Source organism: Pelophylax lessonae (assembly GCF_965119305.1).
Source record: "Pelophylax lessonae genome assembly, chromosome: 7".
Lineage (NCBI taxonomy): Eukaryota > Metazoa > Chordata > Amphibia > Anura > Ranidae > Pelophylax > Pelophylax lessonae.
The window spans coordinates 277,755,976-277,827,904 of NC_138774.1; the positions used below are offsets into that span (position 1 = coordinate 277,755,976).

At 46.1% G+C, this 71,929-nt stretch overlaps 2 protein-coding genes across 2 annotated transcripts in view; both read left to right on the forward strand.

Annotated features, from left to right (window-relative positions):
• LOC309560960 (splicing factor C9orf78) overlaps nt 1-8,356 on the forward strand; it is a 24,818-nt gene extending 16,462 nt beyond the window's left edge. The window contains exons 6-9 of the mRNA XM_082264658.1: nt 2,563-2,760; nt 4,855-4,991; nt 6,189-6,287; nt 8,163-8,356. Coding sequence (XP_082120784.1) covers nt 2,563-2,760; nt 4,855-4,991; nt 6,189-6,287; nt 8,163-8,254 — 526 coding nt within the window. The 3' untranslated portion in view covers nt 8,255-8,356. The remainder of the gene's footprint in view (nt 1-2,562; nt 2,761-4,854; nt 4,992-6,188; nt 6,288-8,162) is intronic.
• Nucleotides 8,357-19,500: 11,144 nt separating this feature from the next.
• On the forward strand, nt 19,501-48,889 carry LOC309559691 (torsin-1A-like). Its single transcript, XM_082263097.1, has 5 exons — nt 19,501-19,710; nt 26,655-26,920; nt 41,036-41,211; nt 45,094-45,221; nt 48,350-48,889. The coding sequence occupies exons 1-5, from the start codon at nt 19,539-19,541 to the stop codon at nt 48,592-48,594; spliced, it is 987 nt and encodes a 328-aa protein (XP_082119223.1). The 5' UTR covers nt 19,501-19,538; the 3' UTR covers nt 48,595-48,889.
• Nucleotides 48,890-71,929: the final 23,040 nt, after the last annotated feature.

Genomic DNA, 71,929 nt, shown 5'->3' on the forward strand with positions numbered 1-71,929 from the left:
TTCACTTGGGGACTAAAAACATAAAAGCACAATACACGTTAGGAGGGGAACCCTTGGGGGAATCAAAAATGGAGAAAGATCTGGGAGTCGTGGTAGAAGATAGACTAAGCCAGGGATTCCTAAACTACGGTCCTGCAGTTGTTCAGGAACTACATTTCCAATCATGCCTAGTCATGTCTGTGAATGTCTGAGTTTTACCATGCCTCATGGGATGTGTAGTTCTGCAACAGCTGCAGGGCCGTAGTTTGGGAATCCCTGGACTAAGCAATAGCATGCAATGTCAAGCGGCAGCTGGCAAAGCCGGCAGAATATTAGCATGCATAAAGAAAGGGATGTATTCCAGAGATAAGTCTATAATCCTTCCACTTTATAAAACTCTGGTCCGACCGCATCTGGAGTATTCTGTCCAGTTCTGGTCGCCGGTCCTCAGGAGGGATGCGTTGGAGCTGGAGAGAGTCCAGAGAAGGGCAACTAAACTAATTAGGGGATTGGAGGACCTTAATTATGAAGAGCGTCTGCAATCGCTTGATTAATTCTCCCTGGAGAAGAGACACCTGAGAGGGGACATGATAGCAATTTATAAATATCTCAATGGTGATCTCAGCATAGAAAAAAAGCTATTGAGTCGAAAGGATTGCATGAGGACTCGAGGACATACAATGCGATTAGAGGAGAAGCGTTTTAACCTCAGGCAACATGGAGGGTTCTTTACTGTTAGGGCTACAAGATTGTGGAATTCTCTACCACAAGAGGTGGTTTCTGTGGGAAGTATGGTGGCTTTCAAAAGACTCTTAGACGTACATCTCAAGGATCAGAACATTCAGGGGGGTATGAGAGATGATTACGGCCACACACACCTACACAGGTTGAACTGGATGGACTATTCTCTTTATTCAATCTCACCTACTATGTAACTATGTAACCACCAAAAGAAAGCTCTATTTGTGAGAAAAAAAGGACATCAATTGTATTTGGGTACAGCGTCGCACGACTGCTCAATTTTCCGTTAAAGTAACGCAGTGCCGAATCGCAAAAAATGGCCTGGTCATTAAGGGGGTAAAACCTTCCAGGGCTGAAGTGGTTAAAGAGAGCGTGGGCATTCGGGACTCCACCCATGCGGCTGCATCATTAGTTCACAGAGCCTTGTGAATCGGTAAACTACAAGTACTGACAGCCTTTGCGGCTGTCGGCTTGTAGTTCTCAATGAATTAACTATCATGGTGCTGTTGAGCAGTGTGGTAGTTCCATGATTCTTCCTGTGCTGCCTTTTCTGACCTGTAATACTGCCTGGCTGTATGATGTGTGGGCAAACCGCTTACACTGACAGTGTGCAGGAGACCCGCATGGCGTCAGCTATGCCATGATCTCTGGTGCATTGCTTTCTAGGACCCTACAACCAAAATATGTATTTCTCTTGCGTCCTCCGACAGTCGCCGCCCATTCACACCGTCTTCACTAATGGGGTATTGCTTCCTCTCCGCAGGAGTTTCTAGGCATAAGACTTGTAAAAGAACAATTAATCTACATAGTCACACCCATGGGGGCTGTCCTTCTAGTCCAATACCCCCCTGCAATAGCCATCCCAACTCAGTTGGGGTTGTTTTCCCCTTGGTTATTTGTTTTCCTGGGTTGTTGCTCCTGTTGAGCCCTTTTTTGTTGCCCAGAAGGTTACCTTTCTGCTTATGTAAGGTTCCTTTCGCTGATGTGGGTACTGCGTTGCCTTTCTGAAGGGGGTAAAACCTTCCGGGGCTGAAGTGGTTAAAGAGAGCGTGGGCATGCGGGACTCCACCCATGCGGCTGCATCATTGGTTCATAGAACCTTGCTTTCCAGGACCCTACAACCAAAATATGTATTTCTCTTACGTCCTCCGACAGTCGCCGCCCATTCACACAGTCTTCACTAATGGGGTATTGCTTCCTCTCCGCAGGAGTTTCTAGGCATAAGACTTGTAAAAAAACAATTCATCTACAAAGTCACACCCATGGGGGCTGTCCTTCTAATCCAATACCCCACCCCTCATGTCTACACTGCTTTGGGACATCCCCATTAGTGAAGAGTGGGCGGCGACTGTCGGAGGACGTAAGAGAAAACTGAATTTTTTAAAATCTTACCGTAAAATTCCTTTCTCCGAGTCCTCCGACAGTCGCCGCCCCCGCCCCTCTTTTGGGTTTTTTTTCTACACTATTACTGCTTGTGACCAAACTGATTTGGGATGGCTATTGCAGGGGGGTATTGGACTAGAAGGACAGCCCCCATGGGTGTGACTATGTAGATGAATTGTTCTTTGACAAGTCTTCTGCCTAGAAACTCCTGCGGAGAGGAAGCAATACCCCATTAGTGAAGACTGTGTGAATGGGCGGCGACTGTCGGAGGACTCAGAGAAAGGAATTTTACGGTAAGATTTTACAAATTTTTTTAAAATCTTCTCTTCATTGGTATACAGTTACCGTATTTGCATGCTCATTGATTGATTGATAACTACAATTCTCTTTATGCTGAGTTTCTGCTCTGTGTCTTAACTTTACCGACTACTAATGCTACTATTGTTGATGTGATTTTAGGATGAAGTACATTGAGACTGAGCTAAAAAAGAGAAAGGGAATCATTGAGAATGAGGAGAAGAAGGTAAAGCCTAAGAGTGCAGAAGATTGTTTGTATGAGCTCCCGGATAGCATTAACGTCTCTTCTGCCAAGAAGACGGAGGAGATGTTATCCAACCAAATGCTGAGCGGAATCCCAGAGGTTGACTTGGGTATAGAGTAAGTATCATGGTCGCTTTGTAGTCCTTTTCAAATTGTTCAAAAGATAAGTCCTCTTGCAAAACACCTTAGCCCCTTTATTGTATCCAGGCCAATAAGGCAAGTTTGCACATACACACTTGATTTGTCTTCATTTCTTTTGCCGTCTCCTGTGATCTGTACTCATACCTCTCATCTAGTATAATTTTCTTGTTATAGTCGTGCGCAGACCGAGGTCTGTTTGCTTAGAGCACATATGTCAAAACACAAGGCCCGCAGGACGAATGGGGCCCTCCATGCCTTGTCATGTGACTCTCTCCCAGATTTGCAGCCAGGACATGGGAGGAACTTCATTCCACCACCTCCGGCTCTTGCCCTCTGCTCCTACTTCTAGCTGTCATTTGTAAATACAGAAGCCTGTATACAGCGTAGACCTCAGATCTAACAGATTGCTGCATGCACTTACAGTAGGGCACAGCGGGGACAGATCTCCAGAATCTAAGAGAAAGAATGATCTCCCCGCAAATACACAGGTAGTAGAGCCCATACACAGAGAGGTACTAGAGCCAGGCCAGGTAAGTGAAAGAGATGCAAGGAAGCTGCATGGGGGGGGTTGGGGTTACAAACTCAGTGCATCCCTAAACCCTGCACTGCGTAGACACCCCTGACCACTGCACTCTGTAAGTAACTCCCTCCTGAACGCTACTCTCTGTACGTAGCGCACTCCTGAACCTTGTACTCTACATAACATAGTCCTGAGCTCCTGCACATAATACATTCCTGAACTCTGCACTCTGCACTCTGTAAGTAACGCCCTCCTGAACCCTGCACTCTGTACATAGTGCACTCCTGAACCCTGCACTCTATACGTAGTGCACTCCTGAACCCTGCACTCTGTACATAGTGCACTCCTGAACCCTGCACTCTGTACATAGTGCACTCCTGAACCCTGCACTCTATACGTAGTGCACTCCTGAACCCTGCACTCTGTACGTAGTGCACTCCTGAACCCTGCACTCTGTACATAGTGCACTCCTGAACCCTGCACTCTGTACATAGTGCACTCCTGAACCCTGCACTCTGTACATAGTGCACTCCTGAACCCTGCACTCTGTACATAGTGCACTCCTGAACCCTGTACTCTACATAGCATAGTCCTGAACTCCTGCACATAATGCACTCCTGAACTCTACACTCTGTACGTAGCGCACTCCTGAACCTTTTACTCTGTACATAGCATAGTCCTGAACTCTGCACATAACTGCATTCCTGAACTGTGCACTCTGTATGTAACGCCCTCCTCAACCCTGCACTCTGTACGTAGTACACTCCTGAACCTTGTACTCTACATAGCATAGTCCTGAACTCTGCACTCTGTATGTAACGCCCTCCTCAACCCTACACTCTGTACATAGTGCACTCCTGAACCCTTCACTCTGTACGTAGTGCACTCCTGAACCCTTCACTCTGTACGTAGTGCACTCCTGAACCTTGTACTCTACATAGCATAGTCCTGAAGTCTGCACTCTGTATGTAACGCCCTCCTCAACCCTGCAATCTGTACGTAGTGCACTCCTGAATCTTGTACTCTACATAGCATAGTCCTGAACTCCTGCACATAATGCACTCCTGAACTCTACACTCTGTACGTAGCGCACTCCTGAACCTTTTACTCTGTACATAGCATAGTTCTGAACTCTGCACATAACTGCTCTGTACGTAGCGCACTCCAGATACAAACGGCCTTTTGAGGGTAACCATACTGCTCATGCGGCCCGCTATGAAATTGGGTTTGACACGCCTGGTTTAGAGAGTATATCAAAGGACATTGCCTTGCCATCATTCTCCTCCTCCAGCCCATCCCCTTTTAAGAAGCCTTTAAAGGCATGTGCTGTACAAAAAGGATGATTACAGGAAATGACGTTGAATCAACCAAATATGAGAAGCATAGTAACAATTATTCATAGAAATTCCATTATCCCTTTACTATGGGCTTATATTTATCTTCAAAGTACCTTCGACCATTTCATCTATGATGGTTTTCATTTCTGATTACTGTGCTTTTCTGGATGTTTTTTTAAATTCAGCTTTATGTTCTTTTTATTCTTTTTTTAGTGCAAAAATAAAGAATATCATCTTCACAGAGGAGGCTAAAGCCCGTTTATTGGCTGAGCAACAGAATAAAAAGAAGGACAAACAGACTTCCTTTGTACCTACCAACATGGCAGTCAACTATGTTCAGCACAATCGATGTAAGAGCAATAGCTGAAAACAGGGTGTTCAACGTACTTGGAGACAATCTCTGCTCTCATTTCTAAGCCCCCTGCCAGAACACACCAGTGAGCGCTCGCAGCCATTGGCTGTGAGCGGTGATCGGCTGCAGATTTTCCATCATGCTCGTTTGACAGAAGCCGGTCATGAGATCGGCTTCTGTCAAACAAGTAGTACACACGGGTCGAATGTCAGCCAGTGTCTACTGTACCAGCTGATTTAAGCTGATATTCAGCCGGTGTGTACGGGGCTTTAGTTGTGGTGGGTGCATTTGTTTTTATTTTAGACACGTACAGAAATGCAGTGTGAATGTTACTTCCTGTGTGCTGAAAAGAAAGCATAAACCTCTTGGGTAAGCTACTAGTCCCACCAGGTTTAAAGGGTAACTCCAGTTTCGTGGGGAAAAAAAAAATAAAGAAAAAACAATATAGCGTATACAATTGCGACACAAATCATATTGTAATTGAATGTTATTAAAAATGACCTTTCCTTTTCAATCTGCAGCCGCTGTCATTTTCTGAAAATGCAATGCAATATGGCCGCCTGGAGGTGTTCTGTACACAGAATGTATACTGACCACACCCCCAGAAACATTTCCTGCTTGTGTGATTGGCTCACCAATTTTCCCAGAAGTCTGCCTAAGATACCAATCAGATTTCTGGCATCCCCTGCAATAAAAATGTCATTTTTGGTGAGATCCTCCCAATAGGAACACGTCTAAAGGGATGCAGGCCCAGCAGATTTCCTCATTAGAGCCCTGCAGCTGCCACAGCTGATAGATAATTATGAAACCACTCCCATTAGACCCACTCAGCACAGAGGAACAAACAATGATTTCTTCAGAATAACAAAAGTTGGGAATCTGCAACAAAGTTTGTTAAAATCCCTGCAATGTACAGAGATCACCCAGAGGGGAATGTTTTTTTTTTTTTTTTTTTTTTTCTCAACAAAAATTGAGTTACGCTTTAAATTCCAGCCTGTGTGCTAACCATGGTTCGCTCCATAAATACAATGAATAAATGAGTGTAGACATGAAGGGACTGATAAGCTGCAATACATTACTTTTTTTGGGGGGTTTATATATGTTTTAAGTTGGTTGCTTCTATACATATATCCAATCTTTTGCACTTTGTAGATTTTTTTTTTAATCCATATACTTTTTTTCTTTTTCTATCCAGTTTACCAGGAGGACCTGAATACTCCCATAAGACGCCACAAAGAGGAACCCAAAGCCCGACCTCTCCGTGTAGGAGACACAGAGAAGCCAGAACCAGAGAGTAAGTACAACCTATGGGTAACACATGTAAAATCGCTATTTCCCTTTGTAAATGCGTTTTATTTAATCCAAGGCCTGCTCATAAATGAAGCGAGAAACATTTGTGGTGTTTGGTATACAGGAAGAAAAGACAAGCGCCACTCTAAGTGCAGTATGACTCTGTGTTTATTGGAAAAATCACCATACTGGGTACTCACATTTGCATGAACTAAAAACAGCAATGAATAAGCTCTCAAGGGCTCGGTATGTCCGAAAATCTAAGCGGAAAGGCACTGGTGTTCGCCGGAGATCCGTGTCTGATCGTGAGATCGGCGATATCCGGACCCTAGGGGACACTGCAGCGCCTCCGGCGGCGGACTTCCGGGTAGAGCGTGGACGTGATGACGTAGGCGACGCGTTGTCGGAGCTACGCTCCTTCCTCAGGCCTCTGAAACCGCCATCTTGGAGAAGGGCATTTTATAGGGAACAACCACTCAGCTCAGTGGTTGTTCCCTATAAAATGCCCTTCTCCAAGATGGCGGTTTCAGAGGCCTGAGGAAGGAGCGTAGCTCCGACAACGCGTCGCCTACGTCATCACGTCCACGCTCCACGCTCTACCCGGAAGTCCGCCGCCGGAGGCGCTGCAGTGTCCCCTAGGGTCCGGATATCGCCGATCTCACGATCAGACACGGATCTCCGGCGAACACCAGTGCCTTTCCGCTTAGATTTTCGGACATACCGAGCCCTTGAGAGCTTATTCATTGCTGTTTTTAGTTCATGCAAATGTGAGTACCCAGTATGGTGATTTTTCCAATAAACACAGAGTCATACTGCACTTAGAGTGGCGCTTGTCTTTTCTTCCAGTACCTGCAAGTTTATCTTCTTTCCTTGTGATCAAGCTGCCTTCAAGTTGCACAGACCAGTTGTTTTATGGACTTATGGACTTTTTTAGTAACCTCTTATGTTTGGTTCTGCCCTTCATGTTTCTATAGCATGTTTATTGAGGTTTGCCTCTAAATTCCTGTTGCGCCAGTACATCCCTGTTTCTCGTGTTTGGTATACAGTAGTTGTATAAGTCTCCATTCACACTAGTAGGATTTGTCAGGCGACTTGGTCAGCCTGACAAGTCACGCATCGTCGCGTCCCATAGTGTAGTACAGGGCCGGTTCTAATAGAAGCGACACAAGTCGCTCTGACTTAGAAAAAGGGTCCTGTACTACTTCAGGGCGACTTGCATAGACATTCATTTTATGAAGTCCGTGCAAGTCGCGCCGAAGTCGCGCTGCACGCGACTTCACAGTACCCCGAAGTATTTTTTCACATTTTAAAATGGAGCTAAATTTACCTTTCCTTCAAAGGTCCCTGTTTCTCACCATCATCTTCTCCTGGGTACCAGTATTTGGTCTTCTTCATTGGTCAGCGTGGGGTGCCGTTACTCCTGTGCATGCGCTGGAGTAAAGCTGGATTCACAGGATACAACTTTTGTTGTTAGATTTCCTTTAGATTTACCTTTTCTATGTAGTGCAAGGGCCTGCCTGACTGCATACAAATTGAAAGTGTTTAGATTTGTCCTCATATTATATGGTTTTGGTAAATCTAAACAAAAAAAATCTAAAGACAATTGTATAGTGTGTATGGCCCATTAGTCATCCTGGGCACACAGGGAACAGGCCAGCAATCTAAGCTGACCTGCACATGCACAGCTCAGTTTCTATGCCGGAGAGGGCAGCGAGCAGACATGTTTTCTTTTTTATTGGTGGTTTTTAATTGCAGAAGAAACCTTTCCTGCCTGCTATTTGTGACAGCGGAATTTTAGTTCAGCTTTGAGTTCTAACTTGTATATAAAGAGTACATCAAAAATGAATCTTTTATTTATCTTCCTATTATTTATCCTTAGAGTCTCCACCCAACCGCAAGCGTCCATCAAACGAAAAGGCCACGGATGATTATCATTATGAGAAGTTCAAGAAAATGAATAGGCGTTACTGAAATCTGCAGCAAGGATTATAGACTGTAAAACTTCCATACGTTGAGCAAAATTTGTTCTGTTTGTATTGGCCTTCTGGGGCCTATTTATAAAAGGGCAAATTTAGTATATGATGACGACAACGACAACCTAATTATTTTTTCAGAAAAATTACGTCACTCGTAACTCTCATTATTATTTTTTTTTTTGTGTGTTCTTCCCCTTTATGCACATTGCAGATTGCAACTTCCTATGTTGGCCCTTTCAACACAGGGAAACCCTTGGCAAAATGAGAACAGTTATTTGGCAACTGTCATAAATATAAAAGTGACTCAAAATGAATGAAATAAGCTAGAGCCATCTTTATTTTATTCTTCTTTAAATCACCATCATGTGTATTTGCTTGCACATTTCAAGCTACGCAAGCCTTTTTAGAAATCTATGGTTATACAATCCCTTACTTATGGTAGCATATGCCGTTAAGGCTATGAAAGACTTTTAACCCAAAATGCAAATGTTCTGCGACCTTGAGGCTGCTGTGAGTGAACAAGCGCTTTCTTTAATGGCAGCCTCATGTTGTCTGCTTTTGCATTTCGGGCTTATACATTCTCTTACTCATTGTAGCTTCAGGTTGTTCATTCTTACACATTACACAAGCTCTTAATCATAGTAGTCTCTGGCTTTTATGTGTTTCAGGCTATGCAAGCATTTACGAATAGCAGCCCAAGGTTTTCCATGCATTTGCATTTTGGGTTTATAAAATCCCTAATGCCTGGAAGCTTCACGTTGTCTGTGCTTTTGCATTTCAAAATACACTATATTGTCAAAAGTATTGGGACGCCTGCCTTTACATGCACATAACCTTTAATGGCATCCCAGTCTTAGTCCGTAGGGTTCAATATTGAGTTGGCCCACCCTTTGCAGCTATAGCAGCTTCAACTCTTCTGGGAAGGCCGTCCACAAGGTTTAGGAGTGTGTCTATGGGAATGTTTGACCGTTCTTCCAGAAGCGCATTTGTGAGGTCAGGCACTGTTGTTTGACAAGAAGACCTGACTCGCAGTCTCCACTCTAATTGATCCCAAAGGTCTTCTGTGGGGTTGAGGTCAAGCTCATCCATGTCTTTATGGACCTTGCTTTGTACACTGTTGCACAGTCATGTTGGAACAGGAAGGGACCATCCCCAAACTGTTCCCACAATGTTGGGAGCATTATATATTCCAAAAACTTTAATGGCATCCCAGTCTTAGTCCGTAGGGTTTTATATTGAGTTGGCCCACCCTTTGCAGCTATAACAGCTTCAACTCTTCTGGGAAGGCTGTCCACAAGGTTTAGAAGTGTGTCAATGGGAATGTTTGACCATTCTTCCAGAAGCGCATTTGTGAGGTGAGGCACTAATGTGGACGAGAAGGACTGGCTCGCAGTCTCTGCACTAATTAATCCCAAAGGTGTTCTATCGGGTTGAGGTCAGGATTCTGTGCAGGCCAGTCAAGTTCCTCCACCCGAACTCGCTCATCCATGTCTTTATGGATCTTGCTATGTGCACTGGTGTGCAGTCATGTTGGAACAGGAAGGGGCCATCCCCAAACTGTTCCCACAAAGTTTGGCGCATGATATTGTCCAAAATGTCTTGGTATGCTGATGCCTTAGGGAGTTCCCTCCACTGGAACTAAGGGGCCAAGTCCAACCATTGAAAAAGAACCCCACACCATAACCCCCCCCCCCCCCAAATGATTTGGATCAGTGCACAAAGCAAGACATGGATGAGCGAGTTTGGGGTGGAGGAAATTGATTGGCCTGCACAAAGTTCTGACCTCAACCCGATAGAACACCTTTGGGATGAATTAGTACGGAGACTGCGAGCCAGACCTTCTAGTCAACATCAGTGCCTGACCTCACAAATACGCTCCTGGAAGAATGGTGAAACATTCCCATAGACACACTCCTAAACCTTGTGGACGGCCTTCCCAGAAGAGTTGAAGCTGTTAAAGCTGCAAAGGGTGGGCCAACTCAATATTAAACCATACAGACTAAGACTGTGATGCCATTAAAGTTCATGTGCGTGTAAAGGCAGGCGTCCCAATACTTTTGATAATATAGTGTATGTAAGCCTTTGCTAATTGCAACCTCAGGTTGTCCATCTTTTGTGTTTAGGCTGTTCAAGCCTTTACTCATAGCAACCTCAGGTTGTTTGTGCTAATGTTTTTTGGGCTTATAGAACAAGCCCTTACTCATAACAGAAACTGTGTTGCCAGTTTTAACCGGGGATAATATAGAGATAAAGATGGATCCCTTAAAGTCGCACCTCAATGCAGACCCACTGGTCTTCCGCCAGGCCACACCCCCCATTTCCATGTGTGCCGCTCAGGCTATAGGGTAAAGCGATCCTATGTCCACCACTGTAAGTGCAGGCCAGGGAAGGAGCTTGTCTCGTCTCCAAACAACTGAGCAAAGGATGGATCCAATGAAGCCGCACATCAATGCAGACCCAATTGGAATGAATGGCCTGTCTCAGCCTGGGCTCCCGCCAGTCCACACCCCCAACCCATTCACTCCCCCTGCCATTCACTCCAATACCAATGGGTCTGCATTGATGTGTGGCTTCATGGGATCCATTCTTTGGTCCGCAGTTGTTTGGAGCCAAGACGAGCTTCTTCCCTGGCCGGCCCTCACAGTGGTGGACACAGGATTGCTTTCCCTTCTAGCCTGAGTGTCACACATTTTGCATTACCGGTTCACATAAAAATCGAGAGAGCTTTTTTATTCAAGCGGGAATATTGGTGTCTTTTGTTACACTCTATAAGGAATCTGCAGCTATGGTTTCTTCTTTGTCTCTGGCTTACGATGTGACCCATTCATAAAAGTTTCCTGGTGGGTTTTTATTTTTATTCTTTAGTCCAGAGTTATTTGTCACCCGTATAACCAAGCCCATCAAAGTATTGCTGTTTAAAAAGAATTATGCATCTATGTGACCTGTTTTCGTGGTCTACTGCATCTTTATGTAAGCTGTACATTTGTTCTATTTTAAATGTGATGCCACTAAAATAAATTATGGCTGGCAATGTTTTATCACAATTGATTTGTATAATCATTCATTTACTCAAATAGAACTAGTTAATATGGATATTGTGTACCTGCTTCTGTCCTCTACTGTTGTAGTGATTCCCTAGCTGTTTTTACTCCAAAAATTACTACTGTCTGCTGGGGTCCTCACACAACAAGTACCAAGGGCTGCAAATTGGGCACCAACGATTTTTTGTTTTCCAAACCTGTAAGTTTCTCAAAAGTTATGCTCATACTTTTGAAGTAAGCCTAGCACAAACTTGATCATTTTAAAATTGAGCATATGAGGAAAAGATACATGAGCAGAGGTTACTTGTCAGTGAAACCCTTGTTGTTGGATCAAGAGATGTAGGCATCTTCAAAACTTGAATGTTCACGAGGGTCTTCCAGTCCACCTCCTGGGCCTCTTTATCTCTGTAGGTACTTTAATATGATTGATGGTCTAATTGACCAGCGGGAAGGGTCAGCAGAAGGGCAGAAGGAGTCTTGGGGCCCTTTCACACGGGCTGTCCGATCAGGTCTGCCTGTCAGTTTTTTAAAGCGGACCTGATCGGACCCTCCAGTCTCCTCTGTGGAGCGACGAATGTCAGCGGACACCCACCGCCATCCTATCCAATCCTGTCCACCAAAAACAGACAGATGGTGGTCCTATTTTCTATCTATCTGGTGGATCAGATCAGATGGAAACGGACTGGGGGTCGGTTTCCATCCAATTTCCCCATAGAGGAGATGAAGCTGGACCGCAGCGTGTGCAGATATTGTCACCAGAGGGAGGGGAGGTCGTGACACGTTTCTGAGTCTGCACGATGCCGGTCCTGGGCATGCGCACTTCTTCGTGCTGACGGTCCACACCATGGTCCAGCTTCATACCCTTTGCTTGGCTTTCCACCTTAAGACTTCTGCCTGGCCTCCTAAATGCAACAGTGGACCTTGACTCTTTTCTGATGAGCTTGATTTACTTCACTCCATGTGAGTTGCCTCTTGTATTTTATTGCACCTAATAAACCTGTAAACTGTCTGCCCTTAGAGGCGCTTTTTCTTCTCTCTCATGTCTGTCATTTAGAGCCCGCTTCCGCTCCTGTGAATAAGCCTGCCCAAGTGTTTGGACACCATGTCTCAGGATCCCCCCATTCTTGTTGGATCACTTACTCCTGTGCTATGTCCTTCATACTTATATGGACTTCGTATGAACTATTTATACAGAGACTGCCCCCTCACACAGGGACTGTTTACCTGTTGGTGCCTTCTATCCTTGACTAAAGCCCCGTACACACGCGTCGAAAATTGGCAGGGAATTTTCGGCCAACGTCCGATCTGCCAATTTTCAGGCATGTTAGTATGATGCTTCCAACAACAACGACTCCGATTTTTCGGCCGAAAAAAATCTGGTGTGCAGGCTATAAAATTTTTGTTGGCCGTCAACACAATGGCCGATTTTTGTGCAGTCAGTACAGATTTCGACAGGGAAAAATCTGACGAGCAAGACTGGGCATGCTCAGAGAAGAAAGAACACAAAGAAAGCAAACCAACACATGACATCACTTCTGAAGTAGAATTTTGTCAGGCGAGAAAATTCGTGTGCAGTCTAGGCACATTCCAACCAACAAAACACCACTCTGGACAAAAGACGGACGATCGGTCGGCCGATAATCATTGCGTGTGTACGGGGCTTAATTTACAAAATCTGCAGGGGATAAAATAATTATTTTCTCCACTGTATGTCCCCTTACCAGCGATCCCATATTGCTCCTTTCTTCCTCACAGCCAGTGATCCGGGGAAGCCGTGATATCCCTCCCCTGGTCATGTTCTTGGCCCTAGCTGCTAGAGCTGAGCACTGTCATAGAATAGGAGGTTAGATGCCTCTCTATAGTTGGAAGTGCAGACTATTCTGTGAAGCTCTGTGACAACAGTTCTTCCAGGAAAGGAAGTAAGGAGAAGTCTGTCATGGACACAGTAGCATTTTAATCTTACTTCTTCTTTTTTCTTCTTAGAAAGAGCCCTAGTCAGCTTTTCATTACTGTCTAAAACGTCCCCACGTCATCCAAAGCTCAAGTAAATCGAATAATTAAATTGTCAAAACTATTTTTTTCCTTAAGCGTCAAACATATGACCAACAAATGTGTCTACTAATTTTCTAACCGACCGGAACCTGAAGGTCACTCATGGTAAGAAGAGTCGGCCATACTACCAAAGCCGAAATTTAGGATCTGGAATAGAATTACAAACATTGACCAATTCCATATTAATGTTCATTGTTTTTTCCATGGAATTTCCATTTCCAAGGTGCCGTAAAAAAAAAAAAAAAAAGTTGCCGATCCTAAGCTATTTATGAACGAGGAAGAACATATGCTTAATCCCTACTCCATGAAAAATATGCAGCCAATGAAATTTCAGGACACCTGTGGACATACTTGTTCCATGTCAGGTAACTCATGGTGTAGTGTAGGAAGAATAAGGATGACACCCTCGAGCCTGTACTTTCCAAAAAAAGTCCACTGGTGTCAGTGGACTCAATGATAACCCCCAGCAATGGTGTCAGTGGATGCAATAATAACCCCCAGCAGTAGTGTCAGTGAATTCAGTATAAACTCCCAGCATTGGTGTCAATGGATGCAATAATAACCCCCAGCAGTAGTGTCAGTGGATTCAGTATTAACTCCCAGCATTGGTGTCAGTGGGTGCAATAATAACCCCCTGCAGTAGTGTCAGTGGATTCAGTATTAACTCCCAGCATTGGTGTCAATGGATGCAATAATAACCCCCAGCAGTAGTGTCAGTGGATTCAGTATTAACTCCCAGCATTGGTGTCAGCTGACCCAATAATAACCCCAAGCAGTAGTGTCAGTAGTGGATGCAATATTAACTCCCAGCATTGGTGTCAGTTGACCCAATAATAACCCCCAGCAGTAGTGTCAGTAGATGCAATAATAACCCTCAGCATTGGTGTCAGTGAGTGCAATAATAAATTGCAGCATTGGTGTCAGCTGACCCAATAATAACCCCCAGCAGTAGTGTCAGTGGATTCAGTATTAACTCCCAGCATTGGTGTCAGTGGATGCAATAATAACCCCCAGCAGTAGTGTCAGTGAATTCAGTATTAACTCCCAGCATTGGTGTCAGTGGATGCAATAATAACCCCCAGCAGTAGTGTCAGTGGATTCAGTATTAACTCCCAGCATTGGTGTCAGTGGATGCAATAATAACCCCCAGCAGTAGTGTCAGTGGATTCAGTATTAACTCCCAGCATTGGTGTTGGTGGACCCAACAATAACCCCCCAGCAGTAGTGTCAGTGAATTCAGTATTAACTCCCAGCATTGGTGGCAGTGGACCCAACAATAACCCCCAGCAGTAGTGTCAGGGGATGCAATAATAATCCCCAACATTGGTGTCAGCGAGTGCAATTATAACCCGCAGCACTGAAAGTTTATTTTTTGTGCACCTGCATTTAAAGTTAACCATTGTGTGGACGGCCGAGTTTACACAGCAGAATGTATGGCTGCAAGAAGATTTTCTGGACTTTGCTCAAAATGAATGGGCTGTAAGGCACCCCAATGCCAAAAATTTCAGTCCTGCTACATTTGTTGTGCAATGTACAGCAATGCGCACTGAGGAAAAAGTTGGTCAGTCAGTGGCCACAATAAAACCCCCCAGCATTGGTGCCAATGGATGCAATTAAACCCATCTCAGCATTGGTGTCAATGACCACGATACAAACCCCAGTATTTGTGTTAGTGGATGCAATAACAACCCCCAGCAGTAGTGTCAGTAGTGGATGCAATATTAACTCCCAGCATTGGTGTCAGTTGACCCAATAATAACCCCCAGCAGTAGTGTCAGTGGATGCAATAATAACCCTCAACATTGGTGTCAGTGAGTGCAATTATAAATTGCAGCATTGGTGTCAGCTGACCCAATAATAACCCCCAGCAGTAGTGTCAGTGGATGCAATATTAACTCCTAGCATTGGTGTTAGTTGACCCAATAATAACCCCCAGCAGTAGTGTCAGTGGATGCAATAATAACCCCCAACATTGGTGTCAGCTAGTACAATTATAAATCGCAGCATTGGTGTCAGTGGATGCTATAATAACCCCAAGCAGTAGTGTCAGTGGATGCAATATTAACTCCCAGCATTGGTGTTAGTTGACCCAATAATAACCCCCAGCAGTAGTGTTAGTGGATCCAATAATAACCCCCAACATTGGTGTCAGCGAGTGCAATTATAAATTGCAGCATTGGTGTCAGTAGATGCAATAATAACTCCAAGCAGTAGTGTCAGTGGATGCAATATTAACTCCCAGCATTGGTGTTAGTTGACCCAATTATAACCCCCAGCAGTAGTGTCAGTGGATACAATAATAAACCCCAACAGTGCTGTCAGGGAGTGCAATTATAAATTGCAGCACTGGTGCCAGTGGATGCAATAATAGCCCCAGCATTGGTGTCATTGGATGCAATAATAACCCCCAATATTGGTTGCAGTGGATGCAAAAATAACCCCTAGCATCAGTGTCAGTGGACGCAGTGCACCCTCCCTGCATTGATAGTAACTGGCAATATAAAAAAAAAAACCCTGCACTGGTATTCAGTGACACTGAAAGGTAACCCCTCCGTCCACCAAAATGCTGACCTACTGTGGTGCAATTGCACGTTCTTGCAGTGCAGCCCCATCAACTTGAATAGGTCATGTCAATGTCAATGGTACCCCCAAAAGTGTCAAAAATGTCAGTCAAGGGTCCGATCTGTCCACAGCAATGTCGCAGTCCCGCAAAAAAAAAAAAAAAAATCGCAGATCGCCGCCATTATTCGTTAAAAAAAAATTATTCGTTAAAAAAAAAAAACTCCCTTAGTTAGTAAACGCAATAACTTTTGCGCAAACCAATCAAAATACGCTTATTGTGATTTTTTTTACCAAACATATGTAGCAGAAAACAAATTGGCCAAAATTTTTAATTTTTTGGGGGGGGAATTTCATATAAAAAAAATGTGAAAAATATTGTTGTTTTTTCAAAATTTACGCTCTTTTTTTGTTTATAGCGCAAAACATAAAAATCGCACCGGTGATCAAATACCACCAAAAGAAAGCTCTGTTTGTGGGAAAAAAAGGACGTCAATTTCGTTTGGGTACAGCGTCGCACGACCGCGCAATTGTCAGTTAAAGTCGCACAGTGCCGAATCGCAAAAAGTGGCCTGGACGTAAAGCACGAAAATCCTCCGGTCCTAAACTGGTGAAATTACCGCTACACGTCATCACGCAGGCGCAGTAAGTGTTTTTTTTTTTTTTTGGTCTGAACATCACTTCCGTTGCACAATCTGATGGGTAGCGGCATTCTAATAGAACAAAGGCTTACCTATAGGTAAAACATCGGAGTCTCATGGACTCGCTGATCACAGAGCGAGCCGCGTGCGCCATCGCAGGGGGCGTGGCAGGCAGCTCATGCACAGGAGGACATACATGGACACCCACTTCCTGCTCGCACTACAGCTGAATGACGGCTACAAGGTGGGCCTTCATGTACGTCCTCCCGTGCATGAGCTGCCTGCACGCCCCCTGCAACGGCGCGCCCGGCTCGCTCTGTGATCAGCGAGTCCATGAGACTTCGATCCCCCGCCCCTTACCACCTGATCAGCTGTTAGCCAATCACGTGATGTAAACAGAGCCAGTAATCATCTTTTTTTTCCCCTCGTGTAGCACTGCCCCCCTGGGAGCTGCTTAGATCATATTCCCCTGGGTTACCCATAGCAACAGCTTGTAAATCCTTAGCGCTTTAAGTCCTTGGCTCACTCAGTAAACCGTCCAGGGGGAGTTGTTTTTTTTTTGTATTTTATTGTAACTTGGATGGGAGAAGGGATGAGTGGGATACTCCAACTTGGCAACTATGCACAATGTTGAGGACTTATATCTGCATTGAGTGCGGCAAGGCCACTGCTTCACCCCGCCACTGAAGTGAAGAATTGAAAGGCGAACTATTCGGTAGTTTACTCTTCAGGGTCTAACTTGACACCCCCTTTCTCACTGACTGTGTGCGCTGACCTTCTGTCCACTGACCCCACTGGAGTGGTCCCCCTTCCTGGGCAGACCCCTTGGCAGGCCCCCTGGTACTCACGGACACTGTTTTTCCTCAGGTAGCTCTGCCTTCAGCTCCACTGTCAGTATCCTCAGGACTTCTCTGGCTCACCAGGCCGACTGCCTGTGACCACTTTCTTCTCTGACAGGAGGAGAGACAGCCGTCACCCTCCTCCTGGGACCTGGCTTCCCACCCAAAGACACCCTGTCACCTGTGCTCTCGGCTTTCGTTTCCAATCCCATGATGCGCCTCTCCAGGTGCCAACCCACTGGGACGGTTACAAAAGCCTGTGTATCATTGGCCAGGTTTCCTCCACTGTCCAACAGGCCTCCCTATTGGATGCAGTGGGGACACTCCCTCAGACCAGATGAATATACACGTAGTGAGGACACTCCCTCAGACCAGATAAATACACACTGACTACAGAGAGCAGGCCTAACTAAAGAGCAGGCTCCCCTGATAAGCAGATGAAGCAACAAATGCTTTTACCTAGCACCTACCTAGGAAGGTGCTACACTCACATGAGGATGGAGGGTGCTACACTCACATGAGGAAGGAGGGTGCTACACTCACATGAGGAAGGAGGGTGCTACACTCACATGAGGATGGAGGGTGCTACACTCACATGAGGAAGGAGGGTGCTACACTCACATGAGGATGGAGGGTGCTACACTCACATGAGGATGGAGGGTGCTACACTCAAATGAGGAAGGAGGGTGCTACACTCACATGAGGATGGAGGGTGCTACACTCACATGAGGATGGAGGGTGCTACACTCACATGAGGATGGAGGGTGCTACACTCACATGAGGAGGAAAAGTAAAGCTGATCAATAGCTTCTGTCAGAGGGACATCGGCCCCGAAACGAGAGAGCTACTGCTGCCTCATCTGTGCCCACAGCTGCAAATCAGTGCCACCTACCACTGCAAATTAGTGCCACCTACTAGTGCCCACCAATTCCACCTATCAAAGCCCACCAGTGCCACCTATCAGTGCCTCATCATCAGTGCTGCATATCAGTGCCACCTATCAATGCCACCTATAGGTGCCCTCCAGTGCTGCCTTATCAGTGCCCATCAGTACCGCCTTATCAGTGCCCATCAGTGCAGCCTATCAGTGCCCATCAGTACCGCCTTATCAGTGCCCATCAGTGCCGCCTTATCAGTGCCCATCAGTGCAGCCTTTTCAGTGCCCATAGGTACTGCTTTATCAGTGCCCATCAGTACCGCCTTATCAATGCCCATCAGTACCGACTTATCACTGCCTTTCAGTACCGCCTTATCAGTGCCCATCAGTACCGCCTTATCAGTGCCCATCAGTAACGCCTTATCAGTGTCCATCAGTAACGCCTTATCAGTGCCCATCAGTACCGCCTTATCAGTGCCCATCAGTACCGCCTTATCAGTGTCTATTAGTACTGCCTATCAGTGCCCATCAGTACCGCCTTATCAGTGTCCATCAGTGCCTATCCATGCAGCCTCATCAAAATTTTATAACAAGCTATGAAAAATGTTTTGTTTTTGTTTTTTCCTTTTTTTTTCAACATTTTCAGTCGTCTTTTGTTCGATTAGCAAAAAATAAAAAACCCCAACCATGATTAAATAACACCAAAAGAAAGCGCTATCTGTGTGGGAGAAAAAAAAAAGATAACAAATTTCATTTGGGTACAATGTTGCATGGCGCGCAATTGTCATTCAAAGCGTGACAGCGCTGAAAGCTGAGAATTGGCCCGGGCAGGAAGGGGGGTATAAATGCCCAGCAGGCAAGTGGTTAACATTGCACACCTGCCAGCATTGGATGTTCCAGTTGGGAAGAGAAGTGCTGTTATCACAGAAAGTCCGATCTGGGGAGATAATACTGAGAATTCTGACACATACTGGGGAGAAAACAATTTATGGGAAAAAAAGAAAAAGAACTGTTTGCCCTCAGTAAAGATGGCCGCCGCTGTGTCCTGAGCACCGAGAAGTGCTGTTATCACAGATAACCTGATCTGGGGATACAACACTGAGCACGTCTGAGATTTCTGACACATACTGGGGAGAAAACAATTTATGGAAATAAAAAAGAAAAATAGCTGTTTGCCCTCAGTTAAGATGGCCGCCGCTGTGTCCTGAGCCCCGGAAGTTGCTGGTTGGACGGCTGGGAGGCCCGCCCTGTGCACAGTTTGGTGGGTGAAATGAAAGTGGTCGGGGTGGTGATCTGGTTGTCGTTGCTGCCACTCACAGCCCGATGTGTGGAGCCGATTTCCATGGCCTTCGGGACCATAATCACAGGAGTGCTCACCTACTATGGGCTGCACTGGTATAACCCGGATCAGTGCAGGCTGGAGGGGGCCATCAATGTCACAGGTGAGGACTACAAATCCCAGCATGGATGCAGAGAGCTTTTGCATGGTGCCTGAGTGCTTTACAATCTAATTGGAGCTGCCCATACACATTACAATCAGCTATGGAGGGCAGGGCCTTCCTGATTGGCTCAGAATATAAGTAGAACTAATGGCAGGGCTTCTTTTTTTTTAGTTTAGTTTTGAATAAAATCCCAAGTTGTCACCAGAACAGGAACAGAGGAGAAATCTTCCAACGGGGACACTAGTTCTGGTGACAACCAGGGATTCCCTCACTTTGCAGGGGTGTCCTCCCACTTCCTGCTTTGGCTATGGAACAGGAAGTAAAGGAAAATCTCCCCAATGGGACACAGAAGGCAACCCCCCCCCACCACCTTAAGACCAGGCCTATTTTTGACACTTGGTGTTTACAAGCTAAAATCATTTTTTTTTGCAAGAAAACTACGTAGAACATTATATATATATATATATATATATATATATATATATAATGTTCTACGTAGTTTTCTTGCAAAAAAAAAATGATTTTATATATATATTTTAGTGGAGACCCTAGAGAATAAAATGGAGATCTTTGCAATATTTTTTATCACACCGTATTTGTACAGCGGTCTTCCAAACGCAATTTTTTATTTGTTTATTTATTTTTTTTTTTTTTAATTCACTTTTTTTAATTAAAAAAAATAAATCAGTAAAATTAGCCCAATTTTTTTCCATAATGTGAAAGGTAATGTTAAGCCGAGTAAACAGATACCCAACATGCCACGCTTCAAAATTGCGCACGCTCGCGGAATGGCGACAAAACTTAACCATTTTAAGACCAGGCCTATTTTTGACATTTTTTTGTTTACAAAAAGTCAAAATCAGTATTTTTTTGCTAAAAAAACTACTTAAAACCCCCAAACATTATATATAAAAAAATATTGCAATGACCGCCATTTTATTCTCCAGAGTCTTTGCTAAAGATATATATATATTTCTTTAGCAAAGACTCTGGAGAATAAAATGGCGGTCATTGCAATATTTTTTGTCACGCGGTATTTGCGTAGCGGTCTTTCAAACGCCATTTTTTTTTTTGAAAAATTACAAAAAAAAACCCATTTCACTGCATTTAAAAAAAAACTAGTAAAATTAGCCCATATTTTTTTTTGTATATTGTGAAAGATGATGTCACGCCGAGGAAATAAATACCCAACATGTTACGGTTTAAAATTGCGCACACCCGCGGAATAGCGACAAACTACGGTCAATAGAAATTTCCATAGGCGACGCTTTAAAAATTTTTTAACGGTTACCAGTTTAGAGTTAGAGAGTAGCTCTTTTTTTTTTTTTTTTTTAATTATTGCCCACGCTCTGGCGATCGCGGCGATACCTCACATGTGTGGTTTGAACAGCGATTTCCGTATACGTTTTCTTTTGTGCGTGAGCTAACGGCGACGTCAACATTTTTTTTTTTTTTCTATTTATTTATTTATTTATGTTTTTTATTTTAACCACTTAATGTCTAGCCACGTAGACCTACGTCGGCTGACTTTGCGTGGTTATACCAGGATGATGTCTCTAGCTAGAGGCACCATCCCGGTACCGTTGTTTGAAGCCGACGGTCGGCTTTCCGTCGGTAACGACCGATGCGGCTCGATCGTTACCCGGGGGGGCGGGAGGGGACGTCCCCCCCCCCCCTCCTGCTGCCTTCCGTGGCTTTGCTCGGGGCTCCGAGCACCCAGCCGGCACGTCCGCCGGCTGGATGGAGTCCCGATGAATGCCGGAAACGGCTTCGATCGGGTCTCCGATGACGTAACCCGGAGGCGGCGTCCATGACGTCACTTCCGGGTTACTGTGCTGCAAAATGCAGCAAATTTGAAAAACGGCTGTATGCAAAAATGCAGTTTTTGGCGTTTTGCATACAAGGAAGTGTAGTGGAGGGGTTTGGGGTCTTTTAGACCCTCGATCCCTCCATAAAAAGTAACGGTCACTACATATTGGTGTCACAAGGGATGTTTACATTGCTTGTGACAGCAATAAAAGTGATCAGATTTTTGTTTTTTTTAAAAACCTGTAATAAAGTTAAAAAAAAAAGAAAAAATAATTAGGAAAAAAAAAAATTTCGCCGCCCTCGTCACCGTTAGCTCGCGCACAAAAAAAAAAACGTATACGGAAGTCTAGCCGCGAATGAAATCGCTGTTCAAACCACACATGTGAGGTATCACCGCGATCGCCAGAGCGTGGGCAATAATTAAAAAAAAGTGCTACACTCTAACTCTAAACTGGTAACCGTTAAATAAATTTTAAGCGTCGCAGATTGAGATCTCTATTGACCGTAGTTTGTCGCCATCCCACGGGGGGGCGCAATTTTAAACCGTAACATATTTGGTATCTATTTACGCGGCGTGACATCATCTTTCACAATATACAAAAAAAATGGGCTAACTTTACTGTTTAGTATTTTTTAAATGCAGTGAAATGTGATTTTTAAAATCTTTTCCCAAAAAAATGGCGTTTTAAAGACCGTTGCGCAAATACCGCGTGACAAAAAATTTTGCAATGACCGACATTTTATTCTCCAGAGTCTTTGCTAAAAAATATATATGTTTGGGGGTTTTAAGTAGTTTTCTAGCAAAAAATACTGTTAACAAATGTAAAAAAAAATGTTAAAAAAAAAAAAAAAAAAAAATCTGATCACTTTTATTGCTGTCACAAGCAATGTAAACATTCCTTGTGACAGAAATATGCAGTGACAGGTACTCTTTATGGAGGGATCGGGGGTTTAAAAGACCCCAAACCCCTCCACTACACTTACATGTATTCAAAACACCGAAAACAGCACTTTTGAATACACTCACTTTTTTAATCTGCCGCCTTTAGCAGCCGAGTAACCCGGAAGTGACGTCATGGACGGCCGCCTCCGGGTTATGTCATCGGAGACCCGATTGAAGCCGCTTCCGGCTTAGATCGGGACTCCATCCAGCCGGTGGATGCGCTGGCTGGTTGCTCGGGTCTACCGGTGGGACGGGAGACCCGGGCAGAGCCGCGGGAGGGGGGGGGGGGACGTCGGGGTAACGATCGAGCAGCTCCTGAGCCGCATCGGTCATTACCGCCGGAAAGCCGACCGCCGGCTCTATAAAACAGTAAAAATAAAAATGATGCCTCTAGCTAGAGGCATCACCCCGGTAAAACCACGCAAAGTCAGCCGACGTAGGTCTACGTCGCTGGTCGTAAAGTGGTTAAAAATCCTCATTTTATAAAATTTGTACAGGTTACCAGCTTGGAGTTACAGAGGAGGTCTAGGGCTAGAATTATTGCTCTCGCTCTAACGAACGCGGCGATACCTCACATGTGTGGTTTGAACACCGTTTACATATGTGGGCGGGACTTGCGTATGCGTTCGCTTCTGCGTGCGAGCTAACAGGGGCGGGGCGCTTTAAATTTCTTTTTTTCCTCCTATTTATTTTATTTATTTATTTTTTTATTTATACACAGTTTAAAAAAAAAAAAAAATTGATAATTTTTATTCCTATTACATGGAATGTAAACATCCCTTGTAATAGAAGTAAGTATAACAGGTCCTCTTTAACCACTTTACCACCGGAGGATTTTGCTGTCTTACGTCCAGGCCACTTTTTGCGATTCGGCGCTGTGCGACTTTAACTGACAATTGCGCGGTCGTACGACGCCGTACCCAAACAAAATTGACATCCTTTTTTTCCCACAAACAGAGCTTTCTTTTGGTGGTATTTGATCACCTCTGCGATTTTTACTTTTTGCGCTATAAACAAAAAAAGAGCGTAAATTTTGAAAAAACAACAATATTTTTCACATTTTTTTTGTATGAAATTCCCCCCCCCCAAAAATTTAAATTTTTGGCCTATTTGTTTTCTGCTACATATGTTTGGTTAAAAAAAAATCACAATAAGCGTATTTTGATTGGTTTGCGCAAAAGTTATTGCGTTTACTAACTAAGGGAAAGTTTTTTGTCATTTTTGGTGTTTTTTTTTTTTAACGAGTAATGGCGGCGATCTGCATTTTTTTTTTTGCGGGACTGCGACATTGTGGCAGACAGATCGGACCCTTGACTGACATTTTTGACACTTTTGGGGGTACTAGTGACATTACTACAGTAATCAGTGCTAAAAATATGCACTGTTACTGTAAAAATGACACTGGCAGGGAAGGGGTTAATTTTATTGGAGAGGGAGGGGTTAATGTATGCCTGGTGCTTACTAACGTGTGTGGGGGGAGGTGACTGAGTGACACAGGGACAGATCGCAGGTTCAGCTATGCTGAACCCTGCAATCTGTTACTCCTTGTCACTTAGGAGATCCACCCGCTTGTGTTTACACAAGCGGGCGGATCTCCAAACTCGATTCCCCGACGATCGGGGAAGAGCAGCGGTGAGCGAGCCTCCGGCGGCGCGCAAGCGCCACCCACAAGGGGAGGAGTCCAGCGACGCAGGTCTACGTCGCTGGACGGGAACGAGCCACCGTGCCGCAGTAGAGGCACAGTGAGCGGTCGGCAAGTGGTTAAAGTCCTTTCAAAAATGTGCAAGTGCGATTTGTGCAGCAAAACCAATTCAAAGTGACTGTAGTGCTCAGTATTCAGAAAGGTCCATCCTTAGACACATTCAAGTAAAGGAATCCGCCACCAGGTGTCCTACTCACTTACCAGATGACCCCTTGGGGTCTCGCATAAGCAAGTGGTAACTCCAGGGAATCTCCAGTATCTAGCCCAACTTTCGTCTCCCCGCTCTCTTTAGATATCCGGGTCTTTCTCCACTGTGTTTCAGGAAGGACTGGTGCGTAAAGTTTTTCCTCTCAGGCATGCAATAGTTCCATGAAGCCATAAAAGAGTAGAGGAAGCTCATGGTGTAGTATGTAGGTCAAGTTTTAATAAAGAATATGGCCTCTGTCCGCTCTAAGTCATCCCAAAGGTCTTCTATGGGGTTGAGGTCAGGACTCTGTGCAGGCCAGTCAAGCTCATCCATGTGTTTATGGACCCTGCTTTGTGCACTGGTGTGCAGTCATGTTGGAACTGGAAGGGGCCATCCCCAAACTGTTCCCATAAAGTTGGGAGCATGAAATATTTCAAAAACTTTAATGGCATCCCAGTCTTAGTCCGTAGGGTTCAATATTGAGTTGGCCCACCCTTTGCAGCTATAACAACTTCAACTTCAGAAGTGGTAAGGCTGTCCACAAGGTTTAGGAGTGTGTCTATGGGAATGGTTGGCCATTCTTCCAGAAGTGCATTTGTGAGATCAGGCACTGATATTGGAGAAGGCCTGGCTCGCAGTCTCCTCTCGAATTCATCCCAAAGGTGTTCTATCAGGTTGAGGTCAGGACTCTGTGCAGGCCAGTCATGTTCCTCCACCCCAAACTCGCTCATCCGTGTCTTTTGCCTACCTTGCTTTGTGCACTGATGCGCAGTCATGTTGGAACATGAAGGGGCCAACCCCAAACTGTTCCCACAAAGTTGGGAGCATGAAATTGTCCAAAATGTCTTGGTATGCTGACGTCTTAAAGAGGTTGTAAACCTCAGATTTTTTTTTAAAAACCAACACCTGAAAGAAAAACACATAATGAGCTAGTATGCATCGCATACTAGCTCATTATGAAATACTTACCTAAGAACGAAGCCCCCACAGTGCCGACCGCTTACCTGTGCATGGGCGACATGTTCTGTCACCCTTTTTCCGGGTTTGCGGCATCCGGGCATCTGATTGGCTGGAGCCGCGATGACGTCATTCCCGCGCATGCGCTCTGGAGCCGACGGTAACGGCACGGGGCTCTGAAGGAACGGCACGAGCGGCCGTTCCTTCAGCGCGCATGCGCCAGTGATGTCACTGGCTGCATGCAAACTAAATATCTCCTAAACTGTGCATGTTTAGGAGATATTTACAGTACCTATAGGTAAGCCTATATTAAACCTATATTATACCTATAGGTATGGCCTGGCTTGCACTCTGTGCTCTAATTCATCCCAAAGGTGTTCTATCAGGTTGAGGTCAGGACTCAACCCCTCTGGGAAGGCTGTCCACAAGGTTTAGGAGTGTGTCTATGGGAATGTTTGACCTTTCTTCCAGAAGCGCATTTGTGAGGTCAGGCACTGATATTTCACAGTCTGTGCTCTAATTCATCCCAAAGGTGTTCTATCGGGTTAAGGTCAGGACTCTGTGCAGGCCAGTCATGTTCCTCCACCCCAAACTCACTCATCCGTGTCTTTATGGACCTTGCTTTGGGCACTGGTGGGCATGATGGAACATGAGGGGGCCATCCCCAAACTGTTCCCACAAAGTTGGGAGCATGAAATTGTCCAAAATGTATTGGTATGCTGACGCCTTAATAGTTCCCTTCACTGGAACTAAGGGGCCAAGCCCAACCCCTGAAAAACAACCCCACACCATAATCCCCTCCTCCACCAAATGATTTGGACCAGTGCACAAAGCAAGGTCCATAAAGATATGGATGAGTGAGTTTGGGGTGGAGGAACTTGACTGGCCTGCACCTAGTCCTGAGCTCAACCCAATAGAATACCTTTGGAAAGAATTAGAGTGGAGACTGCGAGCCAGGTCTTCCCGTCCAACATCAGCGCCTGACCTCACAAATGCGCTTCTGGAAGAATGGTGAAACATTCCCATAGACACACTCCTAAATCTTGTGGACAGAAGAGTTGAAGCTGTTATAGCTGCAAATGTTGGGCCAACTCAATATTGAACCCTACGGACTAAGACTGGGATGCCATTAAAGTTCATGTGTGTGTAAAGGCAGGCGTCCCAATACTTTTGGTAATGTATTATATGTCAGAGGAGAAGCAAAAAAAAGGGTGGAAACTTTTTGAAGAAACCTCGTACTTCATCTGTTAATTTAGCTATATGCCTAGAAATGATCGGTATTGGCATTTGATAAGCTGTAAATGGGCGCACTGATGGTTCCTTGTACCCTCTATGCTTTCTTCCAGCTTTGCAGATCGAGTTTGATGAGAAAATCTTCGGGCAGCACATGGCCAAGCGGGTGATCTTAAAGGCAGTGCCGAAATTTTTGGAGAACAGAAACCCTAAGAAACCTCTGATACTTTCCTTTCACGGCTGGACTGGTACCGGCAAGAACTACGTCAGCCAAATCCTGGCCCGCCATATATATCCCGAGGGCCTGAAGAGTAAACACGTACATCAGTTTGTGGCCACCCTGCACTTTCCACACGCTAACCGGATAGATGCTTACAAGGTAAAAGAGAACAAAGAATACGGTATTTTTCTCTTACGTCCTCCGACAGTTGCCGCCACTTCATAATCTTCACCCATTAGTGAAGATTATGAAGTGGCGGCGACTGTCGGAGGACTCAGAGAAAGGAATTTTACGGTAAGATTTTACAAAAATTCCGTTATTTCATTCATTTAGTCCCCGTTCACATAGGGCCGATTTGACATTGCGATTTGACATCAAATCGCATGCCAAATTGGAGCCTACTTCACGCAACGGCACCGTCCAAATCACTGCCGCACCGATTCCCAAAAGTCGTTTCTGCACTACTTTTGGTAACGTCGGCGGGGGCAATTTCAATCGACATCCGTGCAGGAACCCCCATAAATGTCTTCCAAATCGCCTCCCGAACTCGCACTGGCAAGCGGGTTTGAACGATTTCAAACCCGCCCTCAGTGTGAAGGAGGGCTTATACTGTGATCCACCGGCAAGACATTATTGCTGTCCAATCACAGGCCAGGCCTAGATCTCTGGAAGATTCACCCCCCCCCCCCTTCATAACCAGGCCATTTTTTGCGTTCCTTTAATTGACAATTGCGCAGTTGTGCGACGCTGTACCCAAATAAAATGCATGTTCTTTTTTTCCCACAAATAGTGCGTTCTTTTGGCGGTATTTTTATTTTTTATTTTTGCGCTATAAACCAAAAAATGCCGACAATTATGGGAAAAAGAAAAAAAAAAACGTTGTGCTCTAAAACACAAAATTCAAAAAAATCTAATTTCTTCATTAATTTAGGCCAGTATGTATTCTGCTACATATTTTTGGTAAAAAAAAAAAATCCAAATAAGCGTATATTGATTGGTTTGTACAAAAGTTATAGCGTCTACGAACTATGGGATATTTTTTTTTTTTTTACTAGTAATTGCGGCGATCAGCGTCTTAAAGCAGAATTGCGATGTTGCAGCAGACATTCTGACACTAACTGACACTTTTTGTGGACCAGTGACACAAATTCTGTGATCAGTGCTAGATATACAGTGGGTACGGAAAGTATTCAGACCCCCTTAAATTTTTCACTCTTTGTTATATTGCAGCCATTTGCTAAAATCATTTAGGTTCATTCTTCTTCCTCATGAATGTACACATAGCACCCCATACTGACAGAAAAACACAGAATTGTTGACATTGTTGCAGATTTATTAAAAAAGAAAAACTGAAATATCACATGGTCCTAAGTATTCAGACCCTTTGCTCAGTATTTAGTAGAAGCCCCCTTTTGATCTAATACAGCCAGGAGTCTTTTTGGGAAAGATGCAACAAGTCTTTCACACCTGGATTTGGGGATCCTCTGCCATTCCTCCTTGCAGATCCTCTCCAGTTCTGTCAGGTTGGATGGTAAACATTGGTGGACAGCCATTTTTAGGTCTCTCCAGAGATGCTCAATTGGGTTTAAGTCAGGGCTCTGGCTGGGCCATTCAAGAACAGTCACGGAGTTGTTGTGAAGCCACTCCTTCGTTATTTTAGCTGTGTGCTTAGGGTCATTGTCTTGTTGGAAGGTAAACCTTCGGCCCAGTCTGAGGTCCAGAGCACTCTGGAGAAGGTTTTTGTCCAGGATATCCCTGTACTTGGCCGCATTCATCTTTCCCTCGATTGCAACCAGTCGTCCTGTCCCTGCAGCTGAAAAACACCCCCACAGCATGATGCTGCCACCACCATGCTTCACTGTTGGGACTGTATTGGACAGGTGATGAGCAGTGCCTGGTTTTCTCCACACATACCGCTAGAATTAAGGCCAAAAAGTTCTATTTTGGTCTCATCAGACCAGAGAATCTTATTTCTCACCATCTTGGAGTCCTTCAGGTGTTTTTTAGCAAACTCCATGTGGGCTTTCATGTGTCTTACACTGAGGAGAGGCTTCCGTCGGGCCACTCTGCCATAAAGCCCCGACTGGTGGAGGGCTGCAGTGATGGTTGACTTTCTACAACTTTCTCCCATCTCCTGACTGCATCTCTGGAGCTCAGCCACAGTGATCTTTGGGTTCTTCTTTACCTCTCTCACCAAGGCTCTTCTCCCCCGATAGCTCAGTTTGGCCGGACGGCCAGCTCTAGGAAGGGTTCTGGTCATCCCAAACGTCTTCCATTTGAGGATTATGGAGGCCACTGTGCTCTTAGGAACCTTAAGTGCAGCAGAAATCTTTTTGTAACCTTGGCCAGATCTGTGCCTTGCCACAATTCTGTCTCTGAGCTCTTCAGGCAGTTCCTTTGACCTCATGATTCTCATTTGCTCTGACATGCATTGTGATCTGGAAGGTCTTATATAGACAGGTGTGTGGCTTTCCTAATCAAGTCCAATCAGTATAATCAAACACAGCTGGACTCAAATGAAGGTGTAGAACCATCTCAAGGATGATCAGAAGAAATGGAAAGCACCTGAGTTAAATATATGATTGTCACAGCAAAGGGTCTGAATACTTAGGACCATGTGATATTTCAGTTTTTCTTTTTTAATAAATCTGCAACAATGTCAACAATTCTGTGTTTTTCTGTCAGTATGGGGTGCTATGTGTACATTCACGAGGAAGAAGAATGAACTTAAATGATTTTAGCAAATGGCTGCAATATAAGAAAGAGTGAAAAATTTAAGGGGGTCTGAATACTTTCCGTACCCACTGTATACACTGTCAGTGTACTAATGACACTAGCACGGGAGGGGTTAACCGCTTGCCGACCGCCGCACGACTGTTTACTGCGGCAGTCAAGCCTGTACAGGCAAACCGACGTAGGGCTATGTCGCTCGCCCACGAGCCTCTAGGGGGCGAGCTCGCACCGCCGGAGGCGTGCTCCCGCTCATTCCCTGATATGGCCGCGCGAGTGACCGGCGGCTCCGATGTCCGCCGGTCACTCGTGATCACTTGAAAGGGAGAAAGACAGGCGGCTGATGTAAACAAAGCCGTCTGTCATTCTCCCTGGTGTAACTGCAGAGATCATACGATCCTGCTATGCAGGATCGTACGTCTCTGTGGTTACATCACAAGCCACGCCCCTTTACAGTTAGAATCACGCCCCTGGGGACACACTAAACCCCTTGATCACTAATAAAGTTAACCCCTTCCCTGCCAGTGTCAATTTTACAGTAACAGTGCATATGTATAGCACTGGTTACTGTAGTAATGTCACTGGTAACCCCAAAAGTGTCTAAAATGTTAGTCAGGGGTCCGATCTGTCCGCCGCGATGTCGCAGTCCCGCAAGAAAAATCGCAGATCGCCGCTATTACTAGTTTTAAAAAAAAAAAAAAAAAAAAGACATAAATCTTTCCCTTAGTTAGTAAACCCAATAACTTTTGCGCAAACCAATCAAAATACGCTTATTGCGATTTTTCTCAGATCGCCTTTCAGGACAGCACCTGGAGAGAGCGCAGCTCCACCCAATCCACAGGAAACACTGCAAATAAAAACTCCTCCTCTTCCACCATGCCTCAGTCATTTGTGTTTCCTCCGCCATGGTGGAAGCATTGCAGGAGCTATGTGGAAAGGGCTGCACTCTCTCCAGGGGGAGAGAAGGATTTATTGCCCAGTTTTGTGTTTGCTGTTTCAGCATGGAGACCATCCCAGCTCCCCTCCCTGGAGTGTCAAAGGGGGTACGCTCCGGAGCCTCTCACCTCGTTCGCTCAGGGGAGCTGAAACCCATCGGAGGATCCGGTCCGGGCGTCAGAGATCCGCGCTTCGGCCGGTCGGCGGGCGGGGAGCCGCTTTTGGCATTTGAATCTCCCGCACTTTCGGACTCTGATCCCAGGGACGCGCGGCGTCACTTCCGGTGGACGGGACTTCCGGTGGGGGCGTGGCGGCGTTTGCTCCAACCGCAGTACACGCAGGGGTCAGAGGCAGGTCACGAGGTCGGCGCTTCCGCTTCCGGTCCACAGAGGAGGACGCGGGAAGCGGTATTTAAATGGAGAGATCTGCCAGCAAGCTGCGCTTTTCAACAACATGGAGGAAAAGTCTGCAGCGACGGTGGAAGCAGGCACCGCCAGCGCCGGCCAAGCTCAGGTAGGAGAGGTGCAGTGGTGCCTCTTTTTTCTTTACTGTGTGAGCTTTTATTGTGGGGTTTCTTCCTTCCTCCTTTGGAGCCTGCCCTGTAGACTGAGTAACTGTTCCCAGTCTAACAGGATATATATGCATCTGGGAGTCTTTTCTTCTGATCCTTTTTGGTGTGGGTCACGATTTTCTCCCTTGCAAGAAATCACTAGGTGGTGGTTTTCTTTTATTTGTGGTTATTGGGCTTTCATGGTGGCTTTTTCTTTTACTAGGTTAAAGCCACAGTGAAGACAAGAGCCCCAGCATCAAGGAAATGCCCTTCATGCAAGAATCCACTCAGAGATTCCTGGGTGAAGCCACTTTGTAAAACATGTATTGCTGACCTTGTGAAGGAAGAGTCTAGTCAGCAGAATAATGAATTCATATCTTCATTTAAAGAACTCACAGACACCCTGTCCTCAGTTCGTTCCCTGTTATCCAGGACGCCACAAGTTCTATCAGATTCCCAACAAACGGGTGGTACATCTTCCCAGCCGTCTACTTCTAACTCTGCAGTGTCAAGTGATTCAGAAGATGAGGGGGAGAGTGCTCTCTGTTCCATCAGGGATTCAGAGGAGGAAGAGAAGGAAGAGGTGGCTAGTTCTTCCAGATACAAATTATCCTTGGAAGAGGTTGATGAGTTGCTGAAAGCGATTTACACCACGTTGGAAATCGCAGAAGAAAAGGTGCAAGTTTCACTTCATGACAGAATGTACCAGGGCCTTGAACAGACAAAGCGCAGGGTTTTTCCTGTTCATAAAGTCCTTACTGAATCTATTGAAAAAGAGTGGAAGGACCCAGAGAGGGCCCCTTTTTTCTCTAAATCCCTAAGAAGGAGATTTCCGTTTGAAGAGGATACGGCTCACCTATGGAACAAAAAGCCCAGAGTGGATGCTGCTTTTTCTCAGGTGTCTCGCCGCACGGATTTGGCGTTCGAAGACATGGGTGTTCTGAAAGACACCATGGATAAAAGGGCAGATTCTCTCCTTAAAAAGGCTTGGGACTCCTCTACGTCCAGCCTTAAGCCGGCCATGGCCTCCACGGTGGTAGCCAGAAATCTTGAGTGCTGGCTCGAACAACTTAAAGGGCATGTGGAGGCTGGAACAGCAAGGAAAGATCTCCTGGATTCATTTCCGCTGCTCCTAAAGGCAGTAAAATATATGGCCGATGCTTCTGCTGAGTCTATCAAAATGTCTGCCAGGTCAGCAGCCCTTGTCAACTCTGCCAGGAGGGCGGTCTGGTTGAAAACCTGGACAGGTGATTCAGCTTCTAAGGTGAAACTCTGTGGTTTACCTTTTGCCGGTGACTTGCTTTTCGGGCCTGAATTGGAAGCAATTCTTGACAGAACGGCGGATAAGAAGAAAGCCTTTCCGTCAAAAAAGAAATCGCCTCCTAAGAAGAGATTTTGTTCTGTTCAACAAACCAACAGAGGTCGTGAACAAGATCAGAGATCAAGATGGACCTCCCATAAAGGCAAAGGGAAAGGTGGAGTCCTCTTTAGACCACCTGACCAGGCCAATAAAAGCAAGTGACAACAGTCTTCCAGTGGGAGGAAGGCTGTTATGGTTCCTCCCACGTTGGGAAGACGTATCCGCAAGCCCCTTTGTAAAGAATATAGTGGCTCAAGGATACAAACTGGAGTTTTCGGAGACACCTCCAAGCAGATTCCATGTTACTCCCCTTCCAAGGGATCCGGAAGAGGCTTCCTCAATGATGTCTCTTTTACAAGAGCTGATTCAACAGGAAGTGATTATCCAAGTCCCCGAGGGGCAACAAGGCCGTGGGTTTTATTCTCAGATCTTTCTAGTGAAAAAACCCTCAGGCAAGTACCGAATGATCCTAAATTTGAAAATCCTAAACAGATCAATTCGGTACAAGCACTTCAGGATGGACACCATTTATTCAGTGACCAAACTGTTGTCCCCAAACTGTTTCATGGCATCCTTGGATCTGAGGGACGCTTACCTGCACATCCCAATAAATCAGGAGTGCCAGAAATTCCTAAGGCTGGCGGTCAATCTCGGGGAATCGGTCTGGCATCTGCAGTTCAGGGCCCTCCCCTTTGGCCTCTCATCTTCTCCAAGGGTGTTTACCAAGGTAATGGCGGATGCCCTAGAGCCATTAAGGCTGAGGGGTATTTCAATTGTCCCTTACCTGGACGATCTGCTAATTTTTGCAGAGTCCAAGGGCCAGGCGTTGGTACACCTTCAGGAGACTCAGGACCACCTAGAGAGTCTGGGGTGGCTCATGGATTTGGAGAAATCCAGCTTGATTCCATCTCAGCAGATAAAATTTCTGGGATACAGAATAGATTCGGTCCTCCAGAAGGTGTTTCTACCTCAAGAAAAGATCGAGAAGACTCAGAACGCAGTTGCTCGATTACAAACCAATCATCAGGTTACTGTCAGGTCGGCCATGGCAGCTTTGGGCTTGCTCACAGCCGCTATCCCTGCAGTACAGTGGGCAAGACTGCATTCCCATCTTCTCCAGAGAGACATTCTGCAGAGTTGGTCATACCCGGAACATCTGGAGAAATCCATCAGAATCTCCACGAAAGCAAAGAGATCTCTGTGGTGGTGGAGGAATTCCAGAAATCTGGAAGAAGGTCTGCAATGGACTTTCCAGACGAACAAACGTCTGACGACGGATGCCAGTTCGTGGGGTTGGGGAGCCCACCTGGAAGGCCGGACGATGCAAGGGACATGGTCCAAAGCAGAGTCCAGGAAATCCTCCAACTGGCGGGAGTTGAAAGCCATCCTTTTGGGTCTTTGGTCCTTTCAACAGACAGTCAGGGGCCATCATGTGCAAGTTCTGTCGGACAACATGACAGCAGTGGCCTACGTGTCAAAGCAAGGAGGCACAAGAAGCAGACAGCTATCAGATCTGGCAATACAGCTACTCTCCTGGGCGGAGAAAAATCTAGCCTCTCTGACAGCGGTGCATCTGAAGGGGTCACAAAACCTTCTAGCAGATCTGCTGAGCAGGAAAAAGGTGTTGGAATCAGAATGGAGTCTGAATCAAGAAGTATTTATGCAGATCGTGGAAGTCTGTGGTCTTCCCCAAATAGATTTGTTCGCTTGTCAACAGAACACCAAAGTCCAAAGATTCTTTTCCCTACACAGGGAGGATCAGGACTGGGGCTTGGATGCTCTAGCCCATCCATGGGACTTCCGTTTGTCTTACGCGTTCCCTCCATTCCAACTGATTCCGTTGGTTCTCAAAAAGTTCAGGGAAGAAAAGACCAACTTGATTCTGATTACACCTTACTGGCCAAAGAGACCTTGGTTCGCCCTCCTGCTGAATCTTGCCTCAGAACCTCCCTGGAAACTTCCGTACAGGAGAGATCTTTTGACACAGGGGAACCTAGTGTACCCAGAACTGGACCGCTTACAACTGACAGCGTGGTTACTGAAGAAGACATCTTGAGAGCCAGAGGCCTGTCAGAAAAAGTTATCTCCACCCTTCTCTCCAGCAGGAAGAAGGTGACCAGGGATATTTACTTGAAAGTCTGGAGAAAATACAACTTTTGGTGTTCCAGCAAAAATTTTGAATTAAAAAATTTAATTTCAGTGCTTGAGTTCCTCCATGAGGGAATGGAGAAAGGACTAGCAGCAAGTACTTTAAAGACGCAAGTAGCGGCACTTTCAGTTTTTTTCGAAAAGACTTTGTCCCAAGAGACTCTAATCATTCGTTTTTTCAAGGCATTAGCCCGCAATAGGCCAATAGCCCTTAAAGTATTTCCCAAATGGGATTTGACCATTGTGTTACAAGGTCTGACTAAGTTTCCTTTTGAACCTTTAAAAGAGGCTTCCCTGAAGAATTTAGTTTTGAAAACTATCTTTTTGATAGCAATTACCTCGGCCAGGAGGATCAGTGAGATCCAGGCCCTCTCAATTTCAGACCCTTTTTTGACAATTTTTGCAGATCGAGTAGTCCTAAGAACGGACCCAGCCTTTCTTCCAAAGATTGCTTCATCTTTTCATAGATCACAAGAAATTGTCTTACCAACTTTCTCCTCAACTCCTAGTAATACTCGGGAAGAATCCTTTCATACCTTGGATGTGAGGAGATGCTTACTTCAGTTCCTCCTGGTAACTAAGGAATTTAGAAAGACAAATGCATTATTTGTCATCTTCTCAGGGTCCCGTATAGGAGAAAAAGCATCAAAGAGCACTTTAGGCAAATGGCTCAGATGGGCAATTGAACAGGCTTATGTAGCTCAAGAAGAAGAACCTCCAGAAGGCATCTTGGCGCATTCTACAAGGTCTGTGGCAACCTCATGGGCTGAAAGGGCCGGTGCTTCGCCTGATCAAATCTGCAAGGCAGCTACCTGGTCCAGCTATTCAACCTTTATTAGACATTACAGGTTGGACTTGTTGTCAGCTCAGGATCAAGCCTTCGGCAGAAAAGTTCTGCAGGCAGTGGTCCCACCCTAAGTGTAAGTTACTCGCTTATCCTCTCCAGGTGCTGTCCTGAAAGGCGATCTGAGAAAACCTTAGTTACTTACCGGTGACGGTATTTCTAAGAGCCTTTCAGGACAGCAGCAGCTACCCCCCCTTGGTTTTGTTTATAATATAATTTGTAAATGTTTAACCTGTGGTAGTTTGTTTTCCAGCATGTCGGAGGCTACTCTATGACTGAGGCATGGTGGAAGAGGAGGAGTTTTTATTTGCAGTGTTTCCTGTGGATTGGGTGGAGCTGCGCTCTCTCCAGGTGCTGTCCTGAAAGGCTCTTAGAAATACCGTCACCGGTAAGTAACTAAGGTTTTTTTTTTTTTTTTACCAAACATATGTAGCAGAAAACAAATTGGCCTAAAATGTTAAAAAATTTTGATTTTTACATTTTTTTGGGGGGAATCTCATATAAAAAAAAAAATGTGAAAAATATTGTTGTTTTTTTCAAAATTGTCGCTCTTTTTTTGTTTATAGCGCAAAAAGTAAAAACCGCACAGGTGATCAAATACCACCAAAAGAAAGCTCTGTTTGTGGGAAAAAAAGGACGTAAATTTTATTTGGGTACGGCATCGCACGACTGCGCAATTGTCCGTTAAAATCACGCAGTGCCGAATCGCAAAATAGTTAAGTGGTTAACATTAGGGGCAATCCAGGGGTTAACTGTGTTCCTAGCCAGTGTTTTTCTGTGTGAGGTGCTTTTACTAGGGGAAGATATGGAATTTATTCCCTGCTTTGCAGGGACACAAACTCCATCCTGTCCCCCCTGTCAGAATGGAAATCTGCTTTGTTTACATAAGCAGAGAGCAGTTCTGTCTCTCTGCCTGATGATTGTAGGGTGCTGGAGGACATCGAGTACCCCGCACCCGCCCATCGGCTTCCGCTGTCTGTAAATGTATTTTATCTGGGTTTTATGTGATAGACCGACACAAAGTGGCACATAATTGTGAAGTGGAAGGAAAATGATAAATGGTTTTCAAATTTTTTTACAAATATGTGAAAAGTGTGGCTGCATTTGTATTCACCCCCCAAAGTCAATACTTTGTAGAACCGCCTTTCACTCCAATTACAGCTGCAAGTCTTTTTGGGGATGTCTCTACCAGCTTTGCCCATCTAGAGAGGGACATTTTTGTCCATTCTTCTTTGCAAAACATCTCAAGCTTCGTCAGATTGGATGGAGAAAGTCTGTTATCAGCAATTTTCAAGTTTTGCCACAGATTCTCAATTGGATTTAGGTCTGGACTGTGACTGGGCCATTCTAACACATGAATATGCTTTGATCAAAACCATTCCATTGTAGCTCTGGCTGTATGTTTTGGGTCGTTGTCCTGTTGGAAGGTGAACCTCCGCCCCAGTCTCAAGTCTTTTGCAGAATCTACCAGGTTTTCTTCTAAGATTGCCCTCCATCCATCTTCTAATCAACTCTGACCAGCTTCCCTGTCCCTGCTGAAGAAAAGCATCCCCACAACATGATGCTGCCACCACCATGTTTCACAGTGGGGATGGTGTGTTCAGGGTGATGTGCAGTGTTAGTTTTCCCCCACACATAGAGTTTTGCTTTTAGGCCAAAAAGTTCAATTTTGGTCTCATCTAACCAGAGTCACCTTCTTCCACATGTTTGCTGTGTCCCCCACATGGCTTCTCACAAACTGCAGACTTCTTATGGCTTTCTTTCACCAATGGCTTTCTTTTTGTCATTCTTCCATAAAGGGCAGATTTGTGGAGCGCACGACTAATAGTTGTCCTGTGGACAGATTCTCCCACCTGAGCTGTGGATCTCTGCAGCTCCTCCAGAGTTACCATGAGCCTCTTGGCTGCTTCTCTGATGAATGCTCTCCTTGCCCGGCCGGTCAGTTTAGGTGGACGGCCATGTCTTGGTAGGTTTGCAGTCGTGCCATACTCTTTCCATTGATCCAATAATGGATTGAACAGTGCTCCATGAGATGTTCAAAGCTTGGGATATTTTTTTATAACCTAACCCTGCTTTATACTTCTCCACAACTTTATCCCTGACCTGTCTGGTGTGTTCCTTGGCCTTCATGATGCTGTTTGTTCACTAAGGCTGGCCAAACATAATACAATTTTCTTAAAATATTCTGCACAATGTTTTTGAAATTTACCTTCAACTATGTAGTTCAAAGGCCTGCCTAATTGGATACAAGTGAAAGTGTTGTTTTAGCTTTGACCTCTATATTATGTGGTTTGTGGTAAATCTAACAGAGAATTGAACATGTATGGCCATGTATGTGTATTTATGCTCCTAGAACGCCTGAAGGTGCTACTTGGATTTGGGGTCTCTTTTTGTGGCCAGGCTGTGTAAAAGTCCAACATGTGGTATCACCATACTCAGGAGGAGTAGCAGAATGTATTTTGGGGTGTCATTTTTGATGTGTACATGCTATGTGTTAGAAATATCCTATAAATTGACAACTTTGTGTAAAAAAAAAAAAAAAATAGGTTTTCATTTTTTCCCACATTTTCCAAAAACTTGTGGAAAAAAATGACACGTTCAAACGACCCATATTGCCTCATAGAATATAAGTTGGAGTGTTTGCTTTCCAAAATGGGGTCATTTTGTGGACTTTCCATTGTCTTGTTGCTCTAGGGCCTTCAAAAATGTGATAGGTAGTAAGAAAGTTCTAGATGTATTTATGCTCCTAGAACGCCTGAAGGTGCTACTTGGATTTGGAGTCTCTTTTTGTGGCCAGGCTGTGTAAAAGTCTCACACATGTGGTATCACCATACTCAGAAGGAGTAGCAGAATGTATTTTGGGGTGTCATGTTTGCTATGTGTTAGAAATAGCTTATAAATTGACAACTTTGTGGGAAAAAAAATGTTTTCTTAATTTTCCCAAGAATTATGGGAAAAAATAACTTAAAAAAACTCACCATGCCTCTTACTAAATACCTTGGACTGTCTACTTTTACAAAAAAGGGGTCATTTGGGGGGTATTTGTACTGTCCTGACATTTCAGGGCCTCAAGAAAGGAGATAGGCCGTCAGTACATCTGGTGTGATCAATTTTCAGTAATTGGTACCATAGCTTCTAGACTCAATAACTTTCACACAGACTAAATAATATACACTAATTTGGGTTGATTTTACCAGAGATATGTCGCAGTATAAATTTTGGCCCAAAATGTATGAGGAAAAATTAATTTTTTGCAAAATTTTATAATAGAAACTAAAAAAAGTGTGTTTTTTTTTTTCCAAAATGTTTGCTCTTTTTTTGCTTATATCACGAAAAAATAAAAAAAACCCCCAGTTGTGATCAAATACCACCAAAAGAAAGCTCTATTTGTGTAAAAAAAATGATAAAAATGTTGTTTGGTTGCAGTGGAGCATGGCTGAGCAATTGTCATTCAAAGTGTGAGGCCTCGTTCACATAGGGGCGACGCTACTTCGCACCGCGACCTCGGAGCGGCCGCCACAGACTTCATAACATTGAAGTCTATGGCGGTCGCCTCCTGGTCGCCCCAAAGAAGCTCCGGACCCTTTTTCTAAGTCGGAGCGACTTGTGTCGCTCCTATTAGAACGGGTCCGCAGCTTCCCTATGGGAGGCGACCTACGGCGACCTGTGAGGCGACCAGGTCGCCTTAGTGTGAACGGGGACTTAGAGTGCTGAAAGCTGAAAATTGGTCTGGGCAGGAAGGGGGTCTAACTGCTCTGTATGGAAGTGGTTAAGAATGTAAAAATCCCTTGTAATAGAAAAAGGCATGACAGGACCTCTTTATTGTGAGATCTGGGGTTTAACCACTTAAAGAGGAAGTAAACCCTCCTCAGGATGTTGTACCTATAGGTAAGCCTATGTTAAGGCTTACCTATAGGTACTGTAAATATCTCCTAAACATGTACGGTTTAGGAGATATTTACCTTTAATGCAGCCAGTGACGTCACTGGCGCATGCGCTCTGAAGGAACGGCTGATCGTGCCGTTCCTTCAGAGCCCCGTGCCGTGACCGTCGGCTCCCGCGCGCGTGCGCGGGAGTGACGTCACCGCGGCTCCGGCCAATCAGATGACCGGATGCCGCGATCCCGGAAGACGAGCGACATGTCATGTCGCCCGTCATACAGGTAAGAGAGCGGCACGGCGGGGGCTCGTTCTAAGGTAAGTATTTCATAATGAGCTAGTATGCGATGCATACTAGCTCATTATGTCTTTCTCTTGCAGGTTGTAAAAAAAAAAAAAAAAATTTTTAAACAAGTTTACAACCTCTTTAAGCCCCGGAAGATTTTACCCCCTTCCTGGACAGGGCCTATTTTGCGATTCGGCACTGCGTGACTTTAACGGACAATTGCGCGGTCGTGCGACGCTGTACCCAAATTGACGTCCTTTTTTTCCCACAAACAGAGCTTTCTTTTGGTGGTATTTGATCACCTGTGCGATTTTTTGATCATACGCTATAAACAAAAAAATAGCGACAATTTTGCAAAAATAACAATATTTTTCAATTTTTTTATATGAAATTCCTAAAAAAAAAAAAATGTAAAAATCTAAATTTTTTAACATTTTCAGCCAATTTGTTTTATGCTACATATGTTTGGTAAAAAAAAATCACAAAAAGCGTATTTTGATTGGTTTGCGCAAAAGTTATTGCGTTTTACTAACTAAGGGAAATTTTTTTGTCATTTTTGTTGTTTTTTTTTTTTTTTTTTTTAACGAGTAATGGCGGCGATCTGCGATTTTTTTATTTATTTTTTTTTTTTTTTCGGGACTGCGACATTGCGGCGGACAGATCGGACCCTTGACTGACATTTTTTGACACTTTTGGGGGTACCAGTGTCATTACTACAGTAATCAGTGCTATACATATGCAGGGAAGGGGTTAACTTTATTGTGTCCCTAGGGGCGTGCTTCTAACTGTGATTGGATGTGGCTGTGTGTGTAACTGCAGAGAAATACGATCCTACATAGCAGGACCGTATGATCTCTGCTGTTACACAGGGGAGAATGACAGACTGCTTTGTTTACATTAGCCGCCTGCCTTTCTCCCGGTGTAACCGACGATCGCGAGTGACCGGCGGACATCGGGTCCGCCGCTCACACGCACGGGAGGGGGCGTGAACGCGCACCCGCTCGCCCCCTAGAGCCTCACAGGCTAGCGATGTAGCCCTACGTCGCTTTGCCTGTGAGGGGCTGACTGCCGAGGTAAATAGTCGTGCCGCGGTCGGCAAGAGGTTAAAAAGACCTCACACCTCACAACTACACTAAAAAAGAAAAAAAAATCGGCCCTTTAAACCGGTTGCTAGGCAATGACGTTTGGCGTTGCTCCGGTCCTCCAAGACCATGGAGTGGAGTGTGGGCCATCTTGCCCTCACTCGACTTCCTGCCTGTGAGGAGCGGGGACCGGATTGCTTTCCCCGCTGCTGGCAGATCCGGTAAGTGGGGAACCGGGTGGGGGGGGGGGGGGGGACGCCTCTTCCGCTGTACCGTAAGGGCGAATCCGTAAATGGTTTTGGACGATAATTCATACTACTAGAAAAAAATATAAATAAAAAAGACTTGTAACACAGCAGGATGGCCTGGTGATGGCGCTCACTCGCTCGCTGTAGCCGGCTGCTGACGTATCTTTTTAATGCTCCTTTTTTTTTTTTTTTTCATGGTTGTGGTTTTCTAGGACCAGTTACAGAGTTGGATCCGAGGGAACGTGTCGGCCTGTGGGCGATCCATCTTCATATTTGACGAGGTAGACAAGATGCAGCCTGGCCTGATGGACTCCATAAAGCCGTTCCTCGATTATTATGAGCATATTGATGGCGTCTCCTACACCAAGGCCATCTTCATTTTCCTCAGGTAAGTGCACAGCCGCTGTTAAAATTGTAGAGCTGCACGATAATAGGGATTTTTTTGCTTAGAATAAAGATCACGACTCTTGGCGTAACATCATCAAAAAAATTAGGCTACTTTTACTGTTTTTTTTTTTAATTAATTGAAGTGTAATTTTCCCCCCCCCAAAAAAATGGTTTTGAAAGACTGCTGCGCAAATACCGTGTGACATAAAATATTGCAACAATTATTATTTTATTCTCTAGGGCAGGGATTCCCAAACTACGGCCCTCCAGTTGTTCAGGAACTACAATTCCCATCATGCCTAGTCATGTCTGTGAATATCAGAGTTTTACCATGCCTCATGGGATGTGTAGTTCCGCAACAGCTGCAGGGCCGTAGTTTGGCGATCCCTGATCAAGGGTCTCTGCTTTAAAAAAAAAAAAAAACACACAGTGGTGGAATAGTGCGGCATTGATGGTGTCAGTAGGGGGAATAGTGCCCCATCATTGGTATCAGTTAGTGGAATATTGCCCCATCATTGGTGTCAGTTAGTGGAATAGTGCCCCATCATTGGTGTCAGTTAGTGGAATAGTGCCCCATCATTGGTATCAGTTAGTGGAATAGTGCCCCATCATTGGTGTCAGTTAGTGGAATAGTGCCCCATCATTGGTGTCAGTTAGTGGAATAGTGCCCCATCATTGGTATCAGCTAGTGGAATAGTGCCCCATCATTGGTGTCAGCTAGTGGAATAGTGCCCCATCATTGGTGTGAGTTAGTGGAATAGTGCCCCATCATTGGTGATGCCAGTAGTAGGAATGATGCCCATCATTGGTGTCAGTTGGTGGAATAGTGCGCCGTTGATGGTATCAGTAGGGGGAATGGTGCCCCATCATTGATGTCAGTTGGTGGAATAGTGCCCCATTGATGATGCCAGTAGTAGGAATGGTGCCCCATCATTGGTGTCAGTTGATGGAAAAGTGCCCTATCCTTGGTGTCAGTTGGTGGAATAGTGCCCCCATCATTGGTGTCGTTTTGAATAGTGCCCAATTGATGGTGTCAGTAGGGGGAATGGTGCCCCATCATTGATGTCAGTTGGTGGAATAGTGCCCCATTGATGATGCCAGTAGTAAGAATGGTGCCCCATCATTGGTGTCAGTTGATGGAAAAGTGCCCTATCCTTGGTGTCAGTTAGTGGAATAGTGCCCCCATCATTGGTGTCGTTTTGAATAGTGCCCAATTGATGGTGTCAGTAGGGGGAATGGTGCCCCATCATTGGTATCAGTTAGTGGAATAGTGCCCCATCATTGGTGTCAGTTAGTGGAATGGTGCCCCATTATTGGTATCAGTTAGTGGAATGGTGCCCCATCATTGGTGTCAGTTAGTGGAATAGTGCCCCATCATTGGTGATGCCAGTAGTAGGATTGATGCCCATCATTGGTGTCAGTTGGTGGAATAGTGCGCCGTTGATAGTGTCAGTAGGGGGGATGGTGCCCCATCATTGATGTCAGTTGGTGGAATAGTGCCCAATTGATGATGCCAGTAGTAGGAATGGTGCCCCATCATTGTTAGTGGAATAGTGCCCCATTATTGGTGATGCCAGTAGTAGGAATGATGCCCATCATTGGTGTCAGTTGGTGGAATAGTGCGCCGTTGATGGTGTCAGTAGGGGGAATAGTGCCCCATCATTGGTGTCAGTTGACGGAAAAGTGCCCTATCCTTGTTGTCAGTTGGTGGAATAGTGCCCCCATCATTGGTGTCGTTTTGAATAGTGCCCAATTGATGGTGTCAGTAGGGGGAATGGTGCCCCATCATTGATGTCAGGTGTTGGAATAATGCCCCATCATTGGTGTCAGTTGGTGGAATAGTGCCCCATCATTGGGGTCAGTTGGTGGAATAGTGCCCCATTGATGATGCCAGTAGTAAGAATGGTGCCCCATCATTGGTGTCAGTTGATGGAAAAGTGCCCTATCCTTGGTGTCAGTTAGTGGAATAGTGCCCCCATCATTGGTGTCGTTTTGAATAGTGCCCAATTGATGGTGTCAGTAGGGGGAATGGTGCCCCATCATTGATGTCAGGTGTTGGAATAATGCCCCATCATTGGTGTCAGTTGGTGGAATAGTGCCCCATCATTGGGGTCAGTTGGTGGAATAGTGCCCCATTGATGATGCCAGTAGTAAGAATGGTGCCCCATCATTGGTGTCAGTTGATGGAAAAGTGCCCTATCCTTGGTGTCAGTTAGTGGAATAGTGCCCCCATCATTGGTGTCGTTTTGAATAGTGCCCAATTGATGGTGTCAGTAGGGGGAATGGTGCCCCATCATTGATGTCAGTTGGTGGAATAGTGCCCCATTGATGATGCCAGTAGTAAGAATAGTGCCCCATCATTGGTGATGCCAGTAGTAGGAGTGATGTCCATCATTGGTGTCAGTTGGTGGTATAGTACACCGTTGATGGTGTCAGTATGGTGCCCCATCATTGATGTCAGTTGGTGGAATAATGCCCCATTGATGATGCCAGTAGTAAGAATGGTGCCCCATCATTGGTGTCAGTTGATGGAAAAGTGCCCTATCCTTGGTGTCAGTTAGTGGAATAGTGCCCCCATCATTGGTGTCGTTTTGAATAGTGCCCAATTGATGGTGTCAGTAGGGGGAATGGTGCCCCATCATTGATGTCAGTTGGTGGAATAGTGCCCCATTGATGATGCCAGTAGTAAGAATAGTGCCCCATCATTGGTGATGCCAGTAGTAGGAGTGATGTCCATCATTGGTGTCAGTTGGTGGTATAGTACACCGTTGATGGTGTCAGTATGGTGCCCCATCATTGATGTCAGTTGGTGGAATAATGCCCCATTGATGATGCCAGTAGTAAGAATGGTGCCCCATCATTGGTGTCAGTTGATGGAAAAGTGCCCTATCCTTGGTGTCAGTTAGTGGAATAGTGCCCCCATCATTGGTGTCGTTTTGAATAGTGCCCAATTGATGGTGTCAGTAGTGCCCTATCATTGATGTCAGGTGGTGGAATAATGCCCCATCATTGGGATCAGTTGATGGAATAGTGTCCCATTGGTGGTGTCAGTAGTAGGAATGGAATAATGGCAGGTGGTGGAATAACGCCCCATCATTAGGGTCAGTTGGTGGAATAGTGCCCCATCATTGGGGTCAGTTGGTGGAATAGTGCCCCATCATTGGGGTCAGTTGGTGGAATAGTGCCCCATCATTGGGGTCAGTTGGTGGAATAGTGCCCCATCATTGGGGTCAGTTGGTGGAATAGTGCCCCATCATTGGGGTCAGTTGGTGGAATAGTGCCCCATCATTGGGGTCAGTTGGTGGAATAGTGCCCCATCATTGGGGTCAGTTGGTGGAATAGTGCCCCATCATTGGGGTCAGTTGGTGGAATAGTGCCCCATCATTGGGGTCAGTTGGTGGAATAGTGCCCCATCATTGGGGTCAGTTGGTGGAATAGTGCCCCATCATTGGGGTCAGTTGGTGGAATAGTGCCCCATCATTGGGGTCAGTTGGTGGAATAGTGCCCCATCATTGGGGTCAGTTGGTGGAATAGTGCCCTATTGATGGAGCCAGTAGTGAAAATGTTGCCCCATCTTTGGTGTCAGTTGGTAAAATAGTGCACCGTTGATAGTGTTTGTAGGGGGAATAGTGCCCTCTTATTGGTGTCGCTGGCAGAGTAGTGACCCAAGGGCCAGATAAAGGCAAGCAAAGGGCCACATCCGGCCCCCGGGCTGCAATTTTTTAAACCATCAGGCTCTACCTATACCTACAATGTTCAGTTTAGGTGGACTGACCTTTTTAACAGCATAGCTCTTGCCGCTGCAGAGAAATGCCCTTACTTTATACTGGTATCCAGTTTTCGCATATTCCCAGTGCTTTACTTGTGTTTTTCTTTGCTTCAGTAACTCTGGAGGGGAGTACATCTCAAAGTTGGCCTTGGATTTCTGGAAGGCGGGGAAGAAGAGAGAGGATATCAAGCTGAGTGATGTGGAACACTATTTATCCCTCCAAGCCTTCAACTCCAAGGATGGTGAGTATAAAAGCCGAAGGTAAAGTGGAAAAAAACTCTAAGTATTCTTAAAGAAGCGGTGTGGGATTACAAAAAAAAAACCCAACATACACAGTGCTTTGTGAAAGTATTCGGTCCCCTTGAACTTTGCGACCTTTTGCCACATTTCAGGCTTCAAACATAAAGATATAAAACTGTAATTTTTTGTAAAGAATCAACAACAAGTGGGACACCATCATGAAGTGGAACGAAATTTATTGGATATTTCAAACTTTTTTAACAAATAAAAAACTGAAAAATTGGGCGTGCAAAATTATTCAGCCCCCTTAAGTTAATACTTTGTAGCGCCACCTTTTGCTGCGATTACAGCAGTAAGTCGCTTGGGGTATGTCTCTATCAGTTTTGCACATCGAGAGACTGAAATTTTTGCCCATTCCTCCTTGCAAAACAGCTCAAGCTCAGTGAGGTTGGATGGAGAGCGTTTGTGAACAGCAGTTTTCAGTTCTTTCCACAGATTCTCGATTGGATTCAGGTCTGGACTTTGACTTGGCCATTCTAACACCTGGATATGTTTATTTGTGAACCATTCCATTGTAGATTTTGCTTTATGTTTTGGATCATTGTCTTGTTTGAAGACAAATCTCCGTCCCAGTCTCAGGTCTTTTGCAGACTCCATCAGGTTTTCTTCCAGAATGGTCCTGTATTTGGCTCCATCCATCTTCCCATCAATTTTAACCATCTTCCCTGTCCCTGCTGAAGAAAAGCAGGCCCAAACCATGATGCTGCCACCACCATGTTTGACAGTGGGGATGGTGTGTTCAGGGTGATGAGCTGTGTTGCTTTTACGCCAAACATAACGTTTTGCATTGTTGCCAAAAAGTTTGATTTTGGTTTCATCTGACCAGAGCACCTTCTTCCACATGTTTGGTGTCTCCCAGGTGGCTTGTGGCAAACTTTAAACGACACTTTTTATGGATATCTTTAAGAAATGGCTTTCTTCTTGCCACTCTTCCATAAAGGCCAGATTTGTGCAGTATACGACTGATTGTTGTCCTATGGACAGAGTCTCCCACCTCAGCTGTAGATCTCTGCAGTTCATCCAGAGTGATCATGGGCCTCTTGGCTGCATCTCTGATCAGTCTTCTCCTTGTATGAGCTGAAAGTTTAGAGGGACGGCCAGGTCTTCATGGATTTGCAGTGGTCTGATACTCCTTCCATTTCAATATTATCGCTTGCACAGTGCTCCTTGGGATGTTTAAAGCTTGGGAAATCTTTTTGTATCCAAATCTGGCTTTAAACTTCTCCACAACAGTATCTTGGACCTGCCTGGTGTGTTCCTTGTTCTTCATGATGCTCTCTGCGCTTTAAACGGATCTCTGAGACTATCACAGTGCAGGTGCATTTATACGGAGACTTGATTACACACAGGTGGATTCTATTTATCATCATTAGTAGGGATGCACCGAAATTTCGGCCACCGAAATTTTCGGCCGAAAATGGGCCTATCCCATTTGGGCCGAAAATGGGTTAAAAATGCCGAAACTGCGATCTGTGCATTAATCAACTAACAGACCGGGCGGGCGAGCGGCCGCTAATAGTTGTAACTGTGAGCTTCACTTTACTTCCCTGTCAGCGGCAGATGTACATGAAGTTTCTTCCTCCGAAAACCATTGTGGTCGAGTAGACCCGCCCCTCCCTCACTTCATTGGAGGATTATTAAGTCTTTGCCAATCAGATTTATCCAGGCGGAAATCCCCCTCCTGTGATCTCATCACGGAGAAGCCTCCTTTGCATGAGACGCTCGAGAATTGTTTACTTTTTTTTCTTGTCTTATCTCTCGGCAGCAGGAGAGGCTCGTGCAGGGGGGGGAGGGGGGACGCTCCGAGCGAGCGAGCGGAGCAAGATACACTCTTCATGTGCTGGACATAGAGAGACATGTGCTGGACATAGAGAGACATGTGCTGGACATAGAGAGACATGTGCTGGACATAGAGAGACATGTGCTGGACATAGAGAGAGACAGAGGCAGAGAAAGAGCTCTGTCATCGATCAGGGAGCCAATCCGCTCAGTGAACTTTTCTATCATCCATCCGGACTCCATTACCTGACATAACACCCATCCACTTCCACTGAGGCAAGCTTACCAAAGGTATTTGTATTATGCAGCATGAGGGGTTAATGTATTGCCACTGCTGCATTAGTGACCGACCAGTGGCAGTTAATTAACCCCTTTGTGGTGCCTTAGTGCAACCAGTATCAGTGCAACCAGTATCCGTGCAACCAGTGTTAATTAACACTGATACTGGTTGCACTAAGGCACCACAAAGGGGTTAATTAACTGCCACTGGTCGGTCACTAATGCAGCAGTGGCAATACATTAACCCCTCATGCTGCATAATACAAATACCATTGGTAATTAAATTAACCTCTTGCCAACCCATCACTACATATACTGTGACAGGGTGGCAGCGACAGGTGTACGTCGCTGCCTGTTTTTGGTGTATGCCCCTGTTCTATCCAATTTAAAATTATTTGGGGGAAAAAGTCATTTTCGGTTTCGGTTTTCGGCCAAGGGCATCCTGCATTTTCGGTTTCGGTTTCGGCCCAAAATTTTCATTTCGGTGCATCCCTAATCATTAGTCATTTAGGTCAACATTGGATCATTCAGAGATCCTCACTGAACTTCTGGAGAGAGTTTGCTGCACTGAAAGTAAAGGGGCTGAATAAATTTTGCACGCCCAATTTTTCAGTTTTTTATTTGTTAAAAAAGTTTGAAATATCCAATAAATTTCGTTCCACTTCATGATTGTTTCCCACTTGTTGTTGATTCTTCACAAAAAATTACAGTTTTATATCTTCATGTTTGAAGGCTGAAATGTGGCAAAAGGTCGCAAAGTTCAAGGGGGCTGAATACTTTTGCAAGGCACTGTATCTCCTAAACGGTGAAAGTTTAGGAGATATTTACAGTACCTACAGGTAAGTCTTATTAAAGGCTTACCTATAGGTAAAAGTTAGAAGAGTAGGTATACAACCACTTTAAATTCTAACAGTGTTTCCTCTACTGTATTAGTAATATTACTTCTTCGGAGTCGCTGAATAAGCCTATTTGCTTTGTTCATTCTCAAATGCCCCGTTGTCTCCATCTACAGGTGGCTTGTGGCACAGCAGCTTGATTGAGAAAAACCTGATTGACTTCTTTGTGCCGTTCCTCCCAATGGAATTTGAGCATGTGAAGATGTGCGTGAGGGCGGAGCTCCGTCAGCGCGGCTTCATGGCCGATGAGGACACGGTCAGCACAGTGGCCAAAGAGATGGCTTTTTACCCCAAGGAGGAAAAAATTTACTCTGTTAAAGGGTGCAAAACTGTGTCTGCAAAAATCCAGTATTATCTATGAATTGACAACGAGGTGTAGAGATGGTACTGGACGGTGGAAAAAAGAAGACTCCACTTTTAAGACTATCATTGGGTTCTATCCATTAATGAGGAAGGTAGCTGAGATGATGATGGCTTTTCTCCTTTTCCTAATTGCTATGCAATCAGAGGGAATTGGAGTGACATCTGAGGGCGGAGACCTCCCGTCGCTGTAGGATGAACCCGGCACGCTTTGTATGGGGATGGAATCTTGGAAGCTTTGTTGGAAACCACCAAAGCAAGACCAGAGAACCTTTGCAGTAACTCTTGAAGGACAATTTCACCCATCAAAGATAAAAACACTGTGAAAACATTTCCCTGAAAGATTCATTGTGCCTTATGTAGGCTGACATTTAAGGCTGCTTTCACATTGCTCTGTAAGAACGCATGCTGCGATTCTGGACTCCGGATTACAGTTAGGCCCCTTTCACACGGTCGGATTCCGTGCTGCTCAGCGGGGGATTGATCCTCCGATCCCAGCTCCGTCTCTGCTCTGTGTGCGGAGATGGAAGTGTCAGATCTTCACTGTCCTCTATGGGGGAATCGGATGAGAACGGACCGCCTGTCCGTTCTCATCCGATCTGATCCGCTGTACGGATGGAAAATAGGGTTTACATCCGTCCGGATTTCACGGAAAGGATCGGAATCGGATAGCAGCGGTTGTCAGTGGACATGTCTCCGCTGACATCCGCTGCCCCATAGGGATGCATGGAGGATCCGATCGTGTCAGATCTTCCTCTATGGGGGAATCGGATGAGAACTGACTGCCTGTCCGTTCTCATCCGCTGGACGGATGGAAAAAAGGGTTAACAAACCGTCCGGATTTCACGGAAAGGATCGGATAGCAGCGGATGACAGCTCTGTCTCTGCTCTGTGTGCGGAGAGGGAGGTGTCAGATCCCCGCTGTCCTCTATGGGGGAATCGGATGAGAACGGGCCGCCTGTCCGTTCTCATCCGATCTGATCCGCTGGACGGATGGAAAAAAGGGTTTACATCCGTCCGGAATTCACGGAAAGGATCGGATAGCAGCGGATGACAGCTCCGTCTCTGCTCTGTGTGCTGAGACAGACTTGTCAGATCCCCGCTGTCCTCTATGGGGAAATCGGATGAGAACGGACCGCCTGTCCGTTCTCATCCGATCTGATCCGCTGGATGGATGGAAAATAGGGTTTACATCCGTCCGGATTTCACGGAAAGGATCGGAATCGGATAGCAGCGGTTGTCAGCGGACATGTCACCGCTGACATCCGCTGCCCCATAGGGATGCATGGAGGATCCGATCAGGTCTGCCTAAAAAACTGACAGGCGGATCGGATCGTTCGTGTGAAAGGACCCATATGCACTTGGACACGACTCGAAAAAACGCAGCAATGCAGGTGCATTTTCTATAGAATTAATTAGAAGATGCGTTTCTGGTGCGCTTTTGAACAGCGCACCAAGGATGCAGCATGCAGGACTGTTAAAAAACACTCTGCACCCACAGCGCACTGATGTGAAGGGTTCCATTGGATTTTTTTGTTGACGTTTTAACCACTTCCATACTGCAGTACATCATATGACGTCCTGGGCTTTGAGTGGAGATATGACTGATGGGGGCAGCTGCCGGCATCATTCAGATATCATTTTTCTTAAGCTGGCGATTCCCTGCACCATAACAACAATCATAGCGGCTGTTCAGCCGCTTGATTGCTTTTACAGGTGGCGAGAGAGGACTCCCCTCCCTTCCACTGCCCCTGCGGTGCTTCTACCGGCTCGCCCGTGTGATCTGCGAGCCGTAGACGGAATCCGCTGGCGGCGGAAGTACACCATAGAGCAGCCAAACTATGGCCCTCCAGCTGTTCAGGAACTACAATTCCCATCATGCCCAGTTTTGTCTGTGAATGTCAGAGATTTACAATGCCCCATGGGAATTGTGGTTCCTGAACAGCTGGAGGGCCGTAGTTTGGACACCCCTGCGGCATAGAGAATACTGAGGACCAGGTGGTCTCCGGAATTTCACTCTTGTGGCGGAGTTTCACCATTGAGAATACCAAGGACCAGATGGTCCCCGGCAGTCTCTATGACTCTCGGAGGCCCAGGTGCGACGTTATGGCATCACGTCCGACCAGGCAGTTGTATATACTGCTGTGATCTCAGCTGGAAAGCTAAGATCCTTCTTTTTTTTTTTTTTTCCTGATCTCAGGCTTTCCAGTCTGGAGGAGAGATCTGGGGTCTTATTGTCCCCAGATCTCTCCATAAAGAGGACTTATCATGCCCTATTCCTATTACAAGGGATCTGTACATTCCTTGTAAAAGAAATAAAAGTGATAAAAAAATAAATTGAAGGGAAAGTGTAAAAATTAAAAAAAAATATAAAATAAACAATAAAAAAAAAAAAAAAAAAAATTAAAAGTGCCCCCATCCCCGCATACGCGCACGCATGAGTATTTTGCGCCCACATATGTAAACGGCTTTCAATCCACACATGTGAGGTGTCACCACGAACGTTAGCACGGGAGCAACAATTCCAGCCCAAGACCTCCTCTGTATCCAAACTGGGTAACTGGTTTGTCGCCATTATTTTAACTATAAAATTTACTCTGCGTAAGATCATCTTTTACATTATACAAAAAAATCGGGCTAATTTTTACATTTTAAATCCTAAAACTTTGTTTGTTTTTTTTTTTCCCAAAAAAAAAAAAAACACTTTTGAAAAATTGCTGCGCAAAATACGTGTGACAAGAAGTTGCAACAACCACCATTTTATTCCCTAGGGCAGTGATGGCGAACCTTGGCACCCCAGATGTTTTGGAACTATATTTCCCATGATGGATAACCTCACTGCAGAGTGCATGAGCATCATGGGAAATATAGTTCCAAAACATCTGGGGTGCCAAGGTTCGCCATCACTGCCCTAGGGTCTAGGCCAGGCATGTCCAACCTGTGGCCCTGGGGGCTGCATGCGGCCCGAAATTGCAAGCAATGCGGCCCACTGCCCCCCTGACAAATTTTATTTATTTTTTGCTGGGAAGGAAGTCGAGTCGGGGAACGGCCACAGAGGCAGCCTCGGAGGGGATCATCCACTAGTTGTGTTAAGTTAGTGCTGGGGGGGCATAGCAGCACGGGAAGGGCACAGCAGCGTTTTATTACTTGTATACCTTAACTATGGTATATATGTTGTATGCGGCCCGAGAAAATTTTTCTACACTCAATGTGGCCCAGAGAAGCCAAAAGGTTGGACACCCATGTTCTAGGCCAGGGGTCTTTAAACTATGGCCCTCCAGCTGTTCAGGAACTACAATTCCCATCATGCCCAGTTTTGTCTGTGAATGTCGGAGTTTTACAATGCCTCATGGGATGTGATGTTCTGCAACAGCTGGAAGGCCGTAGTTTGAAGATCCCTGGTCTAGGCTAAATAAACCTATATAATGTTTGGGGGTTCTGAGTAATTTTTTAGCAAAAAAAAAAAGATTTTTGCTTGTAGGAGCTGAGTGCCAAAATTGGCCCGGTATGGAAGTGGTTAAATTTAGAGGAAGGTATGAGTGGCGCTGCCAAGCTGTGATGTATGCAATATGTGCTAGTGCCATATACTATCCCTTTAGGAAAATAAATGTGTAGTTTAGGAGTCAAACCACAGTGCATATAGAGATTGCTAAATGCAAAGGGTATTGCTAGTGCCTAATGTGAGTGTTAGCTCCTAAGACAAGCTGCAAACTGTTTTTCAGCATAAATTGAAATTTCCTGAAAGCCTGTTTCAAATGTTTGTCAGATCTTTGTTTAATATTCCTAAACTGGATCTAAAGAGTGTTTTAAGGGTTCAAGAAAAGATGTAGAAAGCTTTGTAAATGTTTGCTGTCCACCCTGCACTTTTATAGCAGCCGAAGCCTGTGTGTGTGCAAGGCCTTAGTGAACTTCACTCCAAGATTGGTTCCCCCAAGTAGCTTGTGATTTCAAGCCAACCGCTTACAGAGCAGACACTCCCCACCGCAAGCCTGATTTCTACTTTCGGACGTCACGGCGAAAAAAATGAGTACAGACCAATTTCACATCATTGTACTGGCTGAACTGAAGACCAATTGAATGAATACAAATAAAACTGTTTTTATAAATTTTTAAATTGATAAAATCTATTGTATTACTTGAGCACTCTGATTTTTCTATGTTTTTTTCTCATCCGCATCACAAAGCACCTGGATTATTACTAATTGGAGGGGATCCTGTTGTCCCCAGCACCCAATCATTAGATGACTTTCTCCTACTGAAGGGGTCTCCAGACTTTCTAAGCAAAGGGTCAATTTACTGTCCTTCATACATTGGGGAGGGCCGGACTGTGGCCATTGGGAGTAGAATAAACCCTGGAGCAAATTTAAATAACAAAAAAAATGACATAGCGCCAGTGGCCAGTATGAGGAGAAAAAGTGTCCCATATTTGGTATTGGTGGAATGAATGGTGCCCCATCATTGGTGCAAGTGGCAGGAATAGTGCCCCATCATTGGTGTCTGTGGGAGAAATAGTGCCCCATCATTGGTGTCTGTGGGAGGAATAGTGCCCCATCATTGGTATCAGTGGGAGGAATAGTGTCCCATCATTGGTATCAGTGGGAGGAATAGTGCCCCATCATTGGTGTCTGTGGGAGGAATAGTGTCCCATCATTGGTATCAGTGGGAGGAATAGTGTCCCATCATTGGTATCAGTGGAAGGAATAGTGCCCCATCATTGGTGTCAGTGGGAGGAATAGTGCCCCATCATTGGTGTCAGTGGGAGGAATAGTGCCCCATAATTGGTGTCAGTGGGAGGAATAGTGCCCCATCATTGGTATCAGTGGGAGGAATTGTGCCCCATCATTGGTGTCAGTGGGAGGAATAGTGCCCCATCATTGGTTCAAGTGGGAGGAATAGTGCCCCATCATTGGTTCAAGTGGGAGGAATAGTGCCCCATCATTGGTATCAGTGGGAGGAATAGTGCCCCATCATTGGTGTCAGTGGGAGGAATAGTGCCTCATCATTGGTATCAGTGGGAGGAATTGTGCCCCATCATTGGTGTCAGTGCGAGGAATAGTGTCCCATCATTGGTATCAGTGGGAGGAATAGTGCCCCATCATTGGCATCAGTGGAAGCAATAGTGCCCCATCATTGGTATCAGTGGGAGGAATAGTGTCCCATCATTGGTGTCAGTGGGAGGAATAGTGTCCCATCATTGGTGTCAGTGGGAGGAATAGTGTCCCATCATTGGTGTCAGTGGGAGGAATAGTGCCCCATCATTGGTGTCAGTGGGAGGAATAGTGCCCCATCATTGGTATCAGTAGGAGGAATAGTGCCCCATCATTGGTGTCAGTGGGAGGAATAGTGCCCCATCATTGGTATCAGTGGGAGAAATAGTGCCCCATCGTTGGTATCAGTGGGAGGAATAGTGCCCCGTTATTGGTGTCAGTGGGAGGAATAGTGCCCCGTCATTGGTGTCAGTGGGAGGAATAGTGCCCCATCATTGGTGTCAGTGGGAGGAATAGTGCCCCATCATTGGTATCAGTGGGAGGAATAGTGCCCCATCATTGGTGTCAGTGGGAGGAATAGTGCCCCATCATTGGTATCAGTGGGAGAAATAGTGCCCCATCGTTGGTATCAGTGGGAGGAATAGTGCCCCGTTATTGGTATCAGTGGGAGGAATAGTACCCCATCATTGGTATCAATTGGAGGAACAGTGCTCCATCATTGGTATCAGTGGAAGGAATAGTGCCCCATCATTGGTGTCAGTGGGAGGAATAGTTTTCCATCATTGGTATCAGTGGAAGGAATAGTGCCCCATCATTGGTGTCAGTGGGAGGAATAGTGCCCCATCATTGGTGTCTGTGGGAGGAATAGTGTCCCATCATTGGTATCAGTGGGAGGAATAGTGTCCCATCATTGGTATCAGTGGGAGGAATAGTTTTCCATCATTGGTATCAGTGGAAGGAATAGTGCCCCATCATTGGTGTCAGTGGGAGGAATAGTGCCCCATCATTGGTGTCAGTGGGAGAAATAGTGCCCCATCATTGGTGTCAGTGGGAGGAATAGTTTTCCATCATTGGTATCAGTGGAAGGAATAGTGCCCCATCATTGGTGTCAGTGGGAGGAATAGTGCCCCATCATTGGTGTCTGTGGGAGGAATAGTGCCCCATCATTGGTGTCAGTGGGAGGAATAGTGCCCCATCATTGGTATCAGTGGGAGGAATAGTGTCCCATCATTGGTATCAGTGGAAGCAATAGTGTCCCATCATTGGTATCAGTGGGAGGAATAGTTTTCCATCATTGGTATCAGTGGAAGGAATAGTGCCCCATCATTGGTGTCAGTGGGAGGAATAGTGCCCCATCATTGGTGTCAGTGGGAGGAATAGTGCCCCATCATTGGTATCAGTGGAAGGAATAGTGCCCCATCATTGGTGTCAGTGGGAGGAATAGTGCCCCATCATTGGTATCAGTGGGAGGAATAGTGCCTCATCATTGGTATCAGTGGAAGCAATAGTGTCCCATCATTGGTATCAGTGGGAGGAATAGTTTTCCATCATTGGTATCAGTGGAAGGAATAGTGCCCCATCATTGGTGTCAGTGGGAGGAATAGTGCCCCATCATTGGTATCAGTGGGAGGAATAGTGTCCCATCATTGGTATCAGTGGAAGCAATAGTGTCCCATCATTGGTATCAGTGGGAGGAATAGTTTTCCATCATTGGTATCAGTGGAAGGAATAGTGCCCCATCATTGGTGTCAGTGGGAGGAATAGTGCCCCATCATTGGTGTCAGTGGGAGGAATAGTGCCCCATCATTGGTATCAGTGGAAGGAATAGTGCCCCATCATTGGTGTCAGTGGGAGGAATAGTGCCCCATCATTGGTATCAGTGGGAGGAATAGTGCCCCATCATTGGTGTCAGTGGGAGGAATAGTGCCCCATCATTGGTGTCAGTGGGAGGAATAGTGCCCCATCATTGGTGTCAGTGGGAGGAATAGTGCCCCATCATTGGTATCAGTGGGAGGAATAGTGTCCCATCATTGGTATCAGTGGAAGCAATAGTGTCCCATCATTGGTATCAGTGGGAGGAATAGTTTTCCATCATTGGTATCAGTGGAAGGAATAGTGCCCCATCATTGGTGTCAGTGGGAGGAATAGTGCCCCATCATTGGTGTCAGTGGGAGGAATAGTGCCCCATCATTGGTATCAGTGGAAGGAATAGTGCCCCATCATTGGTGTCAGTGGGAGGAATAGTGCCCCATCATTGGTATCAGTAGGAGGAATAGTGCCCCATCATTGGTGTCAGTGGGAGGAATAGTGCCCCATCATTGGTATCAGTGGGAGAAATAGTGCCCCATCGTTGGTATCAGTGGGAGGAATAGTGCCCCGTTATTGGTGTCAGTGGGAGGAATAGTGCCCCGTCATTGGTGTCAGTGGGAGGAATAGTGCCCCATCATTGGTGTCAGTGGGAGGAATAGTGCCCCATCATTGGTATCAGTGGGAGGAATAGTGCCCCATCATTGGTGTCAGTGGGAGGAATAGTGCCCCATCATTGGTATCAGTGGGAGAAATAGTGCCCCATCGTTGGTATCAGTGGGAGGAATAGTGCCCCGTTATTGGTATCAGTGGGAGGAATAGTACCCCATCATTGGTATCAATTGGAGGAACAGTGCTCCATCATTGGTATCAGTGGAAGGAATAGTGCCCCATCATTGGTGTCAGTGGGAGGAATAGTTTTCCATCATTGGTATCAGTGGAAGGAATAGTGCCCCATCATTGGTGTCAGTGGGAGGAATAGTGCCCCATCATTGGTGTCTGTGGGAGGAATAGTGTCCCATCATTGGTATCAGTGGGAGGAATAGTGTCCCATCATTGGTATCAGTGGGAGGAATAGTTTTCCATCATTGGTATCAGTGGAAGGAATAGTGCCCCATCATTGGTGTCAGTGGGAGGAATAGTGCCCCATCATTGGTGTCAGTGGGAGAAATAGTGCCCCATCATTGGTGTCAGTGGGAGGAATAGTTTTCCATCATTGGTATCAGTGGAAGGAATAGTGCCCCATCATTGGTGTCAGTGGGAGGAATAGTGCCCCATCATTGGTGTCTGTGGGAGGAATAGTGCCCCATCATTGGTGTCAGTGGGAGGAATAGTGCCCCATCATTGGTATCAGTGGGAGGAATAGTGTCCCATCATTGGTATCAGTGGAAGCAATAGTGTCCCATCATTGGTATCAGTGGGAGGAATAGTTTTCCATCATTGGTATCAGTGGAAGGAATAGTGCCCCATCATTGGTGTCAGTGGGAGGAATAGTGCCCCATCATTGGTGTCAGTGGGAGGAATAGTGCCCCATCATTGGTATCAGTGGAAGGAATAGTGCCCCATCATTGGTGTCAGTGGGAGGAATAGTGCCCCATCATTGGTATCAGTGGGAGGAATAGTGCCTCATCATTGGTATCAGTGGAAGCAATAGTGTCCCATCATTGGTATCAGTGGGAGGAATAGTTTTCCATCATTGGTATCAGTGGAAGGAATAGTGCCCCATCATTGGTGTCAGTGGGAGGAATAGTGCCCCATCATTGGTATCAGTGGGAGGAATAGTGTCCCATCATTGGTATCAGTGGAAGCAATAGTGTCCCATCATTGGTATCAGTGGGAGGAATAGTTTTCCATCATTGGTATCAGTGGAAGGAATAGTGCCCCATCATTGGTGTCAGTGGGAGGAATAGTGCCCCATCATTGGTGTCAGTGGGAGGAATAGTGCCCCATCATTGGTATCAGTGGAAGGAATAGTGCCCCATCATTGGTGTCAGTGGGAGGAATAGTGCCCCATCATTGGTATCAGTGGGAGGAATAGTGCCCCATCATTGGTGTCAGTGGGAGGAATAGTGCCCCATCATTGGTGTCAGTGGGAGGAATAGTGCCCCATCATTGGTGTCAGTGGGAGGAATAGTGCCCCATCATTGGTATCAGTGGGAGGAATAGTGTCCCATCATTGGTATCAGTGGAAGCAATAGTGTCCCATCATTGGTATCAGTGGGAGGAATAGTTTTCCATCATTGGTATCAGTGGAAGGAATAGTGCCCCATCATTGGTGTCAGTGGGAGGAATAGTGCCCCATCATTGGTGTCAGTGGGAGGAATAGTGCCCCATCATTGGTATCAGTGGAAGGAATAGTGCCCCATCATTGGTGTCAGTGGGAGGAATAGTGCCCCATCATTGGTATCAGTGGGAGGAATAGTGCCCCATCATTGGTATCAGTGGAAGCAATAGTGTCCCATCATTGGTGTCTGTGGGAGGAATAGTGTCCCATCATTGGTATCAGTGGGAGGAATAGTTTTCCATCATTGGTATCAGTGGAAGGAATAGTGCCCCATCATTGGTGTCAGTGGGAGGAATAGTGCCCCATCATTGGTGTCAGTGGGAGGAATAGTGCCCCATCATTGGTATCAGTGGAAGGAATAGTGCCCCATCATTGGTGTCAGTGGGAGGAATAGTGCCCCATCATTGGTGTCAGTGGGAGGAATAGTGCCCCATCATTGGTATCAGTGGAAGGAATAGTGCCCCATCATTGGTGTCAGTGGGAGGAATAGTGCCCCATCATTGGTGTCAGTGGGAGGAATAGTGCCCCATCATTGGTATCAGTGGAAGGAATAGTGCCCCATCATTGGTGTCAGTGGGAGGAATAGTGCCCCATCATTGGTATCAGTGGGAGGAATAGTGCCCCATCATTGGTGTCAGTGGGAGGAATAGTGCCCCATCATTGGTGTCAGTGGGAGGAATAGTGCCCCATCATTGGTATCAGTGGAAGGAATAGTGCCCCATCATTGGTGTCAGTGGGAGGAATAGTGCCCCATCATTGGTGTCAGTGGTATGAATAGTGCCCCATAATTGCTGTCAGTGGTATGAATAGTGCCCCATCATTGGTGTCAGTGGGAGGAATAGTACCCCATCATTGGTGTCAGTGATTGGAATAGTGCCCCATCATGCTGTCCACATGGTCGTTCCTAGAGCATATGTAAACCCTACAGCAACATTTGACAATATTACAGCTTACCAGTCCTTGGATGTGGTGGCTGCATTCGGTTTTTTTTTTTTTTTTCTCAATTTTTTCCTTATTGTAACCTGGTAATCCTGCCATTGACTCACTTCCTTCCCTAGGGTGACAACATTACTGGGCAGCGCTGTCACTCTAGGACAGGGAGTATTAGGACTACATAACACCACTCCCGCCTCACTTTCCATAATGGGGGGGGGGGGGGGGGTTCTTGTAGTACACTGAGATACCAGGGAACCATGCTAATTGAAAACTGAGAAACTGGAAACAGGAAGCAAAGGAAACTATCAGCTCATGCAATTTCTGGCTGGATGAACAGCCCTTACAGATATAATTAAATACTTTCAATGGTAAAGTAAAGAGAGCAGAAGAAATGTATTGTTAAAGATTATATACACTTTACAGGCTAAGATCACCTTTAGATTGTTACATGTTTAACCCATATTTAGGGTGTAAAATACTCCATCACACCACCCCCCCCCCCCCCGAGCCCCTCTCCTTCCCCATGACAGCAGGCAAGGGTTCCTCTCCCCCCCCACTTGCTGTAACATTTAACCACTTGCCGGCCATCTGCCGTAGTTTTACGGCAGCAGGTCGGCTCTGTCCTGTACGTCGCTTTGCGGGACCGCTAGTGGGGGCGCACTTATGCCTATTGGCTGCTGGGGGAGCCAATCAGCGGGTCAGGTGGCCGCAATGTCTGCGGGGCACCCGCGATCGCTCCCTGTGGAGACAGAACGCTGGTCTGCCATTGTAAACACAGCAGACCGCTGTTCTGTCAGTAATGAAAACAGGGATCCTGTGTTCCTCTTATTTAGGAACACAGGTCTCTGTGTTCATGCAGCAAGCCCATCCCCCACACAGTTAGAAAGCACCCCCTAGGGACACATTTAACCCTTTGATCGCCCCTGGTGTAAACCCCTTTCCTGCCAGTGTCATTATTAAAGTAACAGTGCATATTTTTAGCACTGATTACTGTAGTAATGTCACTGGTCTCCCCAAAAGTGTCAGTTAGGGGTCTGATCTGTCCTCCGCAATGTCGCAGTCCCGCTAAAAATCGCAGATCGCCGCCATTACTAGTAAAAAAATAAAAATGACATAAATCTTTCCCCTCGTTTGTATAGGCGAAAACTTTTGTGCAAACCAATCAATATACACTTATCGGGATTTTTATTTACCAAAAATATGTAGCAGAATACAAAAAACTTTTAGGGCTCTTTCACACGGGCGATCCGATCAGATCCGCCTGTCAGTTTTTTAGGCGGATCTGATCGGATCCTCCATGCAGCTCTATGGGGCAGCGGGTGTCAGCGGAGACACCTCCGCTGCCGTCCGTATCCGATCCTGTCCGTGAAATCTGGACTAGTGGAAACCCTATTTTTCCATCCGTTCAGTAATCGGATCGGGTGAGAGCGGACAGGCGGTCCGCTCTCATCCGATCCCCCATAGAGGGCAGCGGAGGCTGAGACACCTCCCTCTCCGCTCTGCAAGCGGAGACGGAGCTGTCATCCGCCGGCTCAGCGGGGATCGCGGATCGATCCCCGCTGAGCAACACGGATCCGCCTACGGAGGCGGACCGTGTGAAAGAGGCCTTAAGCTACAGATCGGTGAATATGTTTGTATAGCCTCGGCAGCCATTTTCCTATGGTTTCCTATTGAAAATAGCGGCAACCATGTTTTTGGAGTCAGATGGGCGGTGATTCGGCAGTGGGAGCCCTTTCTCGGCCTCTAGTGCTGATCCATGGATTTTCCTCTTCCTGATCGCTGCATGGTGTGCAGTTGGTTCGGGCTGCGAGTACCTGGCCGGTGGTGTGGAGTCCTTTTGTGGGGTTTTCTCTCCCTCTCTCTGCTATTGCAGCGGTAGTGCTCTGTGCTGGGCCTTGTGGTGCCGACAGCGGGGTAGGGTGTCCCTTGCAATGTTTTACACTTCTTTTGTGTGGGTTCCCCTCTCCATTCATGGAGTCTCTGGAGCATAAAGGCCCGTACACACGTACCGATCGTCGGCGAACGATCGGCCGTCTTTTGTCCAGGGCTGTCGGTGTCTGTTGAAAAGTGCAAAGACAGCACAAGAATTTTGTCCGCCGACTACAGCCGACTGCAGAAGTGATGTCATGTAATGGTTAACTTTCCCTGTGTTTTTTCTTTTCTGAGCATGCCCAGTCTTGCAAATCTGCGGTCTGTCGTCTGAATTCTGTACTGACTGGCGAACAATCGGCCGCTCTGGTGTCGGCATACAAAAATTTTAATGCTTGCAAGACAGACTCTTGTCGGCGGAATGTGCGCTGACGGCTGTCGGAGGCACCATACTAACAAGCGTACAATCGGCTCTTTCGATCTTTCGTCCGCCGACGTTTGTATGCCGACGATCGGTACGTGTGTACGGGCCTTAACTCACCACCTGATCCCCTCTCTGAGGCTGTCGGGCCCCCTGGGTCCCAACAACTGACTGCACTGACGGCGGTCTTGGTCCTTGGTGTCCAAGATTGATTTGGTCCTGGGTCAGCAAGAAGCGTCCCCCGCCTTCACCTGTTCCTCTGTCTCATCAGATTCAGAATCTGATTCGGCCGCTGCAGATGCGAGTTACCCTTCGGGGTCTGTGTGCTGAGATAGTGAGGATGATTCCTCTGTTCCTCTAGCCTCACTTGAAAAGGCGCTAGTGGATGCACTGATTGTATCAGTTCGGGAAACCTTAAAGATGGAGGATGCGACTAACGCAACATCGGAGGCGTGGGTCACCTTTGGCACCCACAGATCCTCAAAAGCTGCGAAGGTGTTCCCCTTTCCCGCCTTCTTTGACAATATTGTCACAAAACAGTGGGGGTGCCCGAAACGCATCTTTGCAATCCCTAAGCGTTTTGCAATGCGATACCCTTATGAGTCCCTCCTTAAAAAATGGGCGGTTCCTCCTGCAGTGGACTCCAGGTTGAATAAAGCCACTGTCATCCCGATTAAAGAGTCCCCGGTCTTCACAGACCCGACTGGAGGCCTTGACCCGCCATATGTTCACTGTGGCTGGTTCGGCACCTAGACCGGTATTTACTATTGCCCTGGTGTCGCAAGCTGACGGAGTGAGCAAAACTTCTACGCCGAGACCTGAAGGGGGTACAGCTCCCCCCTTTCTTAGTGGAGCTGGCGGATCAGTTGGTCCAAGGGCTACAGTTTGTCTCTGATGCCCCTTGGATGTTGCTCCTTTGATTTCTAGATGGTCTGTCTCAGCGGTGGTCCTGCAGCGTATTATCTGACTGAAATGCTGGTCTGTGGACCAGGCTTCTAATGGCGCTTTTCCACTGCATGGAACCGAACGGTTCAGGTCGCTTTTGTGCTTTTCCACTGCATGGTACCGCATGGTACGGTGTAGGAACGGTTCGGTACGGTACGGCGGCGCTTTTCCACTGCAGGGAACTGAACGGTTCGGCTCGCTTTTGTGCTTTTCCACTGCTGGTACCGCATGGTACGGTGTAGGAACGGTTCGGTACGGTACGGCGGCGCTTTTCCACTGCAGGGAACCGAACGGTTCGGCTCGCTTTTGTGCTTTTCCACTGCTGGTACTGCATGGTATGGTGTAGGAACGGTTCGGTACGGTACGGCGGCGCTTTTCCACTGCATGGAACCGAACGGTTCGGCTCGCTTTTGTGCTTTTCCACTGCTGGTACCGCATGGTACGGTGTAGGAACGGTTCGGTACGGTTCGGTACGGTACGGCGGCGCTTTTCCACTGCAGGGAACCGAACGGTTCGGCTCGCTTTTGTGCTTTTCCACTGCTGGTACTGCATGGTACGGTGTAGGAACGGTTCGGTACGGTACGGCGGCGCTTTTCCACTACATGGAACCGAACGGTACGGCTCGCTTAAACAGTACCACCTCAGTTGTGGTTCCAACAGGGCCGTACCGCTACCATATCCCACAATCCTTTGCATGCAGCCTTGACTGTTTGTCACTACTAGCCACTGATTGGTCAGAGAATCGTTGTTATCCCACCCACTTACTACTTTAGTGGAAAAGCAAACCGTACCAAACTGTACCGAACCGTTCCAACACCGTACCATGCAGTGGAAAACCAAACCGGGCCGAGTAGAGCCGAGCCGGTACTTGCAGTGGAAAAGTGCCAGAAGGCCGTACCTGATATTCCATTTGTCAGGAGGATCGCCTGCTTGGAGCTTCCTTGGGTGACATCATCAAAGGCCTCACAGGGGGGAAAGAGTACTCTTCTTCCTCAGGCTTCCAGGGGTAAGGAGTCCCGTCACAGACGGGGACCTTTCTTTTTGGCTCACAAGCGACCTTTTCGTCCCTCAGGGTCTCAAGACAAGGGGTCTAAGTCCTTCAGGGGCTCCGCCGGGGGTTCTAAGAGGTCTTGGTCTGACAAGCCACAAGCGGGTTCTGCCAGACCTGCGGACAAGTCTTCCTCCGCATTAAGGAACGCCCTCACCCTTATCTGGGGTGGGGCGGACGTCTTCACTGGTTCCCAGATCCGTGGACCTCCCTGATCCAGGACAAAGAAGGTCCACAAAGTCATTCGCTCCAGCTACAAGATCGAGTTTCAGTCATATCCTCCGGAAAGGTTCTTCCCTTCCAACCTGCATTTGTCCCCAGATCTCTTAGGGAATCTTTATGGGGCAGTGCAAGACTTGTTACTTCAAGGGGCGATTGTTCCAGTTCCAACATCGAAACGTTTTCAAGGTTTTTACTCAAACCTGTTTACAGTTCGCGGGAAGGAAGGCAAGGTGCATCCAATTTTGGACCTTAAGGCGCTAAACTGCTTTGTGCGGGTACAGGAATTCCGAATGGAATCTATTCGCACGATTGTGGCGTCCCTACATCAAGGGGTAGCTGAAAATAAATTGGCCTAATTTTATGGAGATATTTGATTTTTTTTTACATTTTTTTTTTGGGATATGTTTTACAGCAGAAAGTAAAAAAACAATGTTTTTTTTTTTTTTCAAAATTGTCGCTCTTTTGTGGTTTAACCACTTTACCAGCGGAGGATTTTGCTGTCTTACGTCCTTACGCCGTCCTTACGCCAGTTAATTGTCTTAACTGACAATTGCGCAGTCATGCAATGCCGTACCCAAACGAAACTTACGTCCTTTTTTTCCCACAAACAGAGCTTTCTTTTGGTGGTATTTGATCATCTCTGCGATTTTTTATTTTTTGCGATATTAATAAAAAAATGCGACAATTTTGAAAAAATAACAATATTTTTCTACTTTGACAGTTAAAAAATATCCAATATATTCAATTTTTGTCATATATTTAGGCCAAAATTTATTTAGCTACATGTCTTTGACAAAAAAATTCTCAATGAGCGTATTTTTAACCGCTTTAAGACCGGAAGATTTTACCCCATTCCTGACCAGGCCATATTTTTCAATTCGGCACTGCGTTAATTTAACGAACAATTGCGCAGTCATGCGACGCTGTACCCAAATTAAATTGACATCCTTTTTTTCCCCACAAACAGAGCTTTCTTTTGGTGGTATTTGATCACCTGTGCGATTTTTTATTTTTTTTTGCGCTATAAACAAAAAAGAGTGAAAATTTTGAAAAAATAACAATATTTTTCACTTTTTTTATATGAAATTCCCCCCAAAAATTTTTTTAACATTTTAGGCCAATTTGTTTTCTGCTACAGATTTTTGGTAAATGGCGGCGATCTATTATTTTTTAAATGTACTTGCGGTGGGCGGCAAGTGGTTAAATTGTCGCTCTTTTGTGGTTTATAGCACAAAAAATCAAAACCACAGAGGTGATCAAATACCGCCATCAAAAAATCAAAAAAGAGTGAAAATTTTGAAAAAATAACAATATTTTTCACATTTTTTTTTTATATGAAAGTCCCCCCCAAAAAATCCAAATTTTTTAACATTTTAGGCCAATTTGTTTTCTGCTACAGATTTTTGGTAAATGGTGGCGATCTATTATTATTTTTTTTTCGGTACTGCGACATTGCGGTGGACAGATCGGACCCTTGACTGACATTTTTGACACTTTTGGGGGTACCAGTGACATTACTGCAGTAATCAGTGCTATACATATGCACTGTTACTGTAAAAATTACACTGGTAGGGAAGGGGTTAACTTTATTAGAGATGCAGGGGTTAAATGTGTCCCTAGGGGCGTGCTTCTAACTGTAAAGGGGTGTGGCTTTTCATGTAACCACAGAGACCTACGATCCTACATAGCAGGATCGGATGAGCTCTGCAGTTACACCAGGGAGAATGACAGGCGGCTTTGTTTACATCAGCCGCCTGCCATTCTCCCTCTCCACCGGGAGATCGCGAGTGACCGGCGGACATCGGACCCGCCGGTCACACGCGTGGGGATGCAGGGGAACGAGCGGGGGCGGGAGCGCGCCTCCGGCGGCGTGCGCTCGCCCCCTACAGGCTCCTGGGCTAGCGACGTAGTACTACGTCACTTTGCCCAGGTGGGTCTGACCGCCGCAGTAAATGTACTTGCGGCGGTTGGCAAGTGGTTAAATTGTCGCTCTTTTGTGGTTTATAGCACAAAAAATCAAAACCACAGAGGTGATCAAATACCACCAAAAGAAAGCTCTGTTTATGCAAAAAAAAAAAAAAAAAAAAGGACATACGTTTTTTTTGGGGAACAGCGTCACACGATTGCGCAGTTGTCAGTTGAAGCAACGCAGTACAGTATCGCAAAAAATTGCCTGGTCAGGAACGGGGGGTAAAAACTTCCAGAGCTGAAGTGGGGTAATTGGTTCAAGGACTACATTTATTTGAATTACTTTTTTCCATCTTCAGGCTCACCTTGAAAGTTTCTAGTGTTGGTTTGGTTAGGAATATAATAAGGCGGGTATGGAAGAGTTTATTGGAAGTGTCTATAAGTTTCAGTATAGAAAAGGTGGAGTTTCCTTTTAATAGGCGTAAAGAGCATGCAAGGACAAGAGTATGACTGAGTGCTTCTAATTATTTCAATATCATCCTTGCCCTCAATAATCGCTAATATGAAATGTCAGATGCCAGGTTGTGTTAGAGACGGATCTTGTGATTCCATTCCCACCTTCTAACACCTGCGGATCAGAGCATGCATTCACAAACTGCAATTCTAAAACCAGCATAATTATCGCCCCATTCCATGGAAACAGCCGTCGGGCCCGTCACCGGAAATGCCAGACCACACTTCACTGCAATGACCTCGAACTGATGGTTAATGCGATCCAAGAAAACCTGTACTAAGAGCAATACAAAAGGCCGGCATGGCTGACCTGCTGAAAATCCCCATCGCTTGGCAACCTGCTTTCAACATTGATGCAGAACACGTATGAAGAGCTCCTGAATTGCATATTAGTTTTGTGATAGTTAGAAATTACTGTCGGTTTGGCTTGGGGACAACTTTATCAATTGGGTGTGAGCATGTTAAAAAGGCATTGGCCATTTTTTTTCTTTTTCTTTGCCTGAGTTACCTTTTTTCTATGGGCTCATCGTTCTTCCTTTTCACCTCGCCGCAGCGGGGTACATAATTTCTGGCGGCTCTTTGGCTCCTGGGAGATGAGTGTCATCAATCCCAAGTTTGTTTGAAATCTTTGCAAATTTATTAAAAATAATAAAGGAAAAAAATCCCATGTACATAAGTATCACAGCCTTTGCTCAGTACTTTGTTGAAGCACCAATTACAGCCTCAAGTCTTTTTGAGTATGATGCTACAAGCTTGGCACACCTATTTTTGGTCAGTTTCTCCCATTTTTCTTTGCAGGACCTCTCAAGCTCCATCAGGTGGGGAGCGTTGGTGCACAGCCATTTATAGATCTCTCCAAGGATGTTCAATTGGGTTCAAGTTTGGGCTCTGGTTGGGCAAGTCAAGGACATTAACAAGGTTGTCCTGTAGCCACTCCTTTGCTATCTCGGCTGGGTGCTTAGGGTTGTTGTCCTGTTAGAAGATGATCCTTCGCCCCAGTGTGAGGTCCAGAGCGATCTGCAGCAGGTTTTCATCAAGGATGTCTTTGTACATTGCTGCATTCATGTTTCACTCAATCCTGACTAGTCTCCCAGTTCCTGCTACTGAAAAACATCCCCACAGCATGATGCTTCCACCACCATGCTTCACTGTAGGGATGATTTTGGCCAAGTGATAAGTGGTGCCTTGTTTCCTCCAGACATGACGCTTGCCATTCAGGCCAAAGAGTTTAATCTTTGTTTCTTCAGACCAGAGATTTTTGTTTCTCATGGTCTAAGAGTCCTTCAGGTGCCTTTCGGCAAACTCCAGGCGGGCTGTCATGTGCCTTTTTCTGGGGAGTGGCTTCCTTCTGGCCACTCTACCATACAGGCCTGATTAGTGGAGTGTGCCAGAGATGGTTGTTCTTCTGGAAGGTTCTCCTCTCTCCACAGAGAAACGCTAGAGCTCTGTCAGAGTGACCATCAGGTTTTTGGTCACCTCCCTGACCAGGGCCCTTTTCTCCAATTGCTCAGTTTGGCTGGGCGGCCTGCTCTAGGAAGAGTCCTGGTGGTTCCAAACTTCTTCTATTTACGGATGATGGAGGCCACTGTGCTCATTGGGACCTTCCATGCTGCAGACATGTTTCTGTACCCTGTCTCAGAGGTCTACAGACAATTCCTGTGACTTCATGGCTTGGTTTGTGCTCTGACATACACTGTTAACAATGAAAACCAGAAGATGTGTAATAAAGCTTCTGCCTACACTTAAACAACTACCTGGGTAGATGTTAGTGTACGTAATAGAGAATATTAGTGGTTATGGCGCTGCTTATACTGGGTGTTTTGCAATACTTAATGTGTTGATACACCTAATTTATGGCTCATAATGTTAATACGTGCTTATACATAAAAATTATACCAATAGTTTAATGCAAAGCACAAAATTCAATTTATAAACCAATACTATGTTACTCAGTGATAAAGTGACATGTGCATACAAATAATAAAACTTTCAGTTTGAACCATTAATAGTGACTCAGTGCAAAAGTGACGTGTGTATCAGTTCTGCATCCTGGCCTAGGGCGGCACTTTGCAGGGAGGCGGCAAAAAAGCCGCCCCTGCCTCCACCTGAGACTCTACCGGCCACTGGTTTCTAGAGCCGCCTGGTGTCTAGCAACCAGCGAGGTCACGGCCACGACTCCCTGGCCCTGCACAAAATTAAAAGCGGAGGAGGATTTAACTTCCTCCTCCTCCACGCTTAGTGCTTCTGGGGCCCAAAGCAGCTGCCAAGTTGAGCCCCTGGTCATAGAGAGTCCTACCGGTCCGGTTGCAGTGGAGCTAAATCTGCCAATCCGGTGCCAACAGCAGCTGCTGCTACTAAGCAACGGCATCTTTACACAGCGAGCTGGCGGCCCCGGAAGCTGGCTAGAACTGAGAGCCCAGGAAGGAGAAGACCTCCACCACCACCCTGACCTGGACAGCAGCAGGCTCAGCATCCCTGGAGCCTCCCAGAGCCTGTACTTCTTCTCCAACCATTTCTCCGCTCCCAGCTGTGACATCAACAGGAAGACAGGCTGACCGAGGTCCCAGAAGATGAGTACTGGGGGAGAGGTAGGTGCATCACATACACCTACCCACAGACAGGGGGGCACAGGAGGGACTGCAGGCAGGGCGAGGGGGTCTCCCACCCCCCCTCTCTCTCCCAGCCCATCCTCACCCACCCCCTCTCTCTCTCAACCCCCCACCCACCCCCTCTCTCTCAACCCCCCTTCACCCCCCCCCCTCTCTCTCTTTCACCCCCCCCCCCTCTCTCTCTCTCACCCTCCTCTCTCCCTTCCTCTCACACCTCTCCGCTCTCTTACCCCCTCCTCTCTCTCTTACCCCCTCCTCTCTCTCTCACCCCCTCCTCTCTCTCCCACCCCCCTCTCTCTCACCCCCTCTTTCTCTCTCACCCCCTCTTTCTCTCTCACCCCCTCTTTCTCTCTCACCCCCTCTTTCTCTCTCACCCCCTCCCTCTCTCTCTCTCACCCCTCTCTCTCTCACCCCCTCTCTCTCCCACCCCCTCTCTCTCCCACCCCCTCTCTCTCTCACCCCCTCTCTCTCCCACCCCCTCTCTCTCTCACTCCCCTCTCTCTCTCACTCCCCTCTCTCTAATCTCTCTCTTTCACTCCCCCCCTTCTCACCCCCACTCTTGTGAAATCTTAGGGGTTCATGCTGGGATTTGTAGTCCTTAAATTTTGGATGAAGTCACATGCATTAAATCGGAAGGGGTGGGGCAAATTTACATAGAAGGGGGTTGTCCAATTTTAGTCTTGCCTAGGGCAGCACAAAATCAAAATACACCACTGGTGTGCATGCACACAAAATATTAATAGTCCGATAAATTGAGTGCAAAACACTCAGTATAAGCAGCGCCACAACCACTAATATTCTCTATCACATTATGGGGGATGATTGTTTGTAGAATTTTGAGGAAAATAATACATTTAGTCCATTTTGGAATAAGGCTGTAACATAAAAAAATGTGGAAAAAGTGAAGCGCTGTGAATACTTTCCGGATGCACGGTATGTAGAACTGATTAACCGGTTGCCGACCGCCGCACGACTATATACTGCGGCGGTCAGCCCCGGCCAGGCAGAGTGACGTATCGATACGTCACTCGCCTGTCACTGACTTGCGAGCCTATTGCGGGCGGGCGCGTGCCTGCCGAGGCGCGCGCCCGCCGCGGCTCGTTCACAGACAAGTCAGTGCGTGTGACCGGCGGACTCGATGTCCGCCGGCCACACTACGATCGCTCCGGTGAAGGGAGAAAGACAGAGCGGCTTGTGTAAACAAGCTGCCTGTCAGTTCTCCCTGTGTAAAAGTGAAGATCTGACCGTTCTACTATGTAGGACCATTGATCTTTGCTTTTACACCAATAGGAATGTCCCTGCACAGTTAGAATCACGCCCCTAGGACACACTTAACCCCTCCCTGTCCAATAAAGTTAACCCCTTCCCTGCCAGTGTCATTTTTGCAGTAACAGTGCATATGTATAGCACTGATTACTGCAGTAATGTCACTGGTACCCCCAAAAGTGTCAAAAATGTCAGTCAAGGGTCCGATCTGTCCGCCGCAATGTCGCAGTACCGAAAAAAAATCGCAGATCGCCGCCATTACGCGTTAAAAAAAAAACACCAAAAATGACAAAAATCTTTCCCTTTGTTAGTAAACGCGATAACTTTTGCGCAAACCAATCAAAATACGCTTTTTGCGATTTTTTTTTTACCAAACATAGGTAGCATAAAACAAATTGGCCGAAAAATGTTAAAAAATTTTGATTTTTACATTTTTTTTGGGGAATTTCATATAAGAAAATGTGAAAAATATTATTTTTGCAAAATTTACGCTCTTTTTTTTGTTTATAGCGCGTGATCAAAAAATCGCACAGGTGATCAAATACCACCAAAAGAAAGCTCTGTTTGTGGGAAAAAAAGGACGTCAAATTCGTTTAGGTACAGCGTCGCACGACCGCGCAATTGTCCGTTAAAGTCACGCAGTAAAAAATCGCAAAAAAAACCCTGGTCCTTTAGCAGCCAAATCCTCCGGGGCTTAAGTGGTTAACACAGCAAGCATGCATAAACATAAAAGCAATACCAACATGACGCAAACACCATCTACTAGCCAATGTGCCTTGGTTAGTCCGTTCCTGAATGACAAGGAGCAGACTGCAATGCTATAAAGGGCTGCCTGAAATGAACATAAAGAGCGTTGGTGATTGAGGTCAGGGAATGGAGCCATGGTGGACACAATGCTGGGGGCTGTTGGAGATTTGGCAGTTTGATGACTTGGTTTCCTTCCAGCACTGTTGCAACCTGCTGACATGTCGGTGCCCCTCTCTGGGAAAGTCATATGATAGATCAGAACAAACAGGCAATGGCCTTGACTCGGGACAACCCACTGAGAATGCAAGAGACGTGGTGTGTCAGAGTTTTAATTACGACCAAAGAACAGGATGGGGAAAGCATGGAGCCTTCTCTAAGGACATAGAGATTTCCAGATCAGCGGTTCCTTTAGCTTCTGGAGCACCACAAGGCTCAGCAGGGAATATCACAGTGCACCTTATATATGGGGCCCATATTGGTCAAATGTAAAGTTGTAGCTTTTCTTTCCAGAATAATGTTTAAAAATGTAGCATGCAAGTAACATACAATGGTAGGACATTTTTTTGGCCCACACAGTGTCTGTTCCAACCCTACTTCCTTTTGAACTACTGTTTGGCTACTTCTCCCGGAAAGTCAGTCCCCAAGCTCCCATGAACAAATGCCTAGTCAACGGCCAGCTATTTATATAGCTCACAGCAGCTTTTTTTTTTTTTTAAACAAGCGTAACTTGGGGCTTTTTTTATAAAAAAAAAAAAAAAAAACAAGCCAAGCAGGCAGAGCAAACATAGGCTGGGGCACAGGGTGACAGAGCTGCCAGAGGGGCACACAACCACCCACATATCATACTGCCATCAGTAACACTTTTCTATGGGTAATAAATGTCAGATTGCAGGGGCGTAACTACAGGGGTTGCAATTGCAACCGGGCCCCATGCTCCAGGGGGCCCGTACGGCTCCCCTGTACACCTGGATAGGAGGGGGGGGGGGAGGCAGCATGTAGAGAAATCACTGTCCTCATTTTTCCTCCTGTAGCTGCAGGAGGAAAATGGAGATTGGTTCCTCTGTATGCTGCCCCCGCCCCCGCCTCCCCTCCTATCCAGTTCACTTGTGTTCTGCTGTCTCTGGGCCCCTGTGTGCTCCCCTGGTCCCCCCCCCCCCCGCACTGTGCTGCCTCCCCTCTCCTGCCAACTGCTGCAGGGGATGTGTCACAATAGAGAATCAGGAAGGGGTCGGTAAATATGTAATTTACCAGCTCCTTCCTTTTCTGAATGGACAGAGTCATAGTCAGTGACATTGTAAAAAAATAAAATAAAATGATAAAAAATAATGCAATTAAAGCGGTTGTAAACCCTATAAAAAATAAAATAAAAAAAAAAAACCTGCAAGACAAAGGCATAATGAGCTAGTATGCATCGCATACTAGCCCATTATGTGTAACTTACCTTAAAACGAAGCCCCGACACGGACCCCCGGACATCGATGCGGGCGCTGCCATGATCCCTCGTCGTCTCTTCCGGGTTCGGCGGCTCTGGCGCGCTGATTGGCCGGAAGAGACGGCTCCGGCGTGCTGATTGGCCGGAGCCGCGATGACGTCACTCCCGCGCATGCGCGCGGGAGTGATTTTTCCGGCAAGCTCCCGGCAAGTTAATTGAAGGTCCCCCCGGACCTTCAGAGCTCATGCGCCGCTCGCACTGTAAATATCTCCTAAACCGTGCCGGTTTAGGAGATATTATTTGTACCTACAGGTAAGCCTTATTATAGGCTTACCTGTAGGT

What these genes read in the sequence shown, in the direction of transcription:
- LOC309559691 (XM_082263097.1), top strand. Translation starts at nt 19,539, where the DNA reads ATGAAAGTGGTCGGGGTGGTGATCTGGTTGTCGTTGCTGCCACTCACA. An exon ending in GGGGGCCATCAATGTCACAG is followed by an intron (nt 19,711 to 26,654) that starts GTGAGGACTACA and finishes GCTTTCTTCCAG; the next exon opens with CTTTGCAGATCGAGTTTGAT. An exon ending in AGCCTTCAACTCCAAGGATG is followed by an intron (nt 45,222 to 48,349) that starts GTGAGTATAAAA and finishes CTCCATCTACAG; the next exon opens with GTGGCTTGTGGCACAGCAGC.